The sequence below is a fragment of the Salarias fasciatus genome (genome assembly GCF_902148845.1).
Source record: "Salarias fasciatus chromosome 23 unlocalized genomic scaffold, fSalaFa1.1 super_scaffold_20, whole genome shotgun sequence".
Lineage (NCBI taxonomy): Eukaryota > Metazoa > Chordata > Actinopteri > Blenniiformes > Blenniidae > Salarias > Salarias fasciatus.
Window position 1 is genome coordinate 12194638 of NW_021941230.1, and position 59607 is coordinate 12254244.

General features: G+C 46.6%; 6 protein-coding genes across 7 annotated transcripts; 5 read left to right on the forward strand and 1 right to left on the reverse strand.

Moving 5' to 3' along the window:
- Window positions 1-595: 595 nt before the first annotated feature.
- LOC115383641 (uncharacterized) lies at window positions 596-2462 on the forward strand. The gene is made up of 4 exons (XM_030085774.1): window positions 596-744; window positions 1215-1397; window positions 1468-1583; window positions 1698-2462. The coding sequence occupies exons 2-4, from the start codon at window positions 1268-1270 to the stop codon at window positions 2460-2462; spliced, it is 1011 nt and encodes a 336-aa protein (XP_029941634.1). The 5' UTR covers window positions 596-744; window positions 1215-1267.
- Window positions 2463-3000: 538 nt separating this feature from the next.
- On the forward strand, window positions 3001-10263 carry cyp27a2 (cytochrome P450 family 27 subfamily A member 2). The gene is made up of 9 exons (XM_030086336.1): window positions 3001-3288; window positions 3537-3727; window positions 3844-4043; window positions 4112-4309; window positions 4392-4555; window positions 7416-7582; window positions 8208-8289; window positions 8367-8579; window positions 8708-10263. The coding sequence occupies exons 1-9, from the start codon at window positions 3055-3057 to the stop codon at window positions 8822-8824; spliced, it is 1566 nt and encodes a 521-aa protein (XP_029942196.1). The 5' UTR covers window positions 3001-3054; the 3' UTR covers window positions 8825-10263.
- Window positions 10264-10775: 512 nt separating this feature from the next.
- On the forward strand, window positions 10776-26370 carry tmem198ab (transmembrane protein 198ab). Its single transcript, XM_030086356.1, has 5 exons — window positions 10776-11168; window positions 22858-23113; window positions 23185-23766; window positions 23895-24094; window positions 24175-26370. The coding sequence occupies exons 2-5, from the start codon at window positions 22957-22959 to the stop codon at window positions 24325-24327; spliced, it is 1092 nt and encodes a 363-aa protein (XP_029942216.1). The 5' UTR covers window positions 10776-11168; window positions 22858-22956; the 3' UTR covers window positions 24328-26370.
- On the reverse strand, window positions 26158-31423 carry LOC115384052 (desmin-like). Its single transcript, XM_030086340.1, has 9 exons — window positions 30837-31423; window positions 29967-30027; window positions 29791-29886; window positions 28880-29041; window positions 28668-28793; window positions 28344-28564; window positions 28116-28156; window positions 27886-27974; window positions 26158-27184 (listed from the first exon to the last, which is right to left on the reverse strand). The coding sequence occupies exons 1-9, from the start codon at window positions 31421-31423 to the stop codon at window positions 27143-27145; spliced, it is 1425 nt and encodes a 474-aa protein (XP_029942200.1). The 3' UTR covers window positions 26158-27142.
- A 3590-nt stretch (window positions 31424-35013) lies between these two features.
- Window positions 35014-47731, forward strand: dnpep (aspartyl aminopeptidase). Of its 2 annotated transcripts, XM_030086342.1 has the most exons (18): window positions 35014-35098; window positions 35538-35625; window positions 36286-36374; window positions 36520-36633; window positions 37047-37172; window positions 37256-37380; window positions 37481-37565; window positions 38190-38297; window positions 38390-38467; window positions 38555-38635; window positions 38807-38967; window positions 39228-39267; window positions 39422-39523; window positions 39692-39859; window positions 40154-40229; window positions 41344-41353; window positions 46009-46014; window positions 47721-47731. In XM_030086342.1, the coding sequence occupies exons 1-15, from the start codon at window positions 35093-35095 to the stop codon at window positions 40202-40204; spliced, it is 1422 nt and encodes a 473-aa protein (XP_029942202.1). In that variant the 5' UTR covers window positions 35014-35092; the 3' UTR covers window positions 40205-40229; window positions 41344-41353; window positions 46009-46014; window positions 47721-47731. The 2 variants fall into 2 exon arrangements, with proteins under 2 accessions (XP_029942202.1, XP_029942201.1); XM_030086341.1 differs by lacking the exons at window positions 41344-41353; window positions 46009-46014; window positions 47721-47731 and having other exon boundaries at window positions 40154-40381.
- ptprnb (protein tyrosine phosphatase receptor type Nb) lies at window positions 41918-59244 on the forward strand. The gene is made up of 23 exons (XM_030085775.1): window positions 41918-41996; window positions 48802-48852; window positions 51267-51377; window positions 51479-51584; window positions 51660-51816; window positions 51894-52281; window positions 52603-52746; window positions 52964-52998; window positions 53086-53273; window positions 53745-53831; window positions 54723-54802; window positions 54891-54955; window positions 55277-55489; window positions 55606-55926; window positions 56162-56309; window positions 56398-56471; window positions 56582-56659; window positions 56854-56973; window positions 57093-57259; window positions 58064-58117; window positions 58249-58313; window positions 58392-58465; window positions 58547-59244. Exons 1-23 carry the CDS (start codon window positions 41918-41920, stop codon window positions 58616-58618), a joined length of 2877 nt encoding a protein of 958 aa, XP_029941635.1. The 3' UTR covers window positions 58619-59244.
- The last annotated feature ends 363 nt before the right edge of the window (window positions 59245-59607 follow it).

Below are 59607 nucleotides of genomic sequence, written 5' to 3' on the forward strand. Positions count from 1 at the left end.
GCGCCTGTTTATATCAGATCTGTATATCAGTGGTACGCATAATTTTTTAATATATATTTTTTATTTTACTTTTTTTTTTTTAATGGGAGATTTTATGCATGGTTGGGTCCTGAGAGATGCAGCGGTGCCATTGAATGGTTGCTGTCTTTTGGCAAAAATTCTGGACGTATTGCAACAGGTCTGTGTTCATAATTACAACAATTATGACAATGAAAACAATAAAAAGATATTTATTTCACCTTGTTGAATTTTATCATTTCTGGCCTTTTGTGTGTATTCATGTTATGTAAGTGTTGTACCACGTGGTTTACACTGGATGAGACAGGTAAGACTCCAATACTGTAATTTACCTGAATTCCAATTTAAATTTTTTTTTTATATATAGCTATAATAAATGTTCAGATCACCGCTGTTTATTTTTCATTTTAAACCCGTTTTCTCATTATAGTCATTCGAATTATACATAAAGCGTTGTAAAATATACTGTAATACATGGTTCCAGTTGTGCACGAGAAACAAAGGGGGACCCATTTCTGTGTGACACCTCAGATGAAAGCGTGGAAAACGGTCACTGGCGCTTATTTATTTTCATGTCCTGGAAGCTGAACGCTGATCATGGACAGACGGAGGAGGAAGCTGGTGCGTCTTGCTGCCTGCGCGGCTCTGCTGCTTTTGGAAAACGCGCCAATAAAGAGGAAACGTAAACGACGCATTTGGAGGAAACACCGCCCGCTGGACCTGACGGTGAGGAGGCGACGGGGCTATTCAGCCCTGTAATGTTTGATTCTGTTCTGATATTATTCATTTTGTTGATTTTACATGGATTATTTCTGCGCAGCACAATCGGTAGATCGCGCAAATCGCCCCAAAGTGCTTTTGACATACTGTCACCTGCATCACCCACCGTTCCATCTCACCTGGTCATTTAGTGAAGATAAGGATGTGTCTCAGAAATGCTCACATATGCATCCTGCATGACTCCCAAAGTGTATAAAAAATCAAAATATTTCAGGCTGTCATTACAGATTACATTTGCATTGAACATGATGTCTAATCATAATTTTCCATATCATGGACAAAGGCACCTTTCTCCTTTTACACATCGAGGTTTTGTTCTTGATGCGAAACAAATTTTATTCTCATTCATTTCAACCATCCTCTTAAACTTCCACCTTGATCTGCTGCACCCACTGTTTCTCCCGGTGTGACAGCAGATTTCTCCCGGCAGGCCTCTGACAGTCGGAATAATTTCCTGCGGTTTGTGAAGATGACCTCTGAGGACTTTGACTTCCTGCTGGAGAGGGTCGGCCCTCGACTGGCCAGGCAGGACACCCAGTTCAGGAAAGCCATTCCGTCCAGAGACAGGCTGTCCCTGACGCTGAGGTTTCTAGCAACAGGTAAAGAACTGCAGGTCCAGATACATCCGGTCCCACTAGAGACCTCACTTTCGCCCCTCTTTTCCCACAGGAGAATCACTCCAGTCTCTCAGCTCTCAGTACGGAATGGGAAGCAGCACCACCTCCAAAATCGTCAAGGAGACGTGTACTACGATCCACCAGCTGCTCAAAGAAGAGTTTCTTCAGGTAGTCTGATTACTTCAGTGAAATTTAACAATAACCAAAAAGGGAATAAGTTCATAGATAAAGAGGCTTGCAGTCATTCAATAAGAATAATCCCTCTCCTTGCTTTCTGTCCAGACGCCGGACTCCGACGCAGCTTGGCGTCGTGTTGCTGATGGTTTCCTGCTGAAGTATCAGTTCCCACATTGCGTCGGAGCTCTGGGCGCCAAACGCATCTCCCTCCATCCTCAGGGAAGCAACAACAAGCGCTGCGTGCTGCTGACGGCCGCCGTGGACGCTCAGTACAGGTTCCTGTTCGTCAGCGCCGCGCCTCAGACCGAGGACTCGGACGTTTTCCCTTTTGAAGACTCTGTCTTCGGCAGAGCCCTGGATCAGGGCCTGCTGCGCCTGCCGTCCGCCCCAGACGGTGCGTTTCCCCATGTGTTTGTGGGAGACGACGCCTTTCCCCTGCGCGCCAACCTCATGGTTCCCTTCCCCGGTGAGGACATGGACGGCAGGCAGCGGCTCTTCAACCGGCAGCTGTCCAGAGCGCGGCAGGCGGCGGAGGACGCCTTCTGGATCTGGACCAGCCGGTGGCGGGTCTTCCACACCAGCATCCCTCTGCAGCCGGAGAAGGTGGAGAGGGTCGTCCTGGCCACGGTCTGCCTCCACAACTGGCTGTGCGCGCGGCGCTCCGAGGCCTACCTGCCGGCCGGGCCGCCGGGCGAGGAGCCGGGCGGGGAGCCGGGCGGGGAGCCGGGCGGGGAGCCGGGCGGGGAGCCGGGCGGGCTGGGCGTCATGAAGCCCGTCCGCTGGGAGCAGAGCGGCAGCTGCAGCAGGGAGGGGGAGCAGGTCCGGAACGCCATGAAGGACGCCTGCCAGGATCTGAGCAGCCTGACGTGACGGAGCCGAAAGACTGAAACGACTGTTTATGCTGATGGTGTTTTTTGTTTTTAACTTACTGCATTTACAACATGTAAAGACTTTTTCAGCTGAAAAATGTTCTCAAGTGTGTTCCCTATTAATGTTGTGTGAATAAAGAAAGCATCTTTTGGATCTGTTAATCAGGTAGTGACCATATAATTCGGGAAAGAACTGATTTTAGCTCAAACTACAATTTGTGTTTCAGAGGTTGGGATTCGCTCTCATAAATGTAAACTTCCAATCAGATGTTTATTGACAATGTCATGTCTAAAAGTTGGTGGTTTTCTGAAGAGGTGAAGCGGCACGAAAACATTTTAAACCTATAAGATGCTTGCTTATCTTTATATTAGAATCACGAACGATTTCATATGTTTGCATTCAACTCAGAAATGTCTGAAACGATGATCTGCAGGTGTGTGAGAGAAAAGTAAAGAAGTTCCAGTTCCGCGCGCAGCCTCCAGAGGGCGCGTGCAGGCGGTGAAAAGCTGCAGAACTTTCCATTCCTTGTCAACTTTCTGAAAGCAGCCGCTCCTTTTCCACCGAGCCTCCCATCCAGCAGACCGCCTCCGTCATGTCTCGGTTCGCCACGGGACTGTCTTCCGGGCTCCGCGCGCTCTGCGCCCGGGAGACCCGGGGACCCGGAGCCTGGCCCCGCGGCGCCGGGCCCGCCGGGAGAAACCTGAGCGTCCAGGCGACGGACCGGAGGAAGCTGAAGAGCACTGACGACCTGCCGGGACCCAGCACGTCCACCACGCTGTACTGGCTGCTCGTGAAGGGATACGCGGACAAGAGCCACCTGCTGCAGGTCAGGTCCACATTGTTCCAGTCACGTGCGCAATTATCTTAAAAATTAAGTTGGTTTCATGTTTTTCCTGTTTGAAGTAATTTCTAATGGCAGAAAAGTAATATTTTAAAGTGTTTCTTAATCCAATTATGTTTCTATTTACCAATAATTCAAAGAGATCTGATGGTTCTGTTCGTTCTCTGTTTCCTCAAAAGAAGTGTGAAAGCCTTTGAAAGACTGTTTTTTTAGTTGTTGTTTTTTTTCCCCAGGGGGTGCAGAAGAGACTGTATGGACCCATCTGGCGCTCCAGGTTCGGTCCTTATGAGCTGGTCAACGTGGCGAGTCCGGAGCTCATCGCCCAGGTGATCCAGCAGGAGGGCCGCTACCCGGTCCGGGCCAAGCTGCCCCACTGGCAGGAGTACCGGGAGCTGAGGGGGCAGGCGTACGGCCTGCACGTCAGGTGAGTGGAAGCAGGGCGGGGGAACTCAGAAGAAGAGGCAGAAAGCTTCTCCCTCCAGGAGGTTCTGTCCAATCTGATCCTGAGATCCAGAAAAGGTTTGGTCTTCCTCTCCACAGCTCGGGACCAGAGTGGCATCACCTCCGCAGCGTCCTGAACCCCAAGATGATGAAGCTGAGGGAAGTGTCCGCTTTCGCTCCGGTCATCCACCAGGTGGTTGCGGATCTCCTGGATCGGATCGAGCTCCTGCGAAGCCGCAGCGCCGACCGGGCCACGGTCTCCGATCTGGCTCCAGAACTCTACAAGTTTGGCTTTGAAGGTGAGAGTCGCCGCGGTCGTCCCCAGCCGGAGTCGGCCGTCCTCATCCCGAGCCTCGACGTGCTGCAGGGATCTCCGCCATCCTGTTCGAGACCCGGCTGGGCTGCCTGCAGGAGGAGATCCCCCACAACACCCTGCGCTTCATTTCCGCCGTCAACGACATGATGAAGATGTCGGAGACCGTGATGCTCTTCCCCCGCTGGAGCCGCCGCATCCTTCCCTTCTGGAATCGCTTCGTGCAAGCATGGGATGACCTCTATGACGTTGGTATGTGATTTAAAAAAAAAAAAAAAAAGCAGCAAACGGGAGAATTCATAAATGGATTTGTGAATTGATTTTTACTTTGCAGCAAAGACGCTGATCGACAGAAGACTGGCTGAAATCGAAGGCCAGGTGCGCGGCGGCGAGTCCGCAGAGGGCACGTTCCTCACCTACCTGCTGCTGTCCGAGCGCCTGAGCAGATCCGAGGTCTACATCAGCGTCACGGAGCTGCTGCTGGGGGGAGTGGACACGGTGAGGAGGCGGGCGGGGGGGCGGCGGGTGCATTCTCTACTTCTCCAGTACTTTTCGATAACATCGGCTGTGTTAAAGTGGAGCATCTGAACGCATTGTAGAGGGGGATGGTTTTTATGGTTAGAGAATAAAAAAGTGGTGGTTTCATGAAGTTTCTCTGAGCAGATCAGAGCAGACCGTGTCGTCCTCCCGTCCTACTTCATACCCAGTAGAGCGAAGGCCTGAGCTGAGCTCTCAAATTATAATCACAGAGGCATGACAGTCTATTTATAACCTCTATTTCTTCAGTGGTCTCCAAAATAAACCTCACAGCACCTACTGGTGACACACAGTGACACACTTTCTGCCTCTTCCTCTGTCCGTTCCTGCATCTGATCCTTTCTCTTTCCACTTGTTGCCTTGTCGAAATCGGCACATTTTCAGACAGCGTCCTGCTTCCCCGATCGATGGACCGTTTCTGTCTTTGTTGTCTAAACACACGGTTGCTCCTGGTGTTTTTCATAGAGCCTTCTTCTCCACGAGCGTCTGACCGCTCGCTGCTGTGTTCACGTCCTCCAGCGGGGCTAGATGTGGGTCACCGGCGCCGTCCTGTGCTTTGCTCAGCGGCTGTCTGCCGTTGCCGGGGAATCGCTCATCTGGCACGCCACGCCTTGCAAACACACACTTCAGGCTGATGAGGATGTGCTTGTTTGTGGTTGGTTTTGATCTCAGGAAGCTTTGTGAAGCAGTCCACACACATGAAACACTCTGCAGCATTAAGATGGAACAAATCCACACCCGTATTTGTTCAGGCTCTCCCGGGCGCCGAGTGTGACGTGAGAAGCTCTCTGGGATTATTGTTCTTGTGTGAGTTTCACACCCTGCATCACTCCCTCGCTCCTCACACATACACACTCCTCTCCTGGCTTCAGCTTCACCTCAAGGCTGGATTTCTGGATTTCTCAGGCGGTCCAGCTGAGTGTAAACAGATGAGAGCTTTCTTGGATCGGTCAAAATCCATGGTTAGCCTCCAAAACAGACAAAGATCTGGCATTTCAGCCCACACTTCTTCTGTTGCTTGCAGCAAGTACTGTTTCATTTTGATGGCTTTATGCAGGTATTTTGTTAGGTTTGGTTCCAGTCACCATGCTGCTTTCCCAATCTGCAGGCTCCATCGATTTCGTTTTCATGTCCAAGTTTTGCATTCATCTCAGTTCTGTGTTTTAGGATTCAGTTTTTTGCTCTCTTTAAATCGGTCACGTTCGCATCAACCTTTCTGGGAGGTGCCTGGAATATGCCTCTTCAACAGCAACCTCTGTTTAATTCTAAAACCAACACAACAGCCCAAGAGTAAAGACACAGCGTCGCCTATTGGTGACTCCCGAGTGATGCTTTGCTCGATGATTAATGGAGGAAAGGGAGGTTTTGGAACGATGAAGGCTGCAGTGAGATGGTTCTTGTAGATTGGCTTCACTGGGTTTTCTATAAAAGGTCATCTGCAGATTGTGAAACTTGATACACTGTTTGATTTCTTATGTGTCGTCATCGATGTGGTCAGTGGTTCAATGGCCAAAGAAAATATGAGTGAACTAGAGACAGACACTGCCTGCTTTAACTAATAAAAAAATGTCTGCTTTTTTTAACTCGGCGCAGGGTGGTAAAACTTTGTGAACCTTAGGATTTAACGACTGGTTGACCATCGTTTGGCAGCACGAACCTCAACCAAATGTGTCCTGTAGTAGCTCTTCCTATCATTGTGAAGCAGAATTCACCAAGCGTTAGATTGTTCACCCACTAATAGGGAACGTGAGCTGGGATTAGACCGTCGTGAGACAGGTTAGTTTTACCCGACTGATGATGTGTTGTTGCAATAGTAATCATAGTAGTAGCAGATCAGACGTGCGACGGCGGTAAGACAGATTCTCTCCAAACGGAGAAAGTTGAGCCGTGCTACTAGTCCGGGCACAGTCGTCCTGTAGAGATGACTCAGAGAGCAGAACGCTTAATGATTTGTAGAAGAATCCTGCAGTATCAGATCGACATGAAGAAATCTCTGGCACCTTTTAACCATTTTTGTTGACAACAAGCAGTAAAACATTAAAGCGTGGCTGGAGTTCATGTGGTGACTCCGCAGAGGAAGCCACGGCTGTCCTCATGCAGCAGTGTGGAGGGAACACACAGTGCTGAGTGTGGGTGAAGAAAAGTCGGCTGACGCTCAGGATAGGTGAGACAGTGTCCTAAAAACACAGCAGCAAGTTGCCAGTACAACGGTCTTGACTGAGTCGCTGTGGAATGACAGGACGGATTAAGTTTAGCTTAAACTGCCCCAGTGGAGAGCATTTCTACAGAAAATGGAAGGGATCCCAGAGTAGATCCCTGTGGAGCCCCACAAGGAAGAAAGGCTGAACAGAGCAGAGTGCCAGAGATCAGATAGCAGCAGGCACAGATCCTGATAAAACAACATGATAAAAAGCCTGTTTTACTAACCTGGCAGTCAAATTCAGCCTGGCCTTGTGTTTTTTTCCCCATTTTCACATGTTCACCAATGTTTTGCTTGAAACTGGGGCACAAAAGAATTTAAAACAAAAACAAGTTGAGGAGGCGTGCTGCTGTTGTTGTGCCAGTCCTGTCGGAGCTGCCTGGCTGCATTCCTGGCAGAGGCTGAAACTTGTTGCCTTTGGTTCAGTCTGGAAGGAATTTTTATTGATGTCTTGTTTTCTCGCGGCGTGCCTTGTCAATAATCACAGGCGGCGATGACGGGGTAGAAATGCTCTGACTGTGATGAACAAAGGACAAACTAGTCAGGTGGCACTTAAATATCCCAAAACCAAACACAGTAACAATTTGAGCTGACTTGATTATTTTCCGCTCTTGACCTCAGACCTCCAACACTTTGTCCTGGGCGCTGTACCACTTGGCGAGGGACGGCAGGGCTCAGGACAGGCTGCACGCCGAGGTGGACTCCGTGTGTCCCGGCAAGAGGGAGCCGACCATGACGGACCTGAGCAGCATGCCGTACCTGAAGGCCGTCATCAAGGAGACGTTACGGTGAGCCGATGGCTCTTCCATCACTTCCTGGAGCTCGACACTTTGCCTTTAATCTCTGTTGTACTTTAGTCTTTAATTTAAACTTTAAAGAGCTCCTCCACTGTGGTGCAGATATCCAAGATAAAATTATCTTTTACGAAAACCAAACAATTGCGACAGAAAATGATTACGATCTCAACATCAAGCCAATTTTATATTCAAAATACAGAGAAACGTTCAGAATCCTTCCCATATGGCTGTTGCAATGTGGGTAGTTTCACACCCAGACAGCAGAGCCCTGAGGCTAGTTTCGTAACAATCTCAGTGTCAGCTCGGGTCTCAGGGTTGTGTTGTTTGCTACGGCTACAAAAAAGAAAAAAGAAAAAAAATCAGTTTTCTTTGTAATTTGTCCAGTTTGCTTGGTAATTTAGCGGGACAGATTGGAACTGCGGGCTTTATGTTTGACACCCCTAATCAAGAGCAAACCTTGAAAATGACCAGTTTCTTTATCCTGTTGGTTTGGTTGTCGGGAGAGAGGGCGTGACCTCTTCAGGTTCACTGCAGTGTTTTGTTGAATTTGAATGAACCTTTCTGAGAGGAAGGCCTCTGAAGACTCATTTAATTGCTCTGTGTCTTCCTCTTGCAGCTTGTATCCTGTCGTACCCGGAAACGCACGCTTGGTTTCAGAAGGTGAAGTGATTTTGGACGACTACTGGTTCCCAAAAGAGGTACGGCTCTCAGGAAGTGACCCAGTCTTTTCTAGTTCCTCTTCAAATCCGTTTACCTTCCTGTCTTTATTTTCCAGACTCTGTTTCACCTGTGCCATTACTCGGTCTGCCACGACGAGGCGGAGTTCGATCGTCCGGAGGACTTCGTCCCGGAGAGGTGGCTCCGCGCCGACACGCCGCGCTCCCGTTTTCAGCACCATCCTCACAGCTTCATCCCGTTCGGCGTCGGGGTGCGAGCCTGCGTGGGGAAGAGGGTGGCGGAGATGGAGATGTTTTTCGCTCTGTCCAGGGTGAGCGCCGGACGCAGATCCTCGGTTCAGAGTGCAGGAGATGACTTTTCTGGTGCATAAACGGTCAACTATCACACTACATGTGTGAATTAATGTTAGTGTGTGTGTGTGTGTGTGTGTGTGCGCAGATAATGCAGCATTACGAGGTCCAGCCTGTGGAAGATGCTCCGACCGTGGAGCCCAAGACCCGGACGCTGCTCATCCCCGGAGCGCCCATCGACCTGCGCTTCCTGTGCAGAGCCTGACGGAGGCGCCGCGGATGCTCCGCAGTTCATGTGCAGGCAGCAGGTGAAACCTCCTCATCAAACCTCATGTTTTAACTGTAAGTTTGAGGAACGCGTTTGAATCCACGACAGACTCTGTCCTCCTGTGGTGGGACGTTTTATCGCCAATTCCATTTATATTTAAGTCTCAAACTATATGAAAGATCTGAATCTGAAATGTAATGTCCACGTTCAAATCCAAGTACTTGACTATTGTGTTTGTTTTTTCAGTTCCTATATTTGATACTGGCAGTGGCTGTCTGTCCGAGCTGAAGAATGTGGTGCGATTGTTGTTCAGACAAATCAGACATTTGATCTTTTTTTAAGAGAATTCTTTGAGACTCGCCTCTGGAGATCAGGTTTATTTGGTGATAATTTAAGTCACACTGCTCCCTCCTGACAGCGACGTGCAACTGCAGCCTAGAAACACACAACAGTTCCAGGTTTGAACAAGTTTTATTCATGTGAAGCCAGTTTAATGAAGGAAGAAGAGCAAAGATACCAGGTCTTAGGATAAGCTTATAGTGTTTGAAGTGTTTGAGGAATGTTCAACTTTAAAGAAACAAAGAGTTTCACGTGTGAATGCTGATTTTTTTTTTTTAAGTTGTCTGTAAAAAAAGTGTATAAAGAGACATTGTGTTGATGCTACATGCAAAATATCTGCAATCAGCTTTTTTACAAACATCCCAATGTGGTCTTTGTGGCATAGATGTGCTGTGAGTGCTGTAAATGCAAGTGACAAACTAGACCAAAACAAAGGACAGAGGACCTAAATGTGCACAAATCAATATATCTGCATTTAAAAATCAATAGCTTGGTTTTACAGCTTACGTATGTTCCGCATGTTTGTCATGGGGGTGGCACCTTTTGGATCAGGATTCAACATATTGTCTGAATATTTCAACCTTTGATTTGTGTTTTCTCAGTGAAACTATGCCCACTGCCTGCAGCTGCAGAGCTCAGATAATGCAGGTTAGGGTCGTTCCAGCAGACGGTGAGGAGTCAGACAGTCAGGCCTGTTTGAGCCCCGGCGTGTTTGTGAATGATCAAGAACTTGAATGTACGATTGATCATCCAGAGAAACATGTTTTGTGTCCTCATCTTCTTTTCTAGAGAGGGATAAAAGTGAGTGACAGTGAGTCTGGTGTATGAGAATGTAGAAGTGCCTTTGATGCCAGAGCCTGGTTTTCCGAGGATCACAGGACTGCTGCAGTCGTGGAAAGATGAATGAACAATAACGGCTAGATCAGCCTTCGCAGTAGCTGCACTAACAACTGTACAGGTAGAAAGCTGGACCACAGGAGGATAAAAGCCCTGCATGTTCCTGCTGAGGGTCCGTACAGGATAGCAACTCGTGTGTATATATATTGTCTAATTAATAAACCATTTGATGTTTTGTTTTGTTTTTGAATAAAGATTTTTAAATAAAGATGTTTTTAAATAAAGGTGACTTTAAAAAAAAAGGGGTTATTTATATATATATATACTTATGGGTTCATCTTCCACAGACCAACTCATAGCTAAAGCTGTTCATAAATGGTGATCGATGGATCTTTACTCAAATAACGGATCCATTATCCTTATCTGTGCAGCGTAATCATTAAATCGTGCAAATAAAAAAATACTTAAAGTGAATATTTATATAGTCGTTGGTATGAATTAAACATTTGAACCAAATGATCAGAAATGTGTAAGTACTGTATTGTTTTTTTTTTAAACCACTCAATTTTTCCGCTGCGTAAAATGACGCATTCGACTGTTACCGTGCGTAAAGCGAGTCGAGTGGATGTTTCTGTTGTCTTGATGTTTCTGCATTGAGAGACTCGTCCTCTAGGAGCCGCTGCAGAATTTCCTGACTTTTTAATCCCCCCCTTTACCCACATTCATGTGAAGCGATGCAGGCTCTGACAAGCCCGGACTCGTCATTTTTTGCAGCGGAGGCCACCTCGTTCACCCGACGCACCGCGTGAACGTGAGAGGCTGCGTATCCTCCATTCATCCATCCTTCCATCCATCCATCCGGACCACAGTCTGGATGCTCCAGCGCCTTCCCTCCTCATTTTGCACAAATAGCTCTGCTTTCTGTGCTTGTGACCTCGGGTCTGGTGTTTTCGTGGCTCCTCTCATTTCCCCACCATGGATGAGCAGTGAGGTCGGCGGATCCACCGCCCTGCAGCCTGCCGCGGAGACGGAGCTGCACACCGACGCGGATGCGCACGAGTCCCGGGGATGAACGAGCAGGAAATGGTCGGTGTTTCGGGCTCGGGAGGCTCCCTTTGCCGTCATGTGAATGCGGGCGAGGCGCGCCGAGCGGCCGGGGATGATGGTGAGTGTCCGACTTGACGCGCACCGTGCGCCGCTTTTGTCTATTATAAATAAAAATAAAAAAACACACACACCTGCTGTCAAAACGTAAAAAATGTGATAATCGGAGGGATTATAGAACGACAGCAACACGCTGAGGTGTGTGTGTTCTTCTGAGTGTTTGCGCTTTATAATCGAGGTCAGCTGGCTGCTGGACGCTCCGCTTCTGACCCGGATGGACCCATCAGGGTCGATCAGTCAATTGCCCCTCATCATGGCAGATGGATGCCTTCCACAGAGACGATGATGCCCTCTCTGTCCAGACCAGACGCAGGGGTTCGGTTCTCACGGGAGTCTGAAATAAATATCCCGTTCAAGCTGCCATCAACTTCAAAACCCCTGGCGCTTACTGGAAGGTTGAAAGTGTTGCGAATTCCTGCAAACTCAGCTTCAATTTAGATGTTTCCCAGTGAAATGGCATCAGCTGGGCACCATTTTGCTCATGAGTTATTCATGTTAGTCTCAGTTGAATTATAGATATCTAACGTTCTCCTGGCTGCCGTTGAGCTGTCTGTTGCTTCCATGCAGCCATGTGTTGTTTTGCTCCTTCCAGTGGAATAACATCACCTTAATTACTCACGTGTCTCAATCTTCCAGGCATTTCATAAACTCAAAATGTAACTGCTCAGGTTCTTCCAGCCAGAAATGTGTAAAAAGCTGTGATTGAGGACTTTCATGGGCCCCTGCTGTGAAAGCATTGTGGGAGAGCAGTGGCAAAACAGCTTCATGTGGAATTCTAATGAAACACATCCAGGTGCGTGAAAGGCTCAAGCAGGATTAGGAGGCGGGAGTTCTGATGTGGTGAAACCCCTGAAGCGGGCATTGTGTTGCAGTGAGAACGCAGAGCTGGGATTGGCATGCCGATTAATGTCGTTCACGTGAATGTTTGGAGTTGGGAAAAGGAGACGCACGAGGAATTACATAACAGGGGAGTCTGAGGCCTGGAAATCCATAAACAACTCGAAAAATGATCGATGATGATTTAATGTGTGGAGTGGAGCAGTCAATCATTTGAAGAGCTTGTTTTGGACGTGTTAATGGAGCATCGGTCATATGAAAAGATAGATAAAACTCCTTTTCTAAGTGCTGTGGAGTTATCTCCTAAAGTGTGTAGGTATGTAGATATGGGGGGGCTGTGCTGCTCTGGGCATCATTCTTCTTTTCCCAACAAGCAGAAGCAAGTCTGTCCAGTTTTACAAGTTGAATTCTGAGTAATTCACTTTTTATCATCATGACTTCCTCCGTTTTTATGACTATTGGAATTTCTTTACAGCGCTCCGATACGCTGACAGTGTTGCTCCTCGAGTGTGATTCATGGGACGGAATCATGATGAGGGGAAAATACACACTTTCTGCACATCACGGAGCAAGAAATTACCCGCAATTCATTCCATAATGAATTTCAGTTAAAGTTTCCATCTATGAAAATGGCATGTTCTCGCCACTTCGCAGTCGTGCACAGACTTCATGCTCTCTGGAGGTCACCGAAAAGGCATCTTGGGAGACGCCGTCTGAACCGTCTCCTGGAGACGCTGATAGAAGCCCGCAGACCCGCAGCCGGCCCTTGGTGCACTCGCCGTCCCGTCAGTGCGGTCAGGCGCCACAGGCCGCCAGGGGAGCGAAAACGCCGCAACGCGTCTTGTCATGTCGGACTCGCCGGTGGGTCGGCATCTCCAGCCCGGTGCCGCTCGCCGTCTGAGTTCACCGGCTGCTGCTGCGCAGAGGCAGGAACGCAGAGCTTCGGAAAAACGACGCGCACTCGTTTCCTCGGAGGTGCTTCAGGGTCCAGCAGAGATAATGTTCGCGCCGACTGGCGCTAATGAGTGTACAGACTCCAGCAGTGAGCCGAGGCCTGCAGGCTGCAGCGCTGTGGGATCCAGCAGGTGCGAGCAGCCAGTCTGAGGAGAAACACCTGTAGCCTCGGCTGTTCTTTGAGTCTGCTGAAAAATGCAATTTCCCCCTTAAATATGTTGAATCCTTTCATCACTTGAAAGCCAAAGAGCATTATGTAGAGAGGTGAATTGTTAGATTGTGGATGTTAATGCTTTTGAAAGCTCTGATTTACGAATATGAGCTGGCACAACAAGAACACGTCAAGGTGATTGAAGACGAGCAACACGTTTTCCTCGGCTTGGTGGATCAGTAGCTGTGACTGATTGTGTTTCGAAGGCGTCCGACCCGCTTGTCATTCCCGTCCCGGCGTTTCCTTCCACTCGTCCAAAAGTGGGCAGAAAAGCTGAGTTTGGGTTTCGAGGTTGTGAAAGCGCCGTCATCCGGGCGGCCCCAGCTGGCTCAGAGCACCGAGGCCTGAAATCCAGTGGAAAAAAGAAAATGTGAGAGAGAAGCAGTTCTGCTGCTCTGTGCCCGCTGATTCATTCATCTCGGTCTCAGAGGCAGCGGAGCTGAGGGCCGCCAAAGGCCGCAGCCCCCATCGTCTGAACCCCGGTGAGCAGAGAGGATCATGGGGTATGATCACACACAATGATCTGCTTCAGGTGGTTTTCATGTTTCTGGAGCATCATGCGAGTAAAATAAGGAAGTTGCACACTTTGAAACAGATCATTGCTGCAGTAAGTTCTTTTTTTTTCTTTTTCTGTTGCAGATAAAACAATATATGTTTACTTGGTTCTATCTGTTGTGATTTTCTTTATATTTTCTGGTGCAAAATACAGTGAAATGTCCTAAAAAAAAGTTTCCTATAGATGGCTTTGAGGATAGTGTGGGAAAAAAAATCTGTTTTCTTTTTTTGCCATTTGAGCAGTGGCTCTGTGGGTCGGGCTTCAGTCTTTTGCGGTCTTGGTTTTGGCCCGCAGGCCCTATGTTTGACACCTCCAGACTTGATCTTTGTAGCCTGCATTTCGAACATGGAGTTTTAACGCTCACCATCGGTGGACGGCAGCTGTTTTATTTGAGCCCAGCTGGTGCATTTACGTTAAAGAGAATCTCATTTATAACCTAAAAAGCTCATTTTAAAGCCTGGTGATAGTGAAACCACACTTGATGCTTCTCATGTGAATCACTGCAGTGTAACTAAAATCAGTAACATGAACCAGCTCTTGTTCTGCTCATTAACTAATTGACTGTTGCTCTGAATGAAATTGACGTTTCCGTGGGGACCAAACAGCAGACTGACCTCTGTCGGCATCGTCTGCCAGGAGAGCGCTGGCCTGGATTTGTCTTTAGATTGTCTTTGTTGTTGTTGTTTTTGTTCAACGGTACAGTGTTCCTGCAAGATGAACCAGAATGATCAGAGGACGAACTCTATTCTTGTAGACAGTGTGTTCAGCTTCTCCTCCACGGGGACGAGGATGTAGGTGAGCGGCTCCCCGGAGGAGGACAGGAAACGGCGAGCTGAGCGGGTCGTCCGAGTCTCGCCGCTCCGCCGGATTGAGACGGTGTGAGAGAGCGAGAGAGAGAGAGAGAGAGAGAGGAGGCCTCTGGTGGGAGTGCGGCGGTTACATAAGGACGACTTGTCACCTGGAAAAAGATAAATGAAGTGCCGTCGTTCCTGGAAGCCCACCGACGTGCTGCAGCAGGTCTGAGGTTGGGACTGTTGGTTCACTGGATCAGTCGTGAGAGGAAGATGCTCTTGGACTGACTTGGAAGCGTTGCGACAAACACACTCATGACCGTGTGAACGAGGAAAAGTTGAAGTCGTGCTTCATGAAGTGCCGTCTCAGCGATCTGTGGCAGCAGAAAGAGTCAAACAGAGACAAAGACTTAAGTATCCTCCTCCTCCTCCTCCTCCTCCTCCTCCTCCTCCTCCTCCTCCTCCATCACACATCTCCCATCAGCAGATTCTCCACATTTGGCCCAATCAGAGGAAATAGCAGCAGCAGCTCGAGCAGATTTTCCGAGCGGAGCGGCCCGTTCGCTCTCGGCCTTACGCAACCGGCCCGGCGAGCGTCTGAGGAGGTGTGAGGACGCCTCGGCCGCTCCACGCCGCCAGTCGTGCTCCGGCTCCGCTGCGTCGGTGTTTGTGGGCGAGAGACGCCGTGCTGAAAATACCGAGCCCAACAAATCATGTAATGATGTGGAGAAAAACAAGTAACGCGACATCATAACATGAATCATCCAGTTTGAGTGGAGTTTGGAGGTGAAACAGAGCCGATATATCGCCGATGTGACCGATAACTGAAGGAGACCGATAACGATCCGTATTCGTTCACCGCTGGTGTGTGGATGTGTGTGTGTGTGCGGGTGTCAGGTAAAGCGTTTACAGAACTCTGACCTTCTGTTCGTCACGCTGCTGCTTTGTGGCGTTACTCGACATGTGACGGGCCTCTGGCTGTGTGTGTGTGTGTGTGTGTGTGTCACGCGGTCACGTTTCTCCAGCAGACTCAGCCACTATCGATGAACATGTGCGGAGGGGTCAGCGGTTGATCTGCCAGGTTATCGGCGGGGCGATTGACGACATCCGCCTCCCCGCTCCTCCCGGAAGCTGACGCTCGGAGCGGTGACACACTCGCTCCAGCGCTGCGCCCGGCGGGACGCCGGCAGCTCGCTCTGAGCTCCGTGGGTTCCTGGCGCCTCTCCCGCCAGCCTGTTACCTTGGATGGCTCATGAATAACACCGTGAGACAGAGAGCGCTCTGTTTGCATCATGTGCTCCTCCGCTCATTGAAGCGCCGGCATTCAGACGTCTGTGAGGAGCGGAGGGAAGCTCTGAATGACAACATGAGGCCCGGCGGGCAGATCTCACTGCTCCGGGATGGAGGGACGCTCCACTGAGGCAGGTCGGTTGATTTATTTGGATTTCATGGTTCCAGAATTGTCAAAAAAATTGTGCAGTGGGTGAATGTTTCTAGAAGAAAACCTCAACTTGATTCAATATTTATGTGTTTTTGACAGCATTGAAAACCGTATTTCTCTCCTTTTTGTAGGTTTTTTCTTATTTTCTTGGGGTTATAGTCATAAGAAGTTATAGGAAGGGTTAAAGTCTCTTCTGTTGTGTCTGAACATTAAACATTGTCTGTTGCTTGTAAATTAACCGGCTCCAAAGTGCAGCAGCAGAGGAAGCTGTCTGGGGATTCATGAATCTTAAAAATAGCTGCTGTTTGACCTACATCTTGACTGACTTATTATGATCTTGTAGATGAAAGCTGTAGTTGTTTTTGTGAATGGGATCTGGCGTTTTTTTTTTTTTTTGTTTTTTTTTCGGTCCTTCCATGTTGCACCTGTTTAGGCTTCATTTCTCTCCGTTTTTGCCGCTTTGCATCCTGGGAATGATTGCCAGTGCAAAGCGAGTGAGTAATGCATTACGAGGCTGTTATGTAACACGGCGTGGTGGGAAGGCCACTCATGTTTTCTCCTTCTGTCCTCCGTCCTGTGGATTTTCATGTCACTGTTTTTTTACCTTTCAGGCTCAGATCATGAGGTTGAATGACTCTGCTCGTGTTGTTGTCGGGTGTCTGTGCTGCGGCGCTGCTCTTCGGTCTCTGTTAATGCGTGTGGTGAAGAACTCGTGGCGGAAGTCATCCTTTCGCTACCTTATTGTGTCTGGATCGGCGTTCAGTCAGGGAGCCTCGTTGCAGTGTCTCCGTTTGGAAAATAGAAAGTTGGCGCGAGAGGAAGTGTTGAGTGAACGGTTTCTGTGTGGGAGGGGTGTTGGGCAATTAGCCGCATATAGAGATTCGTCTCTGAAATCGGTAAGAAAAGAAAAGAATCTCCATTAAAAGTGAGGAGCGGTTGAGTAAATGTCATTTCATAGTTTCTGCAGTCCAGCTTTTAGAAATCCTCCAGGATTTCCCCAGATGTTTGGCTGCTCATCAGACAGGAGTTTATTGATCACATAAATGAGTTTGACACCAGGTTTGAACTGTTTCCTTTGTTTGTCTGTTTGTTTTTTTTGACCCGGTTGGATCTTGAAGGAGCAGCAACAGGTCCACAAACTCTCATTCTGCTGTTCGTCATCGCCGTCGGAGGCAGTCACGACTCCGACACATGCTGGGTTTTTTTTTTTTTTTTTTTTTTCATTTTTTTCCTTTATTTTGGTGAGAATCTGTTGCTTGACGCACTGACAGTTGGAGCCATTTGCATTTCGCAGCTGGTTTTTTCAGCTGCGATCGTAAAGTTCACCTCAGCAGAGCTTCGGTTTTTTATTCCGTCCTTAGCAAGCCTGTGGCTTTCCAGACGGCGAGCTGACGAGGGTCGCTGGGTTTCTTCTCCTCTTATCGGCTGAAACTGGACAAATTCATTGAATGAACGCCTGTCTGACCCTCCGACCAGGAGAGGATTAGCATACGATCACACACACACACACACACACACACACACTACTGACGTGTGTGTCTGTGTAGAAACGGCACTTTAATCCAACTATGAAGAGCAACAATTTCCATGGAGTTTCAGTTAGAATATACATTTTTCATCACAATTTTCCCCATCTTCTGTATTTTTGTGGTCTTTTCTTTGAAAACATACTAAAAGTGAAAGCAACAAAAGCAAATTTTATGAGTTAAAGGGTTTTAAACCCTTGTCATCTCTTCGTGTATTGAGTGAAATTTGAATTCAGTGAGTTTATTTTTACCATGAACAACATGATAAAGTTTACTGAATGAATGATGAGCTCGAGTCAGGAGAAGTTTCCCCAACCATCAACTCCTTCCTGATTTATGAATTTGATAGTAAAGCATCAGAAAACAGCAGTGCAGGCACGTTTTTCCCGCAAGACAATAACAAATCTTTCCGAAGCCTCCGTCTGCACGAGGAGCTGAGCCGTAGTACGGATTCAGGCGGCGTTCGCATCGTCTCGGCCGCTCTGTGTATTAATAGACTCTGCTTCCTTTATTCATGACGCGGCTCTCGTTTTCAGGCTGCGCATCTGTGTCAGTGTGTCTGGCTCCCACTGACTGATGCACAAACACTCTAAACCCAGATAAACTCCGTCTCCTCCGTGTCTGTCTGCTTGTTTACAGCAGGAGACGGACGGCTTTGTCACACTGCTGATTGATCTGCGTGCCGGCTGCAGCTGAACAGCATCATTCTTTGTTTGTATCTTTGGAGAATGGGCTTTAGTCCACACCGGAACAGCAGAGTTAATATTTGTGGTGTTAATTCGGATCTAGTTGTTGCTTAATTTGCTATAAAGTTTCATCATTTCAGGGTAAAATGTGACACCGGTCGACCTCCTTGTCGCTCCGTCAGGGATTCAAAGCTGTGGTTCGGGCAGGCGGACGCGTCCTGAGTCGCACTCTGCCGAAGGTGCGAGTGTGTGTGAAGGTCTGGTGGAGTCGGGGTGTGTCTGGGATGCTCTGCAGCCCCGCGTGACCCCAACTGTGAGAGAAAACACCAGTGGACAGTAGTTTGATCCTCTGCTGGGAGAAAAGAATCCAGAATCAGACGTGCTTTCAGAAGTTTTCCTCTCTTTTGTTCTGTACTCAGCGTAAACAATCGGTGTGTCCTTATCTCAGGGTCAGCTGTGCCCTTTGTGAAAAGCTTGTAGCAGAGAAATGAGAATCAGCATGAAGCTGTTCATTTTTATTTCATGCATTTGTTGTATTGAAAGGCAAGTGAGCATGAAACTAGAGCTTTATGATAACGAGCCGGCGTTTTTCTCCCAGGAAAAGCACCTCTGCCGGTATGAATTCACACTGAGAAATTGTATTAATTTCTTTTGTTTGAACCATTTGACTAGAAATAATTAACCTTATAACAAGTTCTCTCATTTGACGTCTGATTATTGACGCCTGGGTGACTCGACTTCTGTCCTCAGACTGAGGTCGAACCCCGACTCGGTGACTTCGGAGAGATTTGTGTCTACAACATGAGTAACACAAGGATACACACACACACACACACACACACACACACACGCACGCACGTACGTACGTATATGAACAAATTGAGAGGCAACAGACGAGGCCATTGATTGGCTCCCACCCTGTTGCTATGGGAGTTTAAGCTGCTCTGCCATTGGTCCGGCTCCGGACCGGGGAACGACTACCGGCTGTCTGTCAGCATCCTCCCGTCGTCGTGGCAACAGACAGGACGCAGGGGGAGTGTGGAGAGCGGTTGTGTTGTTGTTGTTGCTGCTGCAGGAGGGAGAAACTCCTGTCGTCGGTTTTCACTCAGTGATTGTTTATTTCCAGAGGATGATCCCGTCTGCAAACATTAAACCTGCACGTTTTCATCTGCAGCACAAAATGGCTTAGTGTGCAAACACAAACACACACATGCACACACACACTCCTCAGGGTCACTCGGTAGTGACCTGCTAATCCTCCACCAAAAGATGATTATTAATACGACATGTTTGGATGAGAAACGGGGATAACGGAGTGGGCAGGACATGTGTGTCACTTCGTTCAGTGTGTGTGAGCTTTGTGAGAGAATTAGTCTTGCTCTAAAGTGTATATGTTTTTTTTGTTGTTTTTTTTTAACTTGCTGGGGCTTTATTGTACTTTTATGCTGTGCCTCTTCCTCCTGTTTCCATTAGGATTCCATTCAGATGCAAATGCACTGCAGTTTTCTTAATGCACCGGGAAAAAAAAAACCAGTCATTTATGTCGAAGGTGGGATTCATCCACTTCTCAATCTGCTGTTCATTCACTAAACAAACCATTACTCTTTTCTTTTGTGGAGAAATACGTGCCTGTTTAGTGCTGCTGCTTGTCTTAAACTTGTTAAAATGTTGTGCGTTATCCTCGGTATATACTGTAAGGTCACTGCGGGTGATAAAGTTTTACTTTACTGAAGGAAAAAAAAAGTTTTCACCTCTGTTGTAACCTTCTTTTGGCATAAAATTGTTCAGAAAAAGCCTAGAGACTTCTGCTCTTGTAAATTTATGTTTGCCTTGTTTTATCTCTCCCGTCTCCTTCACTTCTTTGTTTCTCGGCAGCTTTTTGTTGTCAGTAGTTCACTCCAGGACTCGGTCTCAGACAGTCTGGCCCCCCTCCCTGCAGGAGAATCAGCCGGGAGACACGTTAATGTTCACCTGAACAGCAGCGAATCTGTTTCATCTTCAGCAGAGGACTGTTGGACATTCGAGGTGTCATATTGTATATTTATCATAAATATGTTTTTTAAATGGACATTTCAAGATTTCACAGATGAAATAGAGGGAAAGTTCTTTATAGCTGATTGTTTGTAGTTTAAAACTGTCCTATGGAGACATTTAGGGACAGAGATCAGACTGATGACAGGAAGTGAATACCATTACTTGTTATTCTAATGTTCTGTTCTTTAAATCTTTCTTCAGATTTTTTTTTCTGTCTTTTGTTGGTTTTTTTGTTTTGGGTTTTTGCTTGTAAATCGTACAAATTTGAGGCTATTGATAGGATTTTGGAAAGGCGCTGGTTGTATTTATTTTCTGGATCATTTAAAGTGAACAATATTGAAACATTCATTCATTTATTAATGGTTTTCACATTTTAGACCTAGTTCTGATTGCATTATTTCCTATGTTGATGGAGTCACACCCACTTCTCACTTCTCTTAAAGCAAAAAAAAAAAATAAAAAAGGCTGACTATTGTGAGATTTAACAATATATTTCAGTTGCAGTGTTTAAAAACTGAAGTCCAGTGTCATCTCTGGTTATGAAGGCTGCGGTTGAGTCTTTGAGGCAGTCGGCTGTTTCTCACACACGCAGCTTTTATCCAAACCCAGGAGCAGATTCCCCGAAATGGTGGTTGAACTAGTTTCTCGTTGTCATTCAAAAAGTTAGAAACTTTTTTTTTTTTTTTTTGTTTAAGTAAGTTCAGTCGTCAGTTCAGTAGCTTCGTATGCTCAAGTTTTAGACAGTTTTATACACTTTCCTGCTGCAGGAAAGGCGAGCCAGAGCCGTTTCCACTTCCTCGGTGAGAAATCATGATCGGGACGGTGATTATCCGCCATCCGCAGCAGAGGAGGTGAAGAGGAAGGGATGCAACCGGAAAGGACACAAAGAAGCTCATGAATATGGGAGCGAAGTTCCCCAGACAGGAGTTGCATAAGCACCTCTGACCCAGAAAGCCTGTGCAGCCGGACGGAGCGGCCCAGAGATGGAGGGAAAACAGCCCGGGGGGAGCAGAGGGGAGGAGAGGGGAGGCGTGGGAAGGAGGTGACGGAGCAGAGGATGCTGTTCCTTTGATTTAGAGACAAATTGAATATTTGCATAAGCAGTGAGACGTATGCGTCCCTCTGACACCGGGAGTGTCACTTGGCTGTGTGGGATTGTTAGTGAGTGTGTTGTGGTGGGTGTGAAGGTGGAGTGAGGAGAGGTGAGAGGGAGACGAGTGAGGACAAAGACAGAGCTGAGGGAGGCGAGGTGAGGCGAAGCAGCATCTGAGGAAACGGCCGACGCTGAGTGTGGGGAAGGAGGGAATATAAAAGAACAGCAACAACTTACGGAGTCGGTGCAAAGAAGGGGAAAGTCGAGGCGAATTTATTTACCGGCCGTTTCACCCGAGGGCTTCACTGGAATACAGATGAGGCGGCGGGAAGAAAAGAGACGGGAGGCGGAGGACAAAACCGAGGCCAGTGGCCGACTGAGGACCAGGACAAGCAGTTTATTCTGCACTTCTGCAGAAAACCTGCAGCATGGAGACGTCTGAGGTGATGGCAGAAGTTTGTTGTCTTGTCTGTCGTTCAGTTTGAGATTTCTCTGCTTTTTTGTGTTTTCTTTCATTTGCTCATGACTTGCAGTTTTCATGTAATGCTTGTTTTCTTTGTTTTGCTGTTCTCTGATCAGTTTGTCAGTAGCTGATATGTAAGGCACTTTCACTCATACCATCCTGTATAAATGTGGTTTGAAAAGTTTGCCCGAGGTGTAACTGGAGGGCTTTAGTGTGGTGTTTATTACATTTTGCACAGACTTTTTAAAAGCTTTAATTGTAATTACATTTTCCAGATAATAAGCTACCACTTTAAGGAGTGTGATGTCTTGTTTATTGTGAAAATATCATTACATTATCAGCTTTATTGCATTTGTATTGGCTAAAATTATTATGTTATTGGCTTTATTGTGTTCAAAATGACTACATTATTGACTTCATTACATGTTGAATAATATTGTTGCATTATTGGATTTATTACATTTTAAAACTTGTTATTGATATTTTTACAAAAAAAAAAAAAAAAAAAAATTGAAATGAAAACCATCCAATCACTTGAAGAGTTTTGTTATGGATCCAGCATAACAAGCGTTTTTCAGAAATGTGAACTGCAGTGACCTGAAGAAGGGAGAAGGATTCTGCTTGACAATGGGACTGATGTGAGTTTTGAACTGGAAACGAGCCACAATAGGGTGAAAAAAAAGTGTTTTCTCGGTCTGGAGTGGAGCTGACGATGTGTCTCTGTCTTCCCCTCATGATCCGGCGCAGAGAGAGCGAGAGGTTTTGATTGCCCTCGCCCGCCGAGCCTGAACACCCGCCGCTATCCGAGCTATTATTATCTGCCGTTTCCGCCGCCGGGGATGCCAAACTGTGTGTGTTTTTGTGTGTGTGAGCGTGCGGAGTGAAATCTGTCTCAGATCTGAAAAGCCACTTTATTACCAGGGTTGCTTTGGCTGCTGGCAGACATGTTGATCCTTTGGATGATCCCGCTGCTTTTCCGCGATTTAACTGATTAACAGTCGGTTTTCGAGCGAAGACAACAAAGCCTGCTCTGTGTCGGGCTTTTCTCTTTTCTCTTGCGGTTGCTCGATCTGACCGCTTCCCGTCTTCCGTCCGCAGGTATACGCGCCCAGCTGGGCAGTGCTCCATAACCTCCCTTGCCCCTCGCCTCCCACCTGATCTCCTGCTGCTCCTCCTCTTCCCTGAACCCCGCTCATCATGACCACCACCCTGGAGACCCTGCTGGCCCGGCCCGACCAGGAGCTGAGCCCGGAGCGGCTGGACGGCTGCCAGGACACCCGCGGCCGCTACAAGGTGGTTCCCTCGGTGGTCTGCTCCATGTGCTGCCTCTTCGGCATCATTTACTGCTTCTTCGGTGAGTCTCTGCTCGCAGCTTGAGCTAAATTTCCTCGTCGCGTGTCTCATTGCCGCTCTTGGTGCGTTCAGGCTACCGCTGCTTCAAGGCGGTGATGTTCCTGACGGGCCTGATGTTCGGCTCGGTGGTCATCTTCATGCTGTGCTACAAGGAGCGCGTTCTGGACACCCAGCTGAGCGTGGAGGCCTCGGTGGGCATCGGCCTGGGCATCGGCACGCTCTGCGGCCTGGTCACCATGCTGGTCCGCAGCGTGGGCCTCTTCATGGTGGGCCTGCTGCTGGGCCTGCTGGTGGCCGTGGCCACCCTGGTGGGCATGGAGGAGCTGTCCGACAGCCCGCCGCGCTCCGTCTGGGTGCCGCTGGGCGTGCTGCTTGGCCTGGGCATGCTGTTCGCCGTGCTCACCCTGCAGTGGCAGCGCCTCTTCACCACGCTGTCCACGGCGGTGTTCGGGGCGGCCGTCATCACGGTGGCGCTGGACTACTTCGTGGAGCTCTTCGCCCTCGTGCTGTACATGTACGAGCGGATCAAAGCGGAGCCGCCGAAGCCCGTGTGCTGGCTGACGTGGGTGGTGCTGGGCGTGTGGCCCGCCCTCACCCTGCTCGGGGTCATCATTCAGTGGAAGGTGACCGCCGAGGGATACTCCCACACCAAGGGTGAGACGGCAAGACGCAAAACACAAGATGAGCAAGTGTGACGCTAGTTTGTGGACTTGTTTCCGTCACATATGAACAGAATTCTAATTATTTCCCCCTGACGTTCCCCTTGACTCCGTCCTCCACAGTGATCATCAGCCGGCAGCAGAGGAGGATGCAGGTGATGCGGATCCGTCAGCGGGACGACCGCTATCGCAACAAGAAGAAGAAGAAGCAGCAGCAGCAGCCGGGCTCCTCCGCCCATCAGGCCAAGCAGCTCCACGCCGAGCCTGCCTACCGCCGCAAGCCCAACCCCATCCGCCGCTACGACACGGACGTGCTCTCACCCGTGAGCGTCTTTAGCATTCTGCCTCCTGTCTGTCAGCATTCGCAAATCAAACTTCTTCTTCTTGTTCTGTTTTCCTCCAGAGCTACATTCAGAGTTTCCGGGACCGACAAGTGCAAGCGCAGCCCTTCCCCGGCCGTCTGGTGGGCGGTCCCCACGCCGTGGTGGACATGGGCTACGAGTGCGGCTCCACCACGCCCCTCACTGCAGCGGCAGGACCCTCGCTGCGGGTGTGACCCCCGTGACCCCCCACCCTCCACCCTCCAGAGGTCAAAACATGCCACTAAAGCAGGGAGACACACGACTCGACGGTCACGCCTGTGCTAGAACAAACCGCCACTGGGTTTCAATGCAAAAATTCTGGGTTTTGATCAAAAAAAATAATAATAATACAAAGTGCTGGAGTTCCACACAATGCAAACACGTTTAACCCTTTACTAGATACATTTTGGGAGATGGAGATCAGCTCTCCTCGTGGCGTCCTGTCGGGGAGATCAGTGTTTAGGCTGACTTCTTTTCACTCTTTGTCAGTAGATTGAAATGCACAAATGCATGCACGCACTGAACACACACACACAGACGCACACACACTGCAGCCACGCCCAGCGCCGACCTGTGTGTCGCCATCTCCAGTCAGACCACGTCAGGGATCGCTCTCTCAATGGAAACCCGCCTCAGGTTCTAACACAGGCCCCTGTGCGTGCTGTTCAAACCGTCGTCCTCGTTTTTCCGTCGCGCTGCAGAAGCAGCTCGTTCCTCAGCTTCTTTGGAGTGAGATTCAGCTCACCCGTCAGGGAGCCGGGGCTCCTTCAGTTGCTCTCTGTGCCATCTGGACGACAGACATCCTCTCCTAAATGAGGAAAGACATCATTAAAGTCATTTCCGAAGAGGGGAAACCCTCCGCCACCCTCGGTGCTGGACAATACTCTACTTCAAGCGTCAAACTGCTCTCTGGAGGCCGGGGGATCTGTTTCAATGGGTGCCTTGCCCCTCCTGGAACTGCACACCTGAGCATCAGGAGGGGGGTTACTGGCAGATCTCCCATCAGTGGCTTTGGTTTCTTTTCCTTTTTTGTTTTATCTTGCATAAAATGTGAGGATTTTTCAGGGAGGGGGTAGCCGCCGAGCTACAACAAGCAGGGTTTTAAAGTGTGACGGAGATGAATGGGCTGGTTATTGTCACAGATGCCTGGATACGGGAGAAGGATTCACTTTTAGCTGACAAAACAAAAGCCGTATTGACACTGGCACCTCCTCCGAGATTTCAGCCAACGCTTAAGGACAAATACTTGGGGGATTTTCAAGTGCTGGAAAACACATTTTTTTTTCAATTTTGTCAATGCTGTGAAATCCATTCAACTCCTAATTTACTGTAATAAGCAGAAGAGGTTAAAGCACTGTCTTCTGTTTGAAGGTTTGGGGATTTAACATGTATTCCTTTGGACCAGTAGGAGCTAGTTAATGTAGTAAACTTCACTGTTTCAGACTGCTAATTTCAAAAGGTTGTTTACTTCATTGCTAATTCAGAAGCTTAAAACATCTTTAATCCAGCGGAGACGAGCTGAACACCTCAAGCTGCAAACTTCCACAAAATCCAACGTGGCTTTGAACGCACCGAAAGTCTGATGAAGTCTCTGTGCCTCCCCGAAGCCCGTCCGGCTGAGGTGCCAGTGTCCATACGGCCGAAACGAGTCGACTAGTGGCCATAACTACTTGTACTTAGACCAACTCTTTTCCATCATGTGCATTGACTTTCTTTGTTAGGGGTGAAAAAAGAAAGAAAAAAAAAAAAACGACGTGTAACATTTTTGTCAACGGTGAAAATGTGAATACTTTCTAACTGTCTTGACCTTTTTAAAAGAAAAGCAAACACGTGTTTTGGGGGACAGGGAAGACGTCTGGTACATTTTTATTTGTCAGTGAGAAGCTGAAGTGCATGAACTCGCCCCCCGACGCGTCCCCCCCCCCCCCCCCCCCAGCACCCGCCACCCCTCCATGTGCATCGATGTGAAATTTGTACATAAAACACGGCACTTACCAACTTCTTTTTTTTTTTTTTTGTTTAGTTTTTATTTTCACCATTTGATAATTTCATTCAAAACATGTTTTCTTAGGACTCTAATTGTTCATTTCCAGTGGGATGTATTTATTTGCTGATTTATTTATTACTGTAAAGGAGAGTGCAATGTCATCACTGTAGGCCAGTAACTCCATGCTTTTGATAAAAACTGAATTATGACTATAACGATTAAAGCATGTTTTTCCTCGGGCCTGTAAACAGTCGAGAGTGAGCGTCGTCTCTTCAGGTCACACCGACGTCAATCAATCAGATGGAATGAACAAAACATAAAATCCACTTCACTGTTGCGTTTCTCCTTCTCTGCTTTTCTCTTTGTTTTTAAGACCTTACACAACATCCGCCCTCCTGTCTTTCCTCTCATCTTTCCTCTCATCTTTCTCCACTCCTCTTGCATCTTCTCTGTTACTTCTGTTGAAAAGCAAACCTGCACAGAACGCTTCAAAACAGCGAGTCCGACCTCGAGGAGCACAACAGGAGAAGTTTCTGCGTTCTGAATCAAACCGTCTCGTTCTCATAGTACATAATTAACAGGAAATGAGATGCGGAACTGCTTGGCTGCAGACAAACACATTTTTTCTGTGACATTGCAGAAAAGAAGTAATTCTATGCAACCACATATCTTTTTTTTAATGCTTTTACTCTGAAAAACAAAACTGGTACAGCCACTTGTGAACTAAACATCCTGTCCAGCCACTCTTATTTTCCATTCAGCCGCTCTAGATGTATTTTTTCTATTCTCTTGAACATATATAGATGTGTCTGATCTCTAGATAAATGTAAGCAGACTTATGTAAACAATATAAAAAGGTTCATTTACATATTGTAACTTAAAAAAAATGCACAGAGCAAAGTGAAGAGTTTTAGAAGCCCCTTTGCTCGGTTTTATTTATGTTTCCTGTGTTTTTTTGTTCCCATCTGTGGTCGAAGCAGATGTTTGGTTTTCTTGTTCTGGTCTTATCTCCTGCAGGTTGGTTACATGATGTCCTGCTGGTGCTGCGTGGACTCACTGACGACCTGGAACACAGAAAAACACAATAATGTGGTTAAATGGGCAAAGAATGTGTTTGAATTTTATTTTTTTTCTTCACTAAATTATACTTCTGAAAGTTAAAAACAGAGCTGAATATTTTGATGGACAGACAGCCTCACGTTGAGTGCCTGCAGTGAACTCTGAGGTGACTGAAGATTCAGATGACATTCTCACGTTGTCAGGACACGCCTGGAACGTATGTTTTCCTGGGAGGCCGTGGGTGCAGCACGTCTCCAGTCGGGGTGGGATGGGACTGTTTTCCTCAGCCTGTCACTACATGTGTTTGTTTGGATCACAAAGGCCTAGTTGAAGAACAAACTTTTACCCTCGGCTGATAAAATCGCTGAAGAGGGTTCGGGGTTAGAAGTGGATCAAAAGCTCTTTGTTTGGAGCGGAATTAACTGAAAGTGCTTTCTAACCCAGTCTGAATCAATTCAGCCCATTAGTTTAGGTTCAGAAATCAGGCTGATTGCGTTAACCAATGGGTGAAAAATAAACTGGCTGAAAGGTTACTGGAGGTCAAGTTTGGAAAAACTGAAGAAAAATGCTTTGAATTCACTTCAGCTCTTTAAATCTGTAAAGAAAGTAGTCTAGGTTTGATGAGATATTCAATATTGGCTTCCTTTTGTGTGTGTGTGTGTGTGTGTGTGTGTGAGTGTGTGTGAGGCAGAACACAAAGCTGTACCTCTCCGTCACGGGTCTCGATGGTCTTGATGAGAACGGTTTTCTTTGAAAGCATCTCAGAGGAGCGCTGCTGGTGTTCAGGACTGGTCTCTGGTGAGAGGAGAGTCCAAATTAACTTCATCGATTTAGGAATTCAAATATAAACTGGATGTGATTCATCAGGCCTTGAGCCTGGTTGAAAGGATGCGCGCCATCTAGTGGTGTAATGAGCTACAACAGGTAAGTTTGTACCTCTGTAACTCAGGGAGTAGCTCTGCACCGGGAGGGCGATCCTGCAAAGACGAGAGCAAAACAAAGGTAACAAACAGTTTCCCTTCATTATTTGACAGTTTAAAGGCAGGATGAGCTGAAGATGATGCTCACGGCCTCACGTGGGAGAGATTAACTGGCAATGCGAATAACTGCCTTTCCCCACACTGAGCAGAGTAACAGGAGTTTGATTTGTGAACATCTTCTCACCGGCTCTCCTCTCCCTCCAGCAGCTTCCTGTAGGTGGCGATCTCCACGTCCAGGGCCATCTTGACGTTGAGCAGGTCCTGGTACTCGCGCAGGTGGCGCGCCATCTCGTCCTTCATGTTGGCGATCTCCGCCTCCAGCCGGGCGATGGTGTCCTGGAAGGTCCCGGCCTCGCGCCCGTGGCGGTCCTCCATGTCCCGCATCTGCCTCATCAGGGACTCGTTCTGGTGGGGTCAAGAGAGAGAGAGAGAGAGAGAGAGACGGAGAGCCCGGGGTGAAGCGGAGGCCCTGAAGCGCTGGAGGATGGCGTGCGGGCGTGAGACGCACGGTGCCTTTCAGGGAGTCGATCTCGCAGGTGTAGGACTGGATCTGGTGCCGGAACTCCATGGTCTCCTGGCGGGCCTGCTTCAGGGCCTCGTTGTTCTTGTTCACGGCCTGGTTGAGGTCGGAAACCTGCAGCCGCAAAAGGTCAAAGGTCAGGGGTGCATTTCCCATGAGCCCCTGCTTTCAGTCCGTCTCTCTCTGTGTGGCTGTTTCACCTTGGATTTGTACCAGTCCTCAGCCTCGGCGATGTTCTTGGCGGCGATGCCCTCGTACTGAGCCCGGATGTCCCGCAGCGCCGCCGTGAGGTCGGGCTTGGACATGTCCATCTGGATCTGGACCTGGGTCTCCTGCATCTGGGCCTGCAGCTCCCGGATCTCCTGCAGGGGGAGGCCACGTTACGCTCAGGTCAGAGGTCAGAGTGCGTGGATTTACCCGTATGGACAAGTGGGATTAGAGGGATTACAGCTGTGTGTGTGTGTGTGTGTGTGTGTGTGCGTCTGTGTGTGCAAATGCTGACAACCACTGGAGGCAGGTCGAAACAGGACTGTGTGTGTGTGTGTGTGTGAGACTGCTGAGCTTCCAGACTTTGATTTAACCAATGAAAGTGTGAGTGATGTGATGTTTTTGAGCTTCATCTTGTCATCAAACCAACAATGTTGTTGCAAATTCTTAGTTTTTTGCTTCATTGACTGAGTGTTGAAGCCAACACACACACACACACACACACATACACACACACACAGAGAGAAACAAATGCTGTTGTTGAGGTCCTGAGGTGCTGATGGCACAGCCAGTAATTTTAGCCGTACATCTGCTGCGGGAGATTTCCGAGCTCAGGCCTGCTGCCAGCAAACAAGCTTTCAGTGTGTTTGCGAGTGAAACTGTACCCTTCCTCAAACCTCTCGTTTGCCACACACACACACACACACACACACACGTAACAGCAGATGCTCAGAGACAAACAGTCGGGCCAACTGCAGCACGAGAGACACAGTTCCTAACATGTCCCAAAAAAATTCAAAGATCAGATCGTCGTGTTTATTCTCTGAGCTGCACTCAAAACCAGGATGTTTTTTCACACCTGTCCTTCAAGCAGACGAGTTATTTTACAACAAATTGCACAAACCTCCTCATGGATCTTCTTCAGGAAGGCGATCTCCTCCTGCAGCGTCTCGATGCGTCTCTCCAGGTCCAGACGGGCCAGAGTGGCAGCGTCCACATCCTGCAGCACGTCAGACATTCATCAACCGTCTCCAGCAGAAAGACAGCGTCCTGTGACCTCTGCAGCGCCGCGCCACGTACCGCTCTGAACGCTGCCAGGTTGTTCTCCGCCTCCTCTTTCTGGAGAATCTCCTCCTGGAGCCTGCAGAATATTTAAAAAATATACCAACCCAGATGGAAAATGGAGTTCAGATTCTGAAAATCCAACTGAAGACGCTCATAAAAATAATTTCAGTGATCAAAAAAACTTTTCCAGTGGTATTTCTATGAGACTAATTGATTTTTTATATAGATTACCAAAAGCTAATTGTATGCATAAACAGACCATAGGTGATAATCCAAAACATCTCGAAATCAACATGCACTCCATCAACAGGAAGAGAAAATGGAGTGAATTAAAGAACAGCTGGACCCCGTTCCAACCACATCTTCAACAAGTAGCTCCGTTTTTATGTTCCCGTCAGAGAAAACTTGGCAGTGAGTTCCTGAGAGTTTCGGTAGCAGGATCGTCTCTCTGGATCTTTACAGAAGTGCCACTTCAAATGTAAACCGCAGCCGGAGGAAGAGAAAGGACAGACCAGCGCAGATCCCTCAGACGTTTCCTCTCCTTATATAGAAGAGGTTTGTGTAAACAGATGGTGATGAGCACTGACTCTGGTCAAACTGAGGACACAACACACACACACATACGCACACACACGAGTTCTAATGACAAATCACAAACTGACGTGGAATCAAGTTTGAATTTAGATCCATCTGGAGCTTCTGTTGTTTAGTTTATTTTTGCTCCTCTTGAACTTTCTGAATCTTGACGCCTCTGTCTTGTTTTCTCATTTATCTGCTGTCATTTCTTTTTACATAAACCAAAAGTTTCCACTCTGACTTCATGCTTCCTGACAGGAGTTATTTACAACAGAGACCCACTCGTCCGCCCCTCTCCTCTCCTCCCACCTCAGTTTGAGCTTGTCCAGGTCGTCCACCAGGTTGTCGCGCTCCACCTCGATGCGCGACCTCTGATTGGTCAGGATCTCCACCTGCCTCCGCAGCTCGCTCATCTCCTCCTCGTACAGGTCGGCGATGCGCGTGGGCTCGCGGCCCCGCAGCCGCTCCACCTCCACGGCCAGCGCCTGGTTCTGCTGCTCCAGGAAGCGGACCTTCTCGATGTAGCTGGCGAAGCGGTCGTTCAGGTGCTGCAGCTCGGCCTTCTCGTTGGTCCTGGTGGTCAGGAACTCCTGGTTGAGGGCGTCCGCCAGGTTGAAGTCCAGCGTCTCGCCCATGCCGGCGTAGGAGCGGGCGGCGGAGGCCCTGGAGGCGGCCAGCGGCCTCCCGTAGTAGCTGGAGGAGACGCGGTACGCCGGCGTGGAGCTGGAGCGGCTCACCTCGTAGACCCTGGAGGTGACGTGGCTGCCGCCGCCACCGCCACCGCCGCCGCTGTGGCCCAGGAAGGCGCGGTTGAGGGAGGGCGAGGCGTAGTTGCCATGGCCGAAGGTGCGGCGGTAGGAAGAGGCGGACTGGGCGGAGGAGCTGTAGGAGGTCATTTCTGGAGAGCGAAGAGGAGCACTGAGGAAGAACCTGCGGCCCTCTTCTATTTGTAGTGCCCCCCTCCTCCCTGGGAACTGCCCCCTCCCTCCCTCCTGGCTCTCTCCTGATTCCATCTTTTATTTCCCTTCAGCTTCCTCTCTTCCTTCCCCTTCCATCATTCCCTGTTCTTCTTTTGATCTTCTCGCTCTTCAGGGTTTCTTTCCTCCTCTCTTTTTCACCGTTTCTCTCCACCTCTGTCTTTTTCCTACGTTTCACATTAATCTTTTTAAAAGACCTTCGATCCCAAAACCGGTCCGTGGTATCACTTTAATGATCTGCACAGCTCCAACACAAACTCGAGCAACATAAAGTCCAGATCCAAATGTGAAGCAGGAATAAATCAGCCAGGTGTGTTCAGCCTGTTGGGATCGACCAGTTTCTTTGGGGATGACATGAATTTTTGGTTCACAGCAGCAGGATCAGGAAAAGGCCGGAGCTGTGTGATGTTTAATGCAGCAGCAGCAGCAGCGATGGGCCCACGTGGCTGTAGAGCAGGAGGTCTTACTTTGCCAAGATTCAACTTTTTCGCCCCGTCCGCAGGTCAAAAGGTCAACTTCATGCTACTTTCTGTGTTTCTTGTGCTGATTCCTGTGCTTCTGGGACTATTACTGTCATCTATATGTGACTTTTATCAATTTACTAAGTTGCTGCGACTCAATTTGACCTTCTGTTTTCTGTGGATCTTTTTATGTTTTAATTTTTTTTTTTGTAATTTTGAGTTTCTCCCTCTTTTTTGTGTTTTATTGTTTTTTCCCCTCTTTTTGCCTGTTTTTCACAACCTTTGTTTTTTTTTTTGTGCTGTCAGTTTTAATCACATTATTCGCAAGTGATTAATGGAAGGCTGTCAGTGATTAACTTTATTAAATTGTGATTAATGACAGAGTTAGGGTTAGGGTTAGCAATTGACTCAAAGCAAAGAAACAAGAGAAAACTCATTTCATCGTCATTGAGACTTCGTTGTTTTTTTCATCCCTGTGCAGCACAGCTGAATTATGAGGATTAGATTCCTCATTGGAAGCCTGAAAATGTTCCAAACATCCTCCTGTGGCGTCGATGTTCTGGACTGTTTAACACTGAAGGAGAACATGGGACTGGCCTTCCCCTGAGCGTCTCAACTTTAAAATGTTCGATGGTTCACGTTCCACATTTTTGAGTGTTTTCTGGTGTGAAACTGCTCCACTTCAGTTAAAAGCATTAAATTGGTGATTTTGTGTGTTGTTATTAAAACATTTAATCGATTGACAGCACTTTTTTTCAACTTATCAAGCATGTTCTTCGTTTTTTTCAAATCGATTCCTTATTTTTAAGCAGTTTTTAATACTGTTTACTGTTATATTCTTTTTGTGTCATTGTCGTATTGAGTCTGTGTAAAGTTCTTGGGGTTGTTTTTTGTGAACATTTTGCATGCTTTTTCTTTCTTTTTTGTCTCCATCTTGCCATGAGCCTCTTATTGAAAATTTTTCATGTTTTTTAATTTCTTTTAATTGAATTTATGGTTTTCTTGAGACACTTCCTGGTTGTCTTGACTCTATTAACGTGTTCTTTAAGTTTCTGTGTTATTTTCTTTGCTTATTTGTGGTATTAACTATTTGAAATGGAATAGAATGCTTTATTTCTCTGTAAGTACAAATATGTGTGCCTCAATCATAAATTGCTATGACGTGATTCCTTTTTGTTGCATCAGTTGGCGACGGTATTATTCGTACTTCGAAACAACAGTTGAGTTTGTGGAGACGGCCTGTTGAACGTCATTTGCTGCACACACTGTTTGATGAGAAGCTCTTCCTTGTGTGTGTCTGTGATCTCATTTCATAACAATGTGAAGATGTAAGGACGGTGGCTTCTCCGATCTCTGTGTCGTCCACACATGGTGAGACTGAGCAGGTTGTTAATGAGAGCATCCAGTGCGGGGGGAGTCTGTCTAACCGGCCTTTAAAAGGAAAACTATCCTTCCTGAGAGACCCACAGGAACTGCATGTGCTTCCAGAGCGAGAGAAAGCCCACATTCATCAGCAGTATTTGTCATTAATGATGATTTCATTGGGATGTGTGAGGGTGAAGTGATTTTTAAAGAGGGGTGGGGGGGGTTTCCTCCTGCCAACGTCAACTCTGCCAACTCTTAAATCTCCAGGCTTTCACACCAGGCCTGTCTTGAACTAACAAGTGAATGTAGGGTGAAAATGTAACGATACAGTTCAGTCTTTATAGAGCTAATGTCAGTGAAAGTGGCCTTTTCATGCTCAACTATTGCCACCCGCTGCCATACATGTACTTATTGTCGTGCACACGTCATTCAGATGAATGGGTCATGATTAGCCCTCTCGCCATGCTGGATACATTTACATGATCCCTGTATGTTTGAACAGTTCTGTGCAGCTTGTTACTCTCACATCTATTAATAGAGACTGCGCGCTAATGTGTGAGAGTGTGTGTGTGTGTGTGTGTGTGTGTGTGTGTGTGTGTGTGTGTGTGTGTGTGTGTGTGTGTGTGTGTGTGTGTGTGTGTGTGTGTTTCATCCCTCTGGGCTTCTTCAAGAGCGAACAAGAGCATGGGAACTGACAGCTGAAGTAAACATATCTGTCATTTTCTGACTTTTCTCCTCTGTCTCCCTGTGTTTCATCCCACCTCCTCCTCCTCCTCCTCCTCCTCCTCCTCAGAGTTTAGGGCTATATAAGGCACGTTCCTGTGTTGATATAATGACAAATCTCTAGCGTGGCAGTGTTGAATAAACACAGCGGTGTTTGGAAGTGATTTCATTAGGTTATTCTTTTTAATATTGCATGAAACCACTCTCATTGGTAGTTTCTTTTTTTAAGGTGACATTGCTTTGCCTTTTTGAGTGATATAACTTGGTTGAAGAAAAGAAACATCTATGAGACAGCACAACGCTGCACTTTTTAATACTGTTTTCTTGAAGATATACATTATTCATTTATTCTGTGACCAAATGCTCCTAACATTGTCATGTTGACTTTCAGCAATATCATGGTTATGATCTATGATTTTATTACTGACTTTATTGTTTTTTTCATTTTTGTTGTTTGTATTCTTTTCTTTTGCTACTCTTTTACTTACTGTCCACTTGTTGCTGCAACAATGCAAATTTATCCGTAATGAAGCAAATAAATGAATATCTTATTGTATTGTATTTTGCCTTGCCTTGAAAAATATATTCAGCTTCCCTTCAAAATTTATTTATCTGTATTTGAAAAATTTGTGACATGATAATTAAAAGATTTTCCTGCTAAACTGATATATGGGAATATTTTTTTACACCATTGCACACATGCACAGCCCGAGCACCAGGACACACGTGCACACTTAGCAATTAATTTATTTTGAAAGTGCCTGTTTTTTACTTTGAAGCAGTTGTCCCTGTCTTAAAAAAATTCTAAAGAATCAATGCAATTTAATTCAACTACAGGAATATGTAGTAATAATGTAGAAATAATTACGTCGATTTAAATTGAGTTTTTTTAAATATAATTTCAGAAACGTGGGGGTGCAGTTCCTCCTCCTCGCCGCTGGGCGCCACTGGCGCGCTCTCCGCTCCGTGCTGCTGTCTGCGGATCCCTGCTCTTAAAACTGCCCACCGCGGCGATAGTCACACTTTCAAAGTCCAATTAATGCAGGTAAGAGCCATAAACATGACTGCAAACGGTGTAATATGTGGAGGTGTGTCTCCCTCGCTGAGAACTCCTTGTGACTTGGAGGAAAGAGGAAGGAATTGTCAGAAATAACACGCTGTTCCTTCAGGCGAGCTAGCGAACATTAGCTGTCAGTCTGCACCTCCTTTATCGGACAGAGAACTTTCACGACAGGTTCGTTTTTACCTTAGAATTTGAAAGTGAAGTATCTCTGGTGTTCTTGATCATTTTGTATTTTTACCCCGTTATTTCCGAGTGTATGCCATTTGTTTTTGTATGTAACCAAGCTGTGAAGTGTGCATTCGAGTGTCCGATATTGGAACTGGTCACCGGCACCGGTGTCACGAGCTTTGCTTTCGGTTTGGTTTTAAGGAAATCTTGACTTTCTCTGATTTGTCTTTTTTTTTTTTTTTTTGGTATTCAGTCTCTGATCATGAGTTCCAAAGAGGCTGTGCAGGCAGCAGCCAAAGAGTTCCTTCAGTTTGTCAACAGAGGAGTTTCTCCATATCACGGTATTGCGATCCAGTTTGTATTTGTTCATCCAAACCACGTTACTGTGTTTTTATCTGATATTTTCCCAAAAATGCTTTGTTTTGTGGCTGGTTTGGGAACTTTGAGATTAACAGATTTGTTTTATGCCAACTATCACTTCATCCTGGTTTTTATAGCCTATTAACGCACAAGGTTTATCTAAGAAAATACATCTTTAAGAAGAAAAATCAGTTTATGTAGGTAATGATACAAACAAGACATCTATTGCAGGCAGAAGTAAGTATATAAACAAGGAAAAAAAAAAGAATTAGGTGAAAGTATCTATCCTGAATGAAGAAGACATGCAGTAGAGAGAAAAGAGGTGTCAGCATTAAGATGCTGAAGAGGAGAGAAGCGACACCTTTGTGCTTAAGATAAGATGAAACAGATAATTCATCTTAACTCTGACCTTTACACTCTGACCCCGCTCAAACTTTGCCTCCAACAATTAAAACACATACAAGCAATGAAGGTGAACTTTGTTCCCCACACGGCAAAGTGTAGCTTTGTAGTGCACTTTTTTTAGCGTTTCGCAAGTGACTGAGATGTGCACTGTTGAGCAAAGATATAAATGAATGAAATAAAGTGATATTCGCTTGGAAAATTAAACTTGCATTCAGCCTATATTTTTGCCTCTGCAGTGGTTGAAGAATGCAAGAGACGTCTGTTAGCTGCTGGATTCATCGAGCTGAAAGAGACAGAGCAGTGGGACATCAAGCCTGCGAGGAAGGTGAGTCAAGGCTGATGGCTTGTTGAATTTTACTCTCACCTGGTATACAAGACAAGATATCGAACAAAAGGGAGGGAGGGCCAAAACTCTAAAATACATGTCTAAAAATGCAAGTATTTAATACAAATTCAACTATTTTCTGCAGTACTTCCTCACTAGGAACTTCTCCAGCGTCATCGCCTTCGCAGTGGGGGGACTTTACCTGCCAGGAAACGGTTTCTCCATGATCGGCGCGCACACCGACAGCCCCTGCCTCAGGGTCAGAGCACATCCTCCTCACTCACAGCCGGCTGTTCAGGAGAGAGTTAGACCAAAGCAGCATCCAGTGAATGTCAATACCTGGACTGACTGAAGAGAGAAAACCTGTCAGTCTCAGCATCGCTGGAACAAAACACTTATGTGATTGTTTTAGATAAAGATTTGACATATTAAAGTCGCCATTGAACTGAAAACACCAGTTTTAATTTAAATAGTGGAATCTCTTTCTGTGTTTTTCACGTTTAAAATTGATTAATATTTAAAATGTGTTCTTCATTCTGTCAGCGTTGATATTTTAATGAACTTTAAAGGTCTCATTTCCAAACAGATGTTAATTAATACCTTGTTCAGTCATTTGCCAGCAGTGTGATAACCTTTATCCAGTTATTTCTAAAGATCACCGACTGTTTTCAGGTGAAGCCGAGGTCCAAGAGGATAAAGCAGGGCTGCGTGCAGGTCGGCGTGGAGTGCTACGGCGGAGGGATCTGGAACACCTGGTTCGACCGCGACCTGACCATCGCCGGCCGCGTCATGGTGAAGGTACCGCAGTGGCTTGTCCTGTTGTTCTGCTAACGGTTTGGAGGACGTGCCGGTCAGTCAGCGGAGCGCTTTCTGCCCCGCAGAGCGACGGGAAGCTGGTCCACCGTCTGGTTCACGTCCCCGGGCCTCTGCTCAGGATCCCTCACCTCGCCATCCACCTGCAGCGGGACATCAACGACTCCTTCGGACCCAACAAGGAGAACCACCTGTCAGTGAGAGAACACATCAGCCGAGCGCCCGTCCGCTATTTCAGGACAGACGCACGAAAGTGAAAACACAACAGAAGAATGGACACGCTTGTCTTGCAGGGTGCCCATCATCGCCACTGTGGTCCAGGAGGAGCTGGAGACGGGATGTGTGTCCTCTGGAGACGCCTCCTGTGCTGCAAGCACGGTGAAACCCACAAACACTTTTAGTTTTTTTCTTCTTTATCTGCACAAAATAATAATATAATACAGAATTACAGCAAATGAAACCAAACTGCCCCTATCAATAAACGTTACCGTTATGAACATAAAATATGGATCAAGCAAAGAAAACTGGTAGCTGAGGAAATAAAAACAGAAGATATGAACCTGGAGTCAGTGGGGGACTGTTTGGACAGGAGATAATTAAATTATTCAGCCGTTAAGAGAGCCAAAGAGGAAAACAATTTGAATAAATTATTCAGTATTGATGCTTCAAGGTTCAACAAAGTGGAGCCTGAAAGTCTTCTGGGCTCCAGAATTTATGCATAAATATGCATGTTTGTAGAGCATTAATAGATGAAAGTTACATTGACTCAATTCATTCGAACAATATTTTGTGACTAATATTTCTTCAATCCTCTGCCATAAATACCACAATATTAAACTCTATTTCACAGGAAAACAGGTGATTCAGGCTTTTTGTAGCAATTTGACTAAATTCAGCCTTGTTTTCTTACGTATTTCCTCACAGTCTTCGGTGTGTTAGACATCACCTCAGGTGTTTAAGGTGTCGTGTGAACGGAGTGTGTGTTTTATATGTCGCTCTCAGGCAGAGAAACACCACCCGGTGCTGGTGAAGGCGCTGTGTTCGCAGCTCAACGTCAAGCCCGAGGATCTGCTGGACTTTGAGCTGTGTCTGGCCGACACACAGCCGGCGGTGAGTCTGGAAACAAACCGCTGCCTTCCTGTGACCGTTTCACACCCTGAAGCCGCCGGTCCTCATCTCAACGTAGTTTCTCCCATCTCCAGGCTTTAGGAGGAGCGTATGAGGAGTTCATCTACTCTCCTCGTCTGGACAACCTGCACAGCTGCTACTGCGCCCTGCAGGTCAGATCGAACGGCTCGAATATCAAAGCAAATCCAACCATCAGGCCTTTCCCTCACGGCTTTGCCCTCTTGGCCTCTCGCTCTCAGGGCCTGGTGGAGTCCTGCTCCGGAGACACTCTGGAGAAAGATCCCAACGTTCGCATGATCACTCTGTACGACAACGAAGAGGTGAGTGTGCAAGGAAGCAATGGCCTGAACGTTGAAAGGACCTGTTCAGATCACAGATTTTTACTCAAACCCGCCAAATATCACTTGAAGTCAGAGATTTGTGCTGAAAAGTCCTTAAATAATTGGATAAACTGATGAAAGATCAGCGTTTTGAGAGTCTCCTGTGTGCAGGTGGGATCGGAGAGCGCTCAGGGCGCTCAGTCCAACCTGACCGAGCTCGTCCTGACCCGGCTGGCTGCCTCCTCCTCCAATCTCACCGCCTTCCAGCAGGCGGCGCCGCTCTCCTTCATGATCAGCGCCGACATGGCCCACGCTGTGCACCCCAACTACCAGTCAGTGTCAGCATGTTTCACTGCTGTCAGGAGCTGCACCTTTAGAAAAACTTGTATATTGTTGCTGTTTTATGACAGAAATTCCTGATCGAGAGGAAAAAAATGCTGAATAATAAGTTTTAGTCTTCATTGCCTTCATTTGTCATAAAAAAAAAGAACACTAATAATTCTGACATTTTTTGAGCATGTGGAATAGAGAATATATTTTTTTCCTCAATATTTTGGTTTTTTAAAGCATGTTTTTGGTCATTTCCTCCCAGGGAGAAGCATGAAGAGAACCACCGGCCGTCCTTCCACAAGGTGTGTGTTGAAATGTTGAACCCTGTAGCACTCTGTCCTGCGGCGTGTCTGATGGAGGATGAGATTAGACCGGATCGGTCTTTTAATGAAATACTTTACCCCTGACGGTGTCCAAGGCAAAGCCATTTCCTAAGTGGTGTTTGGATCCTTTCAGGGCCCCGTGATCAAGTTCAACAGCAACCAGCGCTACGCCACCACCGCCGTCACCGCCTCCGTGGTCCGAGAGGTGGCCGGCCGGGTCGGCGTGCCGCTGCAGGTACGCCCCGCTTGTTGAAATCACACACGAGCCGTTTGCAGACAGACGGGTCTCCGGAAAAAAAAGGGGCGCAAAAAGTCTTCCATTGATCGTAAAAGACAACGCAGGTATAAAGAGCGTAGCTGGACTGACCTGCTGAGTCTCGGGGTCCGCCGTGTCCCCGTGCAGGATGTGATGGTCCGGAACGACAGCCCCTGCGGGACCACCATCGGGCCCATCCTGGCCGCCCGCCTCGGCGTCCCCGTGGTGGACGTCGGCGCCCCGCAGCTCTCCATGCACTCCATCCGGGAGATGTGCTGCACCTCCAGCGTCCTGCAGAGCACCGCCCTCTTCAAGGTCAGGGTCACGTCTTCTCGCTCTGTGTTCAGACAGGGTTTAAACTGCTCTTCTCTGAAAACAGCACACTTTTTAACAATTCCAACTTAAGCTTTGAGGTAAAAAGGTACAAAGTAATAATTTATGTTATTTTTGAGACATTGAACTGAAGTGCATGGCTGAAAATGTCACACATCAAGATATTTCAGGATAATTCCGTCTGGTACAGGTGGAGACAAACCGACAGATTCTCTCCATTCAAGTGCTTTAAACCATTCTGTGGCCTGCTGTGTTTTTTCCTCTCCTTCCCTGCAGGGTTTCTTTGAGTTGTTCCCCTCCATTCGGAGCTCTCTGATTGTCGACTAGAACCAGCACAACAACTGATGGGGGACAAAAGGGGAAAACGTAAAGCCTGCACGGCCGAAGTGAGGGGAAACGACGCATTCTGTGATCTCTGTCCCATGAGATGCCAGTATTCATACAATAAGGAACACTGAACAGTTTTTATTTGAACTGACAATGTTAGGAAAAATAAAACACTGAAAATCCTTTTGTGTCATTGTTCTAATGTTGTTCTTTTCTTTCTTTTTTTTTTTGCTGAGTGCATGTATCTGGGTCAGAGAGGGAGGCTTCATCCTGCAGTAATTTCATTTGGCCTCCACTTTCTTTTTAATAAAACTCAGAGAGGAGCCAGATGCCAAGTTTTCAGGTGGTGTTTGTTGCTGAACGAGATGAGACCTGTGAGCCAACGGCATGATGAATCGAGAGCAGAAACTCACCGTGTGCTGCTTTTAGTTTGATCGTTTTATCTCGTAACATCCCCTAATGGACCGTATTTGCCCCGTTAAGTCTAATAAAGGGATATATTGGGCCTGACAGACAGTAGGCATTAGAGTTCACTTTATTCCGGGTTAGGAGCCACTGTTCAACATGAAGGTCCTATTCTGACAGTTAATGAGTCCCATTTTTAGTTTGTCACAAGCATTTGAGTTCACGTGTAATGAGTGATAATCTCTTTTTTAAATAACTGGTTAAGCCTTGTATTACGACTTTACACAGAAATGCATGGAGAACATGATGAACTCCCATTCACATGCCCATTTCGACAACCGTTTAATTTTCTCCTCCGTTAATCCTGCATGGAGCAGGTGACCTTTTGGTGGCCTCTGACCCTGAAGAAGGAAATCACATGGGCTGAATTATCTGCTTTTCGGGTTAAATTTACATGTGCATGCATTGAGAATTTAAACGGTTGTAAAGTGCATATGGATTATTTCCAGGGGAGGAAGTGAGCAATGCTCAAAATTGGCTTCATATTTTTAAGTATTTTGTTACTTCTTCAGTATTTTATTGAGAAATCATGAGAGCGATTGAATTCCAGTAATGCATTGAAATGCACGTGTCTTGTGTTTGAATACAGCTTTGTAAAAGAAGTACACATTTTGGGATTGTTGTTCATACACTGTCCTGCTCACCACTGGAGACATCCTTTCATTTCCTGTAGAACTAAAATGTGCCAAGTACGTATTGCCAAAGTAAGTAATAAGCTTGACGGGGAGATCTTGTGTCTGCTAATAATAGCTCATCTGATGGAATCATTCATTGGCTAATGGGCACAGACAGCTTCTCCACAAGTGATCCTGGTTTGTGATTTACCACAGCTGAGTCATCAAGGAAAGGGTGAAAATATCAGTAACACAGCAAGCTTTAGGATTTATCTGTCTATGTTGTTTAATTTTGTTGTTTATCATTTGAACAAAATACTATTATTAGTGTCATTATTATTACTATTTTTTCAAAGTAGTTTCACTTGATTGATTTTTCAGGAGATATTCCCACAGAATGTCCTGAAACTTCATGGAAGCCAGTAATGGTGAGCAGGATTTACAGCGCCTCCTGTGGTCTAAATCTTCCACCTCCCCCCCCTCTCTCTCTCTCTCTGTCTCTCTTCCTCTCTCTCCCCCTTCTCCTCCCCCTCATCCCTCCATCCTCTCCATCAGCGCTCCGGCAGCCTCTCCTCCTCAGTCATGGAGAGCTGGTAGAAGCGCACCAGCGGCCGCTCGGTTGGTTGGATGTACCATGAAGTCTCCGCGGCTCTGGGCGGCTCTGTGCCTCCTCCTCGTCGCCTCCTGCCGGCTGTGCGCGGCCGCCCGACACGGTAAGGAGCCGCCGGTCGACACGGAGCTTACTTTTCCCGTTAATGAACTGCGGAGAGGCGCGGCGCGTAAATCACGACTTTTCCCAGTGACAAGCCCCCGTGGCACCGCCGGTCCAGCCACTATTTACACTCCTCGGTCTTTCACCCTCATGGATGTTCTTCTATTTCTTGTATAAATTGTCCAAGTCACTCATCTCTCTCTTCTTTGGATGGATCGCAATGATTCGCAATGATTCTGCAAGGAGCGCGCATTTAATCCACTGAGCATCAAAGTTGCTGAAGAGAAAAAATATGAGAGACATGGCTGTAAAATGTAGTTTTTATGCATTTTTTTGAGTTGTATTCGGCTGTGATCGCCTTAATTGCAAACTGCAATTTGTGCACGAAGTGCGACACCTTAATCCATCATTACATTACATATATATATATATATATATATATATATATATATATATATATATATATATATATATATATATATATATATATATATATGTCTGCCTGTGATCAGTTTTCAAATTGCGTTACTGACAAACGTTGCGCCCAGAGGTCGGAGCGCATGTGTCTGCTGCCCGCCTGGATGAATCATAGTGTTGTTCACTGTGCAAGAGCAACAACAAGACGGCAACCAAACGGCAGCAGGAGAGAGAAGAGGGAGAAGGGGGGAAGCCTGCAGGGAGAGCGTTGATCTGTGCCTTTATGGGATTAGAAAGCAGCAAAAGGCACATTATAGTGTGGCCCTGCAGCAGGATTCTCTGGACAGTGATGTCCCCCATCAGCCGATTTAGTTAAAAATCTATTGACCAAATTAGTTCAGTTTGCACAGGAACACACACTACAAACAAGTAAATTCGAAGTTAAGGGTGTGCAAGTGAAAATAGTGCACGAATGCTTACCAATTGTGATCTAACGACATTTCTTTATCAAGCAAAATATTGCACTGTGACAGAAAATCCTCTGGGTTTCTCCTGTGGTTTCCTTCTAAAGGATTAGTCAGTGTGTCTGAGCCTGAGCCTCTCTTTCAAGTGACCAACAAATACCCTCAAAGAGAGTTTAAATGAAATGTGAAAATAAAACGTAAAAAGGAAAACAGAACAGAGAGAAGCATTCATCCAGCGGGGCACACCCTGGACAGGTCACCAGAGAGGAAAAACAAGCCCATAAAAATATACGACACACAACAACATTGATGTTAGATGTACAAGACAAAAGAGGAGACATTTACCGAAATTAATGACCATGTAAAGACAAAATTGAATCACCAGGCCATGCAGAATTATAATTTTAAAACACAAAATATGTCAAAGACAGAACAGATGCACCACAAGTAAAAATGGACACTTTGAGACATAAGAAAGGAGGGCATTCGGCACAAATCATTGACCAGAAAGAGCGAGAAAAAGATCACAAAGGCCTTCAGAAAGGTCTACAAAATGCATCAAGCCATGTTACATTGGCAAATCTTGCAAGCCAAAAAAATGATACAGGGCATAGTTAACGAAAAATAGTGAACATAATATAAACATGTCTTCAGGAAATGCATAATTGGAAACAAGATACACAAACAAGATATAATTAAATATGTATAAAACATCTGGGAAGCCCAACAGGAAGCACAAATTATCTGTTGTAGTAAAGAGAGACATGAACCTATGTTAAGCAAGAAGAATGTAAGAAGGCATGGAAATGAACACAAATTAAAGCAAAATACATAGAAGACTGTTTCAGGACTGGAAATTAACCTTGAAAACAGATTAAATGAATTAACTACTGACATAAACATAAAAAAAATCATAAATGTACATGAACTGACCCCCAAGAGACTTGTGAAAACCTACAATAACATCTCAGAGCTGGTTTCTGAAGCGAGTGGTGTCGAAGCCGCTCATAAATCTGTCTCATAACATGCTATCACAGGAGAGGCCGTGAATAGGATCGCTATAGGAATAAAGAGCGAGTGTAAAGCGTATCATGCACCCAGTTATGAGTCATAACTGACCCTCTCAGCTCCCTCAGCTCACAGTAATTACACCGTCTGTGTTTCAGCACCACGGACAGCAGACAGACAGGTTCAGCACCACGGACAGCGACAGGAGCGCGCTGTAAATCCTCCTGATCCACAATACTGCAGCTTCACCGCCAAGAAACACATCAAGGAGGGGAAACTGGGCCAAAATCCTTCACACTGAATAGGATCCAACACTTATGATGTATTTTTGATGCTCTGAGGCCGGGGTGTCAAATACAGTTAATTTCACAGGCCATTGGAAAAAATAGTGGCCACAATAACCCTTACATGCTTTTCTTTGTTGTGGTGCAGAGTATATGTGATGAAAGTGGATATAATTCCACAAATCAAACCTTTACGACTGAAAATGAATGAAAACTCAACAGGAAGCCAATTTTAATGAAAACTTTAATGCTAAATACAGTGAAATATCCAAAGAGCTCTGCTATATCTGTTGCATTCTGCATGTTTTTGTAATCTCTCCCTGACAGCATGGCCTAGTTTGATGGCAGAGTCACTGATATCAGTGCTCAGGTCTCAGTGTTATATCCGCTGCTTTAACGAAATTTGAAGAAAAAAAAAAATCAAAGTTTTCTATTAAATTTTTTGCAATTTTATTTGTGTTGTAGTGAGTCACACTCGGCTTCCGCACTCAGCGGAGCCTCTTTTGGGATGCGGTCCAGTGCTGAGAAACATATTTGAAGAAGCTGCCTGATGCTTTCAGGTCAATATGGAGCAAAACCTTTCAGGAAGGTTCCAAAATTCCCGTTGGATATGCAACACACGCTGTCAGTGCATTCCTGGATGAAATACATGGTCTGAGGAGCTGCGAGTCGGTTTATTTACTGGGATATTCTCTGCTGTTTCATGGGTTTTCATTGAAAACATGAGCAGACTTGTCCTTTGAAATACGTCCAGTCAGAGTGATTAGTGTGAGCTGGTGTGAAGGGAGGAGTTCAAAGGTTAACTGAGCTGTGGAGGGTTGTGACCTGCATGCTTGTGCTGCCAGGATATTCCCTTCCTCCTGCCTGAGTCACTTGTGCTTTAAGACTTGCTGTCGGAGCAGAGCGCACAGCTCAACCGCGGCAGCCACAAATGCCAAAAGCGCCATTATGAAAAAGACTGAATCAGTCTGGCAGGCATATAATGGAAGACTGGAGTGAATCGCGGTGACACGGATCATGATTGTGATTAGAAGAAGCTGCAGTTCAGCTCTTTTACACAAGAAACTACACTTTTTCTTGTATAATGATTTGGCAATGACATAAAAATGCTATGATGAGAGGCAACATTTCTTACAGTCACACTTAGACCGTCAATTCTAAATATTCTGTGGTTCTGTGGTTTCCTACAAAGTCCAGAGTCATGTCTTTGATGTGAAGCAATGTCTCTATAATTGCGAGTGGGTGAGATGTGACAAGGCTTATGGCTTGATTTTGGATGCCTCACTATCTTCACATTATATGAGCTGCTCTGGATAGAAAAACAGGACCACTTTGTCAGAGCATGAACTTGTTTCAGCTTTTTCCCTGCACGCATCCCATTGTCTGTGCAAGAACAGATCTCATTTACTGTAAACACTCTACAGATTTGTTAAAAATCTCTCCTCGCTATATTGTCCAATGTTGCAAAATACAAGAGTCTGCTTGCACATTAGTCGTATAGAAATTGAATTTCTGGGAAGCAATGTTGTTCATAAGAGATGAAATGGGATTTCTTTCATTGCTCAGTGAAAAATAAAGAACTTAAAACTTTCATGGCCTTCAGCTCAGTGTTTTGCCAGTGCTCGGTACAAAAAGTACACAATATAAGGTGGGAATGGAATTTTAATGTGTTTTACCATCTAAGTATGATAATAATGTTATAAATCTATGAGAAAAGCTTTAGTATTCATCCATTTGACCCTTAGTGCTCATTAGAACAATAATATTGTTTTCATGACTTTACCATTTGATGACAGTCATTGTAGCGGACAGTTTTCATGTTCTACCTGTACATGTTTTCCATTTTCTCCCACTTTCTTCTTTGATCCAAATCCATATTGAACTAACTGATGTGCCGCTGTGATGGACCTGTCCTGGGAGCAGCTCCAGCTCCAGATGGAGGATATAAATAGGTGAAGGTAATAAAGAGTCAAGATGAAAAACAGAAGGAATTATTTATTTTCGGCTGCAGTTATTGTAAGATTTTCCATGAGATCTGGACAGTGAATTGGTAAAGTATTTTTCGGAGCTTCTTATTAACACTTAATTATGGAAGGTTTACTCTTCCAATGCTTCGATTTGGTATGCCAACAGCTTGAGTGAGGAAACTGAAGGCGGACCAGAGAATCTGACTCATAGAGTTTGTGGACTTCTGTTGGCCTTGATGTATCAAGAAAATGGTCGGTTCATGCAGAGGAGGGAAGCTAAAATTAAAAGTCTCTGTTCCTGTGAAGCGACTCCGTGCTGTTACTTGTTGGACTCATCCTGGATGTAGGAGGAAAGGATCGGATGAGGATGAGGACGAGGGGAATCTGTGTTTGTAAAATTAACGAGCTTTCTGATCAGAAAACAAGACGTTGGGGCTGCGGTTGTGCTGGATGCTCAGCCTTTCAGAGGGCTAAATGCGTTATCTCAGAGGAAACGCTGCGTGCCATGGAGGTTAGAGAGCCAGACGGCGACCTTACACTGCACACACTCCTAATTAGTGCGAGTTAGAGAGAAGTTTGTGTGGAGATGCTGGCCGAGCTCCTCCGTCAGACCCAGAAGTTTTCCTGCTGCCCGTCTTTTCTGCTGAGAATAAATCAGATTACTGAGCTTATTGTGGAGTCCATGTCTCTGACGCCCTCGGTTAAAAAGCTTCTCAGAGTCACAGTTCAATCAAGTTTACTCCAAAAGCCTCCCTTTCAACAAACCGCCTCAACTTGTTGATTTCATTTGGAAATTTCTAAATCTTGAAGTATATGGCAGTGCTGTTTAGCTTCTCAGGTGATGAATTTGTTTGAATTGACTCACCAATGTGGATTTTATCAATATTCTAACTTTAAATACCCTTCTTAATCACTTTGAAATCACTCACTTCCTGGCACATTTTAGTATAAACCAAGGTAAATTTTTAAGGAGAGTAAACAACCTCACTTTACCGCAATTTACAGTCATTGTAAACAACAAAAAAAAAAAGAAAAACCCCCACGAAGCTTTGCTGTTGTTACACTCTGCTTGTATGAAAGTTAATGGACTGAATATTTGTGACGGCGCAGCTGTCAGTCTGCTCATTACACTAAAATTCCTTCTAATTATCTGGTGATTTCAGCACCGCCGGTTGAGTGGCGGTAAATGGATGGATTTAACGAGATGGAGGAGAGGATGCAGGGATGGAGGGGTGTGTGGGCGGAGGAGAGAGATTAGTCATCGTGTGGAGATCGGTGGTTTCAAAAAAAAAAAAAAAAAAAAAAGAAGATGACGGACGAGGCATATGGAGAATCTCTCTCCTGTATCTATGTTTAGCTGAATGGAGATCTCCCCTGAGAGCCACTGCAGAGGAAACTCGTCCGTCTTGTTGTCGATACTCCGGCTGACCTTTTTTTTAGTTTTCAGGTGGCAGAAAAAGCACAAAGCGGCCTCGCGTCAGGCTGTTTTTCATAGAAACTCATTTTATTGAGTCATTCTAAGCGTCACTGACTCTCTTCCCTTACTTTTTTCCACTGGAATTTAGGATAGCGATTTGAAATTAACCAACACTCTCTTGCAGAAACCATGAAAGCTGATGAGAAATAATCCCACAAAATGAAGATATGGTGGGATTAAAATGAAGTCACATGACATATGAGTCCCAGGTTTGGGTATGAGATGGATCACTTTGAGCTTTTCATTTCCTTGGGAACATAATGTTACAGTTGGTGCTTTCGCTTCAGCACTTGGAGAGTTTATGCAGCAATTATAATGGAAATTAATGTTCCAGCAGCTCAAAATGAGATAGTGTGATGATGAAGCGTGGGTTGTTTGAGCAGGTGGTCCTTTATTACGGCCGGGCAAGGTGCATCACCCAATTCTTGGAAATCGCATTGGATTACATAAATCCTGAATGAACGCCGCAGCTCAAACGCACGTAAACAAACAGAGTGGAGCCAGCGGCTCCACGTCCGCCACCGTTTACTGCCTCGCAACAGATTAGAAGCTGGGAAAAGGTCAACTGGAACACATACAAGCACCCATTTCCATCTTGACACTCTCAGCAACACAGTATTGATGTCTCGTTCAGCAGAGGAGTTCCCCAACTCATTCCTGGCCTCACTGCCGACAAGGAAGTGACAATAAAGATGCAACTGGCATTTTTTAAAAGCTTCATTTCGACTGTTTCTCATTCATCTGCTCTCCTTTTGATTGATTTTGGATTATTATATTCATATAATATGTCTAATTAGATCTATCAGGTTTTTTTTTTTTTTCTAAACTGTATGTTGTGTTTCCGATGAAGCAGATTATTTTTAAATCATCTGTTGATGTGAATCTCAGATCCCAGATTCTTCATCAAAGCTCAGCTGGAATAGAAACTGGCGTAAATGCAGGTGGGAAGATGAGGTGTTTTGAGATTGATTAGGAAATCATTCTATTAGAGAACTGGAGGAGTTGAAGTCGGTAATCTCTGGAGACTTTCACACCAGTCAACACTCTCAGACTTGAATATTGATCATCTCATTAGACAGAATCAGCCTCGAGAATCTGGACACGCTCATTCTCCGAGCTACACAAAACACAATCCAGCTTCTGATGAATTAAAATCTTTGTTTGTTTGTTTGTCTGTTTGTGTTTGCAGGTTGTTTGTTTGAGAAGAAACTCTGTCCCAGAGGCCAGCTGTGCAACGATGGTGAGTATTTCCATTTCAACCATTCAGGGAAGAAAGAGGAGAGAGAGAGTGTGATGAATTGGATAATAAAGTAAATAATGTTTATACAAGCCTTGATCATATTGAAGACTCCTGTCAAGCTGGATGTCTTATTAATATAATTTATTCACAAATTCTTCTTGAAGTTTGTTAATTGGATCAGTACACGATGGTTCAACAGTAAAGCGAGTTTACTTTCGGAAGCTAAACTAATCCATCTTTTAAGATCCTCATCCCCCACGTTCGCTGATTAGGTGAAGTCTTTCTTCCCAAATTTGGAAGCTGGTGTTTCCGTGAGCCTGAATGCAGCACGACGGGCCTCCGCAGCAGGTAGCGGTTATGTGACTGCTGTCTGTCACGCGGCGGGAGCCTTTGAGCCGCCGCGGCTCGTCTCCCCTTTAACGCCGCCGCCTATAATCCCTCCGGCAGGCTCCCTGCTTCCTCCCTGCCTGCTCAGACACGACGGGGATATGATCACGGGAGCGTGCACATGCGCCGTGGCCGAGCTGACAGAGGCAGCTGCTTTATTGATGGCGCTACGCATGCTTCTTTCTGCCTTGCGGATGTTTTGTTCCCTGGGTGAAGGAGCGGGGACATTGATCGGGGGCTTTGTGCCTTTCATAACATGCTGCTGAAGGCAGTGTGCTTCGATACAAGTTTGCAAGAGGGGAGTGCAACAGGTTGCATTTTCTCAGATGCATTTTGAACCTCGATGCCTGTTACACCTGAAATATAAACAAACCATCATCTGGGAATAGTTTTTTTATTTGTGTTTGTAGACTTCAGGCGTGCGTCTCAGTTGGAATGGTTTTGCATTGAGATGTAGTGATGTGATGTGGTCAGCACTTTCACCTCACAGTGAGAATGTCGTGGGTTTGAGTCCAGACCAGACTCTGAGGACTTTGTGTGTGTTTGCATGTCGCTTTCCTCCGGGCTCTTTGAATCCCTCAAACAGTCCAGAAACATGCATTTCAGGTATTGATAATGAGGCTCTGAGGTTCCATCACAAGTAGGAGATGGTTAAATCGATTTTAGATAATCCACATATTTAATTAAAGTGTTACCTAAAAGCATATTCTGTATTATAATTAATTACAGCACGTCACTGAAACCATTCAGCCGGTACGTCACTGAAGCGATGCGCGTGAACGACTCTCCTTTGGAGCTCAGGTGGAAGAGAAATGATTTGTCTGCGTGTGAGACACGTCAGGAAGCCGGGGGAGAAGGGGGCGGCGACAAAACGATGGGAAAAGAGGGGCGAAGGGGAGCGGCGGCGAGAGCGAGACGTGTTGAGATGAAAGGCAGACGAGCGAGGCAAACAAAGAGAGGAAGAGTGCAACGTAAACAAGGTCTCCCTCCGTCAGCTGCTCTCGGCCAATCACGGTGCCACCCGGCCGTCTCCATGACGACAGTGACATCACTTGCCTGACGACCGTGTCTCCCGTGTGTGTGTGTGTGTGTGTGTGTGTGTGTGTGTGTGTGTGTGTGTTTGATGAGGGATGGAGCAAGACAAGGGTGATGACTCACCACGGCCTACGCACACACTCAGACACACAAATGTATCACTCTGTGTGTGTGTGTGTGTGTGTGTGTGTGAACCTGAGTTGTTCCAGGCTCCCCTCTCTCGGTTCCAGTAGTTTTTCAGTGCACCTGTCACATTGAATGTGTTTTATTTATTGTGTGTGTGACTGTGTGTGTGTTGTTTTCATGTGTTGAACTGAGTTTGTGTGTGTGTGTGTGTGTGTGTGTGTGTGTGTGTGTGCCATTATTCTTTGAGACAACTTGAGAAACTCACTGTCCATGCTTGTGTGTTGGGCACATGTGTTTTATGTGTGTATTTTTTCTGTGTGCATGTTTGGATGAGCGTCTCTTTGCATATCTTTGCACGCGTTGTGTACATTTTCTCTCGCCCCTGCACTTGTGTCACCTATCCTGTGGAGTTTGTTTTTGTATTATTTTTGCTCTGTCAAACACGATTAGGTCCACATCTATGACAATAGAGAGATTTTCAATTAAATCCACGGCGTTCAGTCAGAGAAACACAGAGAAATAGAGCAAACTTGCCCGTATTTTCAGTCGTAGCAGCCACTGAGGAGTCAGGCTGGAGTGTGAGTGTGTGTGAGTTTGGAGGGGATTATCTGCCCTGTGGTGGACTGCTGGTCTGAACAGGTTGTACTTCGCCTTTCCTCCTCCGTAAGCTTGGATAGAGTCCAGCTCCCTGCGACTCTCACTTGAATAAAGTGGATTGGATGCTTCTCCTGACCTCAGAAAAATATTGGCAGGCCACAAGAGGACATGCAGACAGCTCTGGCTCAAATTAAAAAGATTTACGCCCTTTTTTCTTTAAGTGTGTGTGTGTGTGTGCAGTGTGACTAAAGCCTTTTCTCTGTGTCCAGACGGGTTGTTCGGGCAGTGCCGCGCTCCTCACCAGGAGCCCGTCCAGTACCAGGTGTCTGTATCCGTCCTGCACAAACTTCAGGAGGTTCTCAAAGACCTGATGGTTCAAGGTGAGTCTCAGCAGCTTTTACAGTTCTGATCTTATTAACTGTGTAACAAATGGAGAGAAATTTCTCTGGTTTTCTCTGGTTGTGTGTGTTGATGTGCCCAGGTTTGACCTGGAGGGATGACTTGACCCAGGCAATCATCAGCCGAGAGCTGAGTCACGTTCCCACCATCAGCCCGCGATACAAACCTGCAGAAAAGCCCCCCAAGCAGTAAGAAAAGAAAAACCGTCATCTGAACAAAAAGCAGATCAGGTTCTAGGATGAATGGAACCTTTCACTCCGTAGAGCGTCCAGGCTGTCGGACCCACCCAGGCGCCAGGATCTGGAAGACCAGGCCGACCCTGAGATGATGCAGCAGTACATGGACTACATAGTCCTCGATCCTTCGCGGTCTTCGGTGCACATGCAGACGCCCCTGCTGGACCCGTACACCTACCACAAGGCAGGAGCAGTGAATTCTCTTCTTCTTCTGTTGTCCGCTTGTGCGATTGACCATATGCTGTGTGTTTGTTGCTGCAGCAGCAGTTCGGCTACCAGGAAGAGGAAGAGCGCTCCCTCAACTCCCTGGACGATAATCCAGCCTTCCCGCTGCCTCCGCTGTACCCTCGCTCCAGACCTCGAGAAAACCCTCTGGACCGGGACCGCCAGCTCCTCCAGGACCTGGTGTCCACACTGGTGTCATCCTCCGCTTCCTCCTCTTCCTCACCTGTGCAGACGCTGTCCCGTCACAGAGGGTCCATCTCCTCCTCCTCCTCCTCCTCCTCCTCCTCCTTCCCGGAGCTGGACTTCCCTCTGGATTATGGCGAAGACTACGTTTCCCAGGTTGCACAGCTCAGCAAGCAGCAGAAGCAGGAGCAGGAGGAGAAGAAGGCGCAGAAGGAGTATGAAGCTCTCTCAGGGCTGGACGGTGAGGGAGGAGACAAACTCGAACATGAATTCTGTCCTTCAGAAGAAAAATAGAAACTTTAGTTAGGAAGGTTTTTAGCTCATTGGATCCTATTTTACGGATTTTGCTACTCTTTGTGGTCATCTGTTGAGTTTATTTTACTTATCTTTTGTGTCCGTGGTCAGTTTTCATCATTTTTTTCTTAGATTTGTTTCTTATTGTGTACTTTAATTTGTGCATCTTTTAATTGCCGCTTTTGTTTAATTGCTGATGCTTTTTGCTCTTATTTCATCACATTCATTCATCGAAAATGCTCTTTTCCTCTCTATCGTGCATATTTAGAGAGCTCCCTGCAGAGACTGGCTCTGCTGCTCGACCACTACGGCCTCGACATGAAGGATTTGTCCCCCGAGCAGAAGGATAACCTGCCGTCCACGCTGAAGCAGCTGCAGCTGGAGAGCTCCTACGCCCCCAAACAGACCAAAGGTCGGCCTCCACGCCGCTGACGAACAGGCCATTAATGAGTTTACCGCAGGGCACCGGGGAATCCTCGCTCTCTCAACCCACAGTGGTCATCTTTGTGTCTGCATTACTGTTGTTAAATAGCAGCTTAAAAACATCTGATTAAAACTGATGCAACCCCACCTGCAGCGTAAACATGTTGCATTAAATGAATAATAATTTGTTTTTATTGTCTATTTAGATAAATATGGGAATATTGCTGCTTCAGGAAAAAAGGTGAGTCTGTGATGTATACTGTAATTAAACAAACAAATAAAAAAACACAACCCTTTCTCATTGAGTCTCGGTGTGTTTCTCCCTCAGGTCACAGAGGGCTCAATGGCCTATAAAACTGACGTCCAGGAGGCTCTACCCTCCACCAGCAAGCCCCCAAAACAAGACGGCGCTCAAAAGGAGGCGACTCCTGCTGCAACGGCCGACCGGGACAAACCGGGGAGGAAGGAGGCGGCGGCCAAAACGGAGGAGTTCGGATATATCGTCACCAATCAGAGGTACAACGGCTTCACTTCCTGCTCGGTCAGGACGACTGTGTGTGTCTCTGTGTGTGTGTGTCCGTGTGTGTGTGGACGAGAGAAGGAAAGGAGAAGTTGCGGTCAAAGTTGCAGTTAGGAATCCAGTAAAAAACAAAAAAAAAGAAAAACTGCCTCCAAACGCCGTCTGAGCGTCTGTTGAGTCGTGGCTGCAGCTGATAAACGTATCGGATCAGCAGACAGTGACTCAGCAGAAAACGCTCCTGTTTGCACCAGCCTCACTTCCTCTGCCACAGCCTGAGATTTAAATCCTCCCCGGGGAAGAGTCAGAAGTACGGCCCGTTAATGAGGCGCTTCTTTTACCAGGACGTGCACCGTGTGTCCTTCCTGCCCCAGCCTGAGTCTGCGTACATGTGCGTTCATGTGTGTGCAGGTATGACTGTGTCTGTGTGTGTGTCTGTGTGTGTGTGTGTGTGTGTTTTATCGTGGCAGCCCCCTCGATCTGAACGACGGGGTGCGACTGCTGGAGCTGCTGTCTGAGAGGGTCGGCCTCTCCACCGACTCCTTCTTCAACATCAGGTAGGACCCAGGACGGCGGATCTTCCTCTGCTCAGCTCCTCTGACCTGGAACCTGGAGCGCCGAATGAGATGGAAAACGTGTTTGAATTGGAGCAGATTCCGTCAACCTGCTCGCTCTGCAGAGACTCCTGACCTTTGACAACATGCAAAAACCTCCGCTTTAGGCCATTTTTGTCTGCAAGTCTTCATTCAGATCAGCTGTGTTGTCGAACACAGAATTAAGTGGATGGCACAAAAGTATTTATTGTAAAAGTTAAATGCATTTTGCCTTTTAGGAAGAAGTTAATTTCTTAAAAAAAGACTAAAGTTACTATATAAAAACTCCAAAATTTATTGAAGTACATATAAATAAACTACAATTTTAGGAAAGGATCATTAAATTTATTACATTGCTTAAAAATCACTCAAAATAATAATAAAACAAATAACTAACGATTACTACTGATATTGCCACTACTTTTAATACTATTACTATTACTACTGGTTCTCTTACAACAACAATAATAATCATAATGTTAAATCAATGTTGATCTTTTTTTCAATTGAAATAAAGCAACATTTTAGAATACATTTAATAAAACTTAATTTTTCTGATTCTAATTTTAAAAAATACATATATTTATTTGCATAAATAAAAACCAGAGTATTGTTGTAAGTACAATGTAAATGACACTTTATTGAAGTAAATGATTTTGAAACGTTTATCCTGGATAACAGTTTTCTCTCTCACATGAAACTAAAGCTTGATGACTTGTGATGAGAGATTTTTTTAAAATGTCCTCAACATGCTGATTTTTGCTCTCCTGCCCGAGACGTCCTGGCGTTATCGTTCCAGATTAGCAGCCTGTTTCCTCACCTCCTGCTTCTCCTCTGCTGTTGTGTCCTCTGCAGTGTGGTTGGACCTGCCATCACCTTCAGGATCAGACCAAACTCCAAGAATCTTACAGCGGGAGACGTGGCAGACAAAGCCGGTTTGTACCGCTTGGCTTGACGCCCCGAAGAAGTATCAGGAAAAGGAACACAGGCAGGTTTTAAGATGTATTTTCTTTTTCTTTACAGTTGCAGAAAAGGGCTTCTTGGAGTCCGACACAGGCCTGAAGGTGCTGCAGAGCGGTGTTGGAGAGGTGAGGGGTGTGTTTTCACTGCCTGAGGCCTGCAGAGAAAACCGAATTAGAGGAAATGAAGGCGGAGACTCTGCTGTGTGTGTTTAATATTACACACTTATCACGGAGCGGCAGAACCGAAGAGAGAATTACAAACCATCTATTACTTTCCATAATCGTTTTTATGGCTTGGTTTTTATTTCATCTGAAGAAATTAAAAAAGAAGAACATGCAAGAATCGGACTGTTATTCCTGCGCTGTGCACACACAGCAGTGTGTGTTCAAGACGATTTAACCCTGACGGAGTTCAGCAGTGAACGAGGGTCTGTCCTCCTGTCTCAGAGGGATGGAGTGAAGGCGTTGCCCCTGGCAACCAGAGTCCAGCCGCCCGGCTCCCGCTGGGTGTTCGCCACACTGGTGGCCATGGCCTGTATGGGAGGCATCCTGGTGGCGGCCATGACGGTGGCCTGTCTGCGTCACCACGCACACCGACTGGCCGCCAAGAAGCTGGGCCTGGGCCCCGAGGCCGGCAGCTACACCCACCAGGAGTACCAGGTGAGACCAGAGGGGATCAGATACAAGAGAGCTGCTCACTGAAAGCTACTTGATCACCAAGACATCAGTGAGAGAAGCAGTGTAACGACACAATGCATGCATAACCCGCTCACCAGGACCTGTGTCGCCAGCACATGGCCTCCAAAGGCGCCTTCGGACGCCTGGAGGCCGCTGCCCTGGGCGCTGTGGGAGGAGCTGCTGGCGGCGGTGCCAGTGGAGGAGGAGGCGGCGGAGGAGGAGGAGGAGGCGCTGCTGGAGCCGGGAGAGGAGCGTGCGGCGCGACGGCAGGTGGAGGCGCCGACTCCAGGGTGAGCAGCGTGTCGTCTCAGTTCAGCGACGGAGCGCAGCCCAGCCCGAGCTCCCACAGCAGCACGCCGTCCTGGTGCGAGGAGCCGGCCCAGGCCAACATGGACATCTCCACCGGCCACATGATACTGGTATACCTGAAAACGAAGATCCACACACACTTATAAAACACACAATTAAGATTGTAATTTATCATTGTAATGGTTCGATAAAGGCCTTTAAACTGAAAGACGTTATTTATATAACACCATTCTGAATTAACGCAGCTCTAAGAGCATCACAATGAAGAAAAACAGGAATAAGATCATCAAAACCATCAGCTCAGAATGACTTTGTCCCCCACATGTTGACTGTGAACTCCTTTAGGCTTACATGGAGGACCACCTGAGGAACAAGGACCGTCTGATGAAGGAGTGGGAGGCTCTGTGCTCCTACCAGGCCGAGCCCAGCGCCGTCTCCGTGGCTCAGAGCGACGCCAATACCAAGAAGAACCGCTGCCCGGACGCCGTGCCCTGTGAGCCCCAGCAGCTGCTTCTCTCTCACAGCCGGACGCGTTCATCTGAAGCTCGTCACGTTAAATGTGACCGTTTTGTTTATTTTAGACGACCACTCAAGAGTGAAGCTGAAGGCGGAGATCAACCCTTCACGCTCGGACTACATCAACGCCAGCACCATCGTGAGTCTCACACGCCGACCTCTGCGATTGCATGTCTCCGTACTGTGTGAAGCCCTCTCCTCTGGGCGTCCACGGTGACCTCTGACCTCTGCCTCTCCGCTTCCCTGCAGATCGAGCACGACCCCCGCATGCCGGCCTACATCGCCACCCAGGGCCCGCTGTCGCACACCATCTCCGACTTCTGGCAGGTCGGATTTAATTTGCTTTTTCTACACTCACGCCAAAAAAACTTGAACGTTTTCAGTGTTTGGAAAGTTTTTATTGTGATAATTATGACATGTGCCTCGAAACTGAAATTATAGTATGGCACCATTTCACTGCGTTTGACACGTCTGAGACAGAGAATCTGTTGGGGTGAAATACTCGTGGCGTTGTTGTGCAGATGGTTTGGGAGAACGGCTGCACTGTGATCGTGATGATGACCGCTCTGGTGGAGGATGGAGAGAAGCAGTGCGACCGCTACTGGCCCGACGAAGGCTCGTCCCTCTACCACATCTATGAGGTGAGAGTTGAGTGGTGTGTGCGTGTGTGTGTGTGTGTGTGTGTGTGTGTGTGTGTGTGTGTGTGTGTGTGATCAGTTTGCATCTGTCTGCAGTGTTTCCTTTCCTCCCCCACGTGCAGGTGAACCTGGTGTCGGAGCACATCTGGTGTAATGACTTCTTGGTGCGCAGCTTCTATCTGAAGAACGTGCAGACGCAGGAGACCCGCACGCTCACGCAGTTCCACTTCCTCAGCTGGCCTGCTCAGGGCATCCCCACCTCGACGCGCCCCCTGCTGGACTTCCGCAGGTACTGCTGCAGCTGCTGCTGCCTCTCTTCCTCACCTTCAGTGTTTTTAATCATTCATTCCAGTTTTAAGGTGATATTTTACATATGCAACATGTAAACTTCACAGAGAAAGGCCTCAAACTATGAGGCCTACAAAATAGTGAAATATGTGTTATCGTGATTGTTTTTGCCACATCTGTGATGACTTGTCCAGAGTGCATCCTGTTTTGGTAATAGCCAGCTGGAACTGTTCCAGAAGTGGATGCATAAAGATGATTTCATGAATTAATCAGGGTTTATTTGTCGACTTAGCACTAACGTTGGGAATCCCTGATCTATCCTATAATGCTGAAGTATTTTAACGAGGATTAAAAGAGGCCCATTAAAAACATATAGGTGGTGTTTATTATTTCTGAATTTGAGCCAAGAACTCAACATGCTAAAAGCCGTCATCTTGGTTCAGTAAGACACCATCCCTCCCCTCCTCTATCTCCTGCTCCTCCGTCCCTCCCAGCCTCCCCCTCCTCTTCCTCCCCCAACCCTGTGCGATGGAGGTCAGCGGGGCCCCTGGTTTAATTTTAAACATATCTGTCTGTGTCATTCTTGTGGTTTGCAGCTAGTGGTCTGGGTCCAGTTGCATAGTCACAAAAATGATCACGGACTGATGTGGCTGCAGCAGGAGGTCCATCGCCGAAACCCCCCCCCCACCCACCCACTCACCCACCCCCACCCCCGCTTCCCATAATGACCCACAAGATCCAGCACCTCCACTTCTTTAAATTCTGACTCAACAACATCCTCATTAAAGGTTTTGTTTCTCCCCAGAAAGGTGAATAAGTGCTACCGAGGACGATCCTGCCCCATCATCGTGCACTGCAGGTACCTCTTCTCAAACTCGCTGGTCAGGGGGAGAGTCTGGTCTTCAGATTGCTATAGAGTGGCATTACAGGCTTGAAGTCGACAAAAGTTTGGGATGTCTTTAGTAAAAATGTCTTCTGCTGTTTCCATAGCGACGGAACCGGCCGGACTGGGACGTACATCTTGATCGACATGGTTCTGAACCGCATGGCTAAAGGTGAAGCCCCCCCCTGTGCTGGCGTGTTTTCCCGGCTGTGTTTGTAACGGCGGCCTGTTGTTGTTTCACTCCTTCCAGGCGTTAAAGAGATTGACATCGCCGCCACGCTGGAGCACGTCCGGGACCAGAGGCCGGGGATGGTCTGCACCAAGGTGGGCCGCCGCTGCACCGCCGTATCAAAGCCTTTCCTTCTTCCTGTTTCCGTTTTGAACGCTGTTTCTTCACCTTTGCAGGACCAGTTTGAGTTTGCATTGACTGCAGTTGCTGAAGAAGTGAACGCGATCCTCAAAGCTCTTCCTCAGTGAAACCCGAACAGTCCAGAAGAGCCTGACCCCTGACCGTCCCCTGACTCACACCGCACCCTCTCCTCTTCCTCTCTGTGAAGACGAGGACTCACAGCTTTGTCCGTTTGACATCCTTTATGGTGATATTGATAAGGTGAGGAGGGATCTACACAGGAACGTGTCTGATGTTTACGTATTTGTGACACAATTGTTCCGGGACCTTCAGGAGCAGCAGCGTGTCTGATTAAAAAAAGAATAACTGTCAGCTTGTGTGTGAAGGTGCCACAAACTACTGAAACATCAGATTTTTTCCAATTTAGTCTAAACTGAAGCAAAAACCTAATTGTTCCTATTTTCCTGTGGTGGGAGGTTGTGCTGCTGTTGCACCATGTTTGGCTTTGGACTTTAGGAAGCAAAAAAAACAAAAAAACAAAAAAAAAACCCTCAATGCTTCTCCGAATATACTGTCTGCAGGATAAATTTCCACAATGCTGCTTCCTCTGCAGAAAGCGTCTTCTTTGTGTGCCATTCAGATCATCTTATGTCTCTGGATATATTGTTGTTTACTTCACGCAAGATAAAAAAGAAAGTAAAAAAAAAAAAAACATGTTATTCATTCTGAGAAAAAAATGAAAGCTATTTTGTATCTGTGACCTTAAATAAATCTTTTCGTGTCTAAGTGCTGCAACCACTTCATGCGACCTCTGTGACTTTCTCCACCTGCAGTGAAATGTGAGTAGACAAACTGAAAATGTGAAATGATTCATATTTTGCTTATTCATGGGTTTGTGTTTTTAGATGCTAAAAACAAACAAGAAAAAATGTTTTCTTCACTCACCAATTACTGCCTGGATTTGTTTTAACATATCAAAGTAACTTTAAGATGATTACTGTGCTTTTTTTGGTCCTGTAGATTACTTTATGAATTCTACCTAAATAATCAAACTCATCTTTAAACATACACTTGAGGTTGGGTAGATATTAATGAGGGAGCACTTCCTAGTTCATTC

Bases quoted from the DNA above. Each gene is read 5' to 3' on its own strand.
- LOC115383641 (XM_030085774.1), top strand. From the start codon at position 1,268: ATGACCTCTGAGGACTTTGACTTCCTGCTGGAGAGGGTCGGCCCTCGA. The intron at 1,398-1,467 runs GTAAAGAACTGC...CTTTTCCCACAG, and splicing joins GCTGAGGTTTCTAGCAACAG to GAGAATCACTCCAGTCTCTC. The intron at 1,584-1,697 runs GTAGTCTGATTA...CTTTCTGTCCAG, and splicing joins TCAAAGAAGAGTTTCTTCAG to ACGCCGGACTCCGACGCAGC.
- cyp27a2 (XM_030086336.1), top strand. From the start codon at position 3,055: ATGTCTCGGTTCGCCACGGGACTGTCTTCCGGGCTCCGCGCGCTCTGC. The intron at 3,289-3,536 runs GTCAGGTCCACA...TTTTTTCCCCAG, and splicing joins ACAAGAGCCACCTGCTGCAG to GGGGTGCAGAAGAGACTGTA. The intron at 4,310-4,391 runs GTATGTGATTTA...TTTACTTTGCAG, and splicing joins GGATGACCTCTATGACGTTG to CAAAGACGCTGATCGACAGA.
- tmem198ab (XM_030086356.1), top strand. From the start codon at position 22,957: ATGACCACCACCCTGGAGACCCTGCTGGCCCGGCCCGACCAGGAGCTG. The intron at 23,114-23,184 runs GTGAGTCTCTGC...TGGTGCGTTCAG, and splicing joins CATCATTTACTGCTTCTTCG to GCTACCGCTGCTTCAAGGCG. The intron at 23,767-23,894 runs GTGAGACGGCAA...CGTCCTCCACAG, and splicing joins GGGATACTCCCACACCAAGG to TGATCATCAGCCGGCAGCAG.
- LOC115384052 (XM_030086340.1), bottom strand. From the start codon at position 31,423: ATGACCTCCTACAGCTCCTCCGCCCAGTCCGCCTCTTCCTACCGCCGC. The intron at 29,042-29,790 runs GTTTGTGCAATT...CTCCCCCTGCAG, and splicing joins TGAAGAAGATCCATGAGGAG to GAGATCCGGGAGCTGCAGGC. The intron at 27,185-27,885 runs GTACAGCTTTGT...TCTGTGTTCCAG, and splicing joins TCGAGACCCGTGACGGAGAG to GTCGTCAGTGAGTCCACGCA.
- dnpep (XM_030086342.1), top strand. The intron at 39,268-39,421 runs GTGTGTGTTGAA...GGATCCTTTCAG, and splicing joins ACCGGCCGTCCTTCCACAAG to GGCCCCGTGATCAAGTTCAA. The intron at 39,524-39,691 runs GTACGCCCCGCT...GTCCCCGTGCAG, and splicing joins GGGTCGGCGTGCCGCTGCAG to GATGTGATGGTCCGGAACGA.
- ptprnb (XM_030085775.1), top strand. From the start codon at position 41,918: ATGAAGTCTCCGCGGCTCTGGGCGGCTCTGTGCCTCCTCCTCGTCGCC. The intron at 52,282-52,602 runs GTGAGGGAGGAG...GTGCATATTTAG, and splicing joins AGCTCTCTCAGGGCTGGACG to AGAGCTCCCTGCAGAGACTG. The intron at 55,490-55,605 runs GTGAGACCAGAG...CCCGCTCACCAG, and splicing joins ACACCCACCAGGAGTACCAG to GACCTGTGTCGCCAGCACAT.